The sequence below is a fragment of the Sphaerodactylus townsendi genome, linkage group LG02 (genome assembly GCF_021028975.2).
Source record: "Sphaerodactylus townsendi isolate TG3544 linkage group LG02, MPM_Stown_v2.3, whole genome shotgun sequence".
Lineage (NCBI taxonomy): Eukaryota > Metazoa > Chordata > Lepidosauria > Squamata > Sphaerodactylidae > Sphaerodactylus > Sphaerodactylus townsendi.
The window spans coordinates 103,753,178-103,825,266 of NC_059426.1; the positions used below are offsets into that span (position 1 = coordinate 103,753,178).

The 72,089-nt window shown below is 43.2% G+C and overlaps 1 long non-coding RNA gene across 1 annotated transcript; it reads right to left on the reverse strand.

Moving 5' to 3' along the window:
* Positions 1-3,922: 3,922 nt before the first annotated feature.
* On the reverse strand, positions 3,923-55,325 carry LOC125427175. Its single transcript, XR_007243644.1, has 3 exons — positions 54,539-55,325; positions 40,098-40,171; positions 3,923-4,068 (listed from the first exon to the last, which is right to left on the reverse strand). It is a non-coding gene; the product is annotated as an uncharacterized LOC125427175 (long non-coding RNA).
* Between the last annotated feature and the right edge of the window lie 16,764 nt (positions 55,326-72,089).

Here is a 72,089-nt window from a genome sequence, read left to right on the forward strand (position 1 = left end):
TTCCTTTTTGTAAATGTTAATGCTTGTGCGTTCAGATTGATGATGGTTTTGGGACATGACAGATGAGAAGTTTAGGAATGCTGCCAGTTGTTGAATGTCTGCGTAGAAACAGGGTGAGTGCCAATAACGATGCCAGGAGAAATATAAAACATAGCATACAGGAAATCAAACAAAAAACACTAACAAGCACAAAAGATACACCACCTACCTGAAAAAGAATTTCCCTGTAAATTCTATGGATTATATGTTGCCTAACAACATAATGGTAGAACAAAGAAGAGAGACATCAGACATATAGTTCTCAGGGGAACAGTTCCAGAAATAAGCATTTACATTTGATTTAAGGAAAAAGTGAGTTTCCCTCAGGAAAGCATTTCTAGTAACTATAGCCAAGAAGACTTTGTTTTAGGCCTTCCTGGTTAGATGAACAACAACAACAAAAAGGTTGCCTGAAGTTGTTAATAGGAATGACAATTCATTTGAGAGTAGAGTTTGCCTCAAGTATGTTGGACTCAAGCTCTGGAGGTAACGAACAGTTTCTTGAATTGTGGTTCATAATGTACTGGCAGCCAGCACAGTGAGCAGATTCATTATATATTCCATTCGGCTGATTCCTATCAGGAGATGAGCTGTTATATTTTGTGCCAGCTGCAGTTTTCAAAACTGGATTCAGTGTCAGTTTGCCGTGTCAGTTTTTACTTTGCTCTAGTAAGAGCAAAGGAATGAACAGACAGGGTATGAGTGACAAGATCTGTCTCACCTGCATAATCTTTTATCAATATGACACTCAGCAGTAGTAATAGCAAAGTGGAGGCCAATATTTGGTGGTCAATTGCTTACCTTTGCTCACTTCTTGTGGCATTGTTTATGGAGTCCTGTGATACTAATGGCAGTTAAATGGCAGCTTCTGTGCACATGTGCAATTTTGCAAAAACTCATCTCCAACTAGTTCAGCAAGCAACTAGTTTGACACGAACCAAAAAAATTGGGTGAGCATCTCACATCTGATCAACACCCTTGAACATGGTGAGTTCAATTGTCGAACATGTTCATGGTAAAATTCACAGTGTCTTTACCTCCTGCAAATTTTAATTAAACTGAAGTTTGGATGATCCTCAGTTACAGATTACAAACAGTGAGGATGGACTGCAACAAGACATTGGAATTGGCAGAAATCAACTAACTTTTACTTCAGCTTCTATTTGTTTGCAGAAGAACTTGCTCCAAAGGTAATGTGTATATGTATATATTATATGGGGGAGATCAATTCATACTTTTGCCCCCTTCAAAAATGTACCCTGTTCCCCTTAGCTGTAGCCCTCCCTTAGTGCAACTGTATTGTTAAGTGCCCCTCACCTTCAGGACAGATTTTCAAGGGCAAAGATATTGAAGTGGAAGGGAGAAGGGAGAGAAATCTTTCCTGTGAAGTCATTCTTTTCCAGGAGTCATTGGATTCAATCCAATATTAAAAAATAAAGGTTATTTGGTTCAGACTTTGATTACTTAATATCTGAAAGCACATCACTATTTGGCAGTAATGTTGAAGCATAGTACAATCTCCTATAACACAGAAGAAAAATATTTGTGAACTTCTGAAAAACTATACAAAGAAATATTGTACAGACAAGTATTGACCCTTCTAGATCCAGTGGATATAACTATGACTTACTGCTCAATACTAAAAATGCTCCTGCTCTACTTCCTTATCACCAAGAATGCTGGGCTAGGAAAAATAATGTCCCAGCAGTGTACACAATTAAAGGTGTGGTGCTGGCACATGAAAGTAACTCAATATTAATGACTCTCATGGGAACAATTCACTTCAAGAGGAAGGTGTGGTGGGAATGTGTTAATGCAATAGTGCCTTACCATATTGCCCATGCTCATATCAAATATCAAAGACAATTCATATGCTAGAATGGCTACTACTTAGGGTTGCCAGCTCTGAGTTGGGAAATACCTGGAGATAATGTAATTCAGTCTTCCCTTCAAAGTAGCCATTTTTTCCAGGAGAACTGATTTTGGTGGTCTGGAGATCAATTGTAATAGCGAGAACTCTCCAGGTGCCACCTGGAGGTTGGCAACCCTATTACTACAAAGCAAGCCATAGATGCTCTTCAAAGTAAGAACAATGGAACAAGAAGATTATATATATATAAACATAGAAAACTGATTTTGGCAAAAGAATAAATAATAACAAGAAGCTGATATATAGAGTGGTTCTTATATATAAGTAGTTGCAATATCTTTCTTCATAAGTGCTACAAGTTTGGCTCAGGTCACTAGCTTATTTTTAATGTTACAATCAATGGTATTTCAATATATATAAACAAGCCAGTATAGATACACACAACTGTATTCAGTTGTTCTTACTGTTGATTTTAAAAGACCTTTCTTTTACCCTAGGTAATTATTTTAAAAAACAGTTCCTTAAAACACTATATTCTAGACAATCCTTTCCACCAGATATGTTTAGCCCCCACATATTGCTTAACAGAGCAGGAATTCCAGATAACCATCGGGAAGCCAACTCCTCTATCTCTACCTCTACTCTCATAACCTTCTCTGCTTAATATGTGAGTGGGGCTTTCCTCAGACAAAAACAACCAAGCAGCTCATGTACATATGCAGTGGCACTGTTTTTGTTAACAGCAGGGATGTAGTAGAGATTCTCCTTTGAATCTGACCCTCCAGTCCCTCAAACAGATTAGCTTAACCAACTTATAACTAAGCTGGCACACACCTGTCCACTATGATTTCCCTCAAAATCTCTTCTCACAGCCTTTAGAATTCTGCCTTTCACAGCCAGCCAATCACAAGCAGTCCTAACTAGGCTTGGCGATTCTGGTAGCCCAAATTGCCAAATATTCCCAAATTGGGGCTGATTAGGGCATATTTGGGCCACAATCGGCCCAAATCCAATGGCCCTGAATATGAGCCGATCCGAATACAAAGCATTGGGATCAGCTTGTTGAAATTCAGGATTCAGTGGCATTTGAGGATCATTTAAACAATCTCCGCATGGAAACGATTCCCAAGAGAAGGGGGTGGACTCCACCCCACAGGAAATCCCCCCAATACTTACTTTGGAGTGCCTTTCAGGGTCACATTTTTAAGCTAGAGGCACCAAAATTTCAGGGTATATTCAGAAGACTCTCCTGATGATACCACATTTTGTTCAGGGGATCCATGGTTATGGACCCTCAAAGGGGTAGACCCCATCTCCTGTTAACTCCCATTGGAAACAATGGAGGATGGGGGCACCCCCATTGTGGGTCCATAACTTTGGACTCCCTGAACCAAACATCACCAAACTCAGGTGGTATCATCAGGACAATCTCCTGAAGATACCCTGAGAGAACATTCCTATGCCTTTTCATATATTTCCCTCAATACATTCTTTACTTTTACTCCAAATTATACAACCGCTCCCCACTCCATTATGTAACTCCAATTACTTGGGAATATTTCATAATTGTGACCAGATTTCCTTAAATTGAACAATTTATTTTTATAGTATTTATCGTTTTCATTTGATAGATTGTAATTTGTTTTATAAACAATTGACAGGGATTTTTAAATTGTGCAGGGCCTAGCTCAGTATTGGATGATAAATAAATAACAGTAATAATACAGAATGACTTTTTAAATTTTATTTTATTTCTAAGTTTTATATACCACCCTACCCCCAAAGGGCTCTGGGTGGTGAACAACATAATGTTAAAACATATACAATTAAGACCATTAAAATAAACACAGCGATAAATATAATAAAACAGTGTCAGCAATAAAATCCTTATTAAAAACCCTCCCAAAGAGGAGAGAAGGAAAAATGGGTCCCGTGGGTAGGTAAGGGGTCCCCAAGCACAGGAGAATAAAGGGGCACTTAAGCTTTTTCTGCACACAGCACTTACTCCATTTTTAAGGTGTTTTCAATTCCATCATTTATCTCAATGTTTGTCTGCTCTCCCCTCCTTGAAACTTTGCTTTCTTGCCTCTGTAATTTGTTCCTCAATTTTTCTATGCATGTGCTGCAATGATATTACATAGCTTTGTTGATTTAGTGGTCTGTAAAATGGAGGGGGGAGGCAGAGGAGAAGAAGGAAAGACACAAAAACAGGAAAAATTAAGAGGGGAGGGGTGACATTGGGGACCAAAGAAATAATAATGGCAGAGCAAGCAATGAAATGAAGGTTTGGCAACCATACGGGGTGTGTACTCGCACGTGCGTTCATGTGTGTGTGTGTGTGTGTGTGTGTGTGTGTAAAATGGCCCACTGTTTTGGCAGGAAAGAAAGAATGTTTCAATATGATTGCACTGTGAGGGAAGCCAGCTTGGAAACGTTTCAGCCAGAAACATTGCTGTAAAAGGGTTTTCACAAACAACAGAGAAAAAGGTAACTGAAAAGGTTTCCACAACCAAATGCGGGATGGGGAGGGAAACAGTGTGGAACTCCATGGAGAAAATGTTTCACTATCATCTTGGAAATGCTGTGACTTGTGCAGAAAAAGGCCTTACACTGTCACAGTAAACAGAGTTATATGCATTGACTTCTACAGAATTAGAAGGGTAAATCTCTGTTTAGGATTGCACTGTTAGTTTTTTGGAAAAATATGTGCATTCTTCTATCCTGGCTGCTTTGAAAGTTTTCAATTCCAAAATAGTCTCAGCTGTTATATGGGGTCCCTATTTGGATTAAATCGGAAAACTATTCTTTCAATTCGCCCCACTCCAAATTTCTACACAAAATCATGGGGCTGCCAAATTGTGTGCTTGTTGCAAAAACTTGGTTCAAGCTATTTATATTTGACAATAACCAAACTCAAATTTTGCAACTGACTCCCATTAATTACAAACAAAACTGAGGAAATTGGCATTTCTATTGGATCTTTGAGTATGTTGTCCCTTGCTAAAGCTTATAATAGTTTGAAAAAAGATCACTAGAAACAGAATCTCAAAACCTATTTGCAGCGGCATCCAAAACATGTTCACCCCTTAGCTCCTTGATACCTTTCAAACAGGGATGCATAACATATTATATATATGTGTGTGTGAATTTTTCTCTAGCCTTTCTCCTTCTTAAAAATTTTGGACCTAGTTGCTCTCTTCATTTCCCAAACCCTTTACTATAATTATAGGCTTACAAATTGGCCTAGAGAAAAAAGTTATCTTCTTTCTGTACAGGTTTAATGTGTAGAAATGGGCAGCTAAAGCTTTTCATGGCATGGAGGTAAATAACATCACTAATTAAATAATATCCCACTAAGCCTCTATGAAAGGGACTGGATATTTTTTTTCTCCAGGTAGGTGTCAACCATAACTTGTCACCTGCACCCTATTTCCTGCTGAGTTTTGAGTCACAGTTTCTTTCCTGCCTGTTGTCAGATAATGTATGGAGAGTTATCTATGTTCCTGGGTGGGACACATGTGCACCTTTCTTTCCCTATTTTGAGACCATCTCTGCAATCATACAAAGCTACTTATTTGTTCACTAAGCCAGAATCCTAGAAGAAGAATAAAACAATTAAATAATCTAATCCAAGCCCTACACAATTATCTTACTTCAAAGAATGGTTAAATTTCTGACTTCCCATAAATCATTTCACAGAATGGAATGGGACAAAATGTCTCCAGTTGTACATCAGGTCCCTGTTTATTTTCCTTCCAAAGAAGCATGAAAAGTTTTATATTATGTCTGCTTGAGAATTCCTGTTTGGATGGTAGTGTTGGGGAATGGAATCACTAACAAGCTTTTAATTCTGCTATGGGCCAGTGGCAAGCTAGCCAACACCTCCCACCCCTCCCTGCTCAGTATCCAGAAGGAAGTACTTTGTCATTAGTGGCAGAGTATTAAATAGCCAGTCCAACTAGCCTGTGTCCAACAAAAGCTACATGTATGGAAATTGCCTCTCACCTGCCCTCAGGGAGCTATTTAAACAAAGCCTAGAGGTAATAGTTTCCAGCCGTTAAGGGAGTCTTACATTCAGATTAATTTTTCTACCCCATATTCCAGTAGCTAAAATGTGCTCATGCTATTCTTTGCTAACCCAAAGGACATAGATTTAATTAAGTATATGTTTTGCCACAGTTTTATTGGACTTCCTTACGTATTGCTCTCTACTTAGATATGCCCCATAATTTTGTGGATTCCAGTTTAAACCAACTAGCACAAGTGTGCAACATGGTAATCTGCTAAATGAGGAAGAGCACTCCTGGTGAAGGTCATCAGTAGAAGAAAGGCAGGAAGGGGATGGGCCATGTAACACTTTTCCTTTTCCCCATTTCAAATCATCTTCAGTCTGCTTCTCTGTCGCACATGTGGATCCTAGCAAGTGGTGAAAAAATGAAGCACTCCACCGTGCAGTCTTTCTTTTCTTTGTCACTACTGTTGGATATGAGTTTGGCGTCAGACACTATTTACAGACTGCTGCTTTGGCATTGATGCTAATGTATTTTTCAGGGCTATCAATCAATACAGTAGTTATCATGTTGTTTTGGTCTTTTGTTCATGTGCCCTTTTCTTAATATTAATGAAAGAGCAAAGCAGTGAGTTGAAAAGCAGACAGGCAGTGGATGGCCCTGGGCAGAGAGTACCTGGGCTCACCTCTCCTGCCCTCCTCTGTATCCTCTACTTGTGACCCAAATTGAAAAATTCCTGGAGATTTGGGGGGTGGTAGAACTTGGGTAAGGTAGTTTCAAGAGGGGAGGAACCTCAGCATGGTATAATGCCATAGGCACCATCTTTCAAAGCAGCCATTTTCTTCAAGGAACTAACTGGTCCTTGTAGTCTGGAGATCAATTGTAATTATCAGAGATTTTCAGGTTACATCTGGAGGTTGGCAACCCTAATTCCACTTTCTGCCCATGTTGTTCCCCCACTGCCTGTCTGTGCATCCTTCTCCACAAGCTTTCTTGCTATCCTGTGACAGTGCTTGCTATCCTGTGATGGTGCTTGGCTTCTTATAGCAATAGTGACTGTCCTCTAGACTATCCACAGGCTGAACTGCACCCTCATGCAATGGTTTCTTCTAATTAAGTCCTTTCCTGGCATTAAGCAGCTTTTTAGGGAGATCAATTAAGGATGGCCCAGGGTTTGGGAGTCAGAGAAGGAATCTCACAGAAACAGCTGGGAGGCATTGGATCCCTTTCAGTCTCGTTTCTGCGCTGGCCACTGGACTGAGACAGTTCTGCTTGCCATTGTGGATGAGCTCCGACTCCAGCTAGACCGAGGTGGCTCAGCGCTGTTGGATCAGGTTCAAGGTGCATTCGATACAGTAGATCACGACCTCCTGGTCCGCCGCCTCACTGAGATCGGAGTTTATAGGACAATCTTGGAATGGCTGTCCTTGTTTCTCCATAACCGGGGATTACAGGTAGCATCGGAGGCAGAGAACTCTAGACGGCACCACATGGTATGTGGGGTGCCACAGGGAGCAATCCTCTCCCCGATGCTCTTTAACATCTACATGAACCCCCTGGCTGGGTTAGTTCGGAGCTTCGGTCTGTGGTGCCACCAGTATGTGGATGACACCCAGCTCGTGTTCACAATGGCTAGCCATCCGGCCTTGGTCCTAGGGGCTCTCCAGCATTGTTTGGAGGCTGTGAGTGTCTGGTTGAAAGCGAGTCGACTGAAGCTGAATCCAGCGAAGACGGAGGTCTTGTGGGTAGGTCGGGGGGAGAGGCCAGTTGCTGATGGGGAGACTTTACATCTGGCCTCATCAGTTGGCAGCTTGGGGTTACCCTGGATTCCCTATTAGCGATGGAGGCCCAGGTGGCAAAAACCACTTGGGCTGCCTTTTACCATCTGCATCAGGCATGGCAGCTGGCACCATACCTCTCTACCTCCATCCTGGCCACAGTGATCCATGCAACGGATGGATATTGTGACTCATTGTACGCTGGCCTTCCTTTAGTTCTGATTCAGAAATTAAAACACATTCAGAACTCAGCAGCCAGGCTACTTTCAGGGGTGTGATAGGGTGACTGGATTACTCCAGTCTTGTACAAGCTCCACTGGTTGTCAATCGAGTTCTGGATCAGGTTCAAGGTGCTTGTTTTGACATTTAAGGCCATGAGCAGTCTTGAACCTACATACCTGCGGGACCGCCTCTCCCCGAATTGCCCCTCTAGACCCATCCGCTCATCGGGGGGGAATTTACTAGTGGTTCCTGGCCCGAGACAGGTTCGGCTGGCCACTACTAGGGCCAGGGCTTTTTCGGTCCTGGGCCCCACCTGGTAGAATGAGCTCCCAGCTGAGATCAGGGCCCTGCGGGACATCTGTGAGTTCCGCAGGGCCTGCAAGACTGAGCTCTTCTGCCAGTCTTTTATATTGTGCCAGCCAGCCTGACTGGAACATCGCTGCCTTCCATGGGTGTCTGGTTAAGGTTTTATCGCTATTTGTTTTTAAAAATTGTATTATTGTTAAAGTTTTAAATGATACCATTTGTGCTGGTATTGGTTTTATATTGTCTGATTGTTGTGGTTTTATTGATGTTTGCCGCCCTGAGCCCTGTGGGAAGGGCGGGATATAAATTGAAAAATAAATAAATAAAAATAAATTCCTTCATATGACACCAATTCTCTGGACAAATCTGGCTGTCTCCCAGCTCACTGGCTTATTGCAGTTGACTAGGGGAGGAGGGAAGGATCTCCACCACCACTCATCTGTGTATCATGTTTCACACATACTCTTCTCCTAGCTACATAGCACAGTATATATGAGAACACAGGAGGTGGAAAGGCTTGTGAGCAAGTAGGCAAAATGAGAAGGCTTGCCTGTGGGTGGTGGAGAATCACAAATGGGAGGGAAGGGCCAGTAGGCTCTGCCACAAGCAGAGCTCCAGCTGCTGCCCCATCTAAAGGTATGCTGGCACTAGTCCTGCAGACAAATGACTGTCCTAGAAGTTCAGAGTCAAAGGCAAGTCATCTCATTGCTAGTGTCAATAAATGAATGCACCATTCTGTCTCTCAGTCAGTCACATTTCTATCCCGCACTGTCAACCTATAAGTGGTGGCTGGAGAGCTTTTGGAATTTCACATCTCCAGGCAGCAGAGATCAGTTCTCCTGGAGAAAATGGCTGCTTTGAAAGGTGAACTGTATATCCCATTGAAGTCCTTCCCCTCCCCAAACCTTACCATCTGACTCTATCTTTTCAAATCTCCAGAAATTTTCCAACCTGCAGCTGGCAACCCTATAATAAGTGTACATTGTGATCCCTTTCTTTCTTTCTTTCTTTCTTTCTTTCTTTCTTTCTTTCTTTCTTTCTTTCTTTCTTTCTTTCTTTCTTTCTTTCTTTCTTTCTTTCTTTCTTTCTTTCTTTCTTTCTTTCTTTCTTTCTTTCTTTCTTTCTTTCTTTCTTTCTTTCTTTCTTTCACATTATTTTTAGTCTGCCTTTCTTACTGGGATTCATGGTAGAATACATAGAGTGAATCAATACAATCAACAGGTTGGGACATTTGATAAAAATGTAATTAGGGATGTAGAACCAACCAGAAATTTAAATAGAAATGATTTAAGTCAAGCTATCTTCAGGTAAAGGATGAGAGCCTGGACATTAAAATGGGCCTCTGAAGTCTTTCTAGTCCTATTATACATGGTAATTGTTGGTCCTTCAGATCAGACATATAACACTTATTATTTCTGTAGGCATGTGGTAATTATTTTTGTGAGTAGCAGCTGATTTCCTGATACAGCTTGAAATAGCTCACTCACTGCATGCCAGTTGGTGGTAAATATGCAAATAAATGTGAGTTGCATGAAGTGGCCTATTGGCTTCTAATGGCCAGTTATCCATGGGATGTTTATCTCAGGGCTGTTCTCTGCTTGCAGCAGGCTCACCTTGTGTTTCTCTGTTCAAATGTGAAGAGACAGTCTGCAACGTGCAGCACAGCTGCTTGCATAGTTCTCCAATTCTCTTATATCTGCCCATGAACAGCCTTAAAGGCATAGAGATCTCTGCTGATATTCTCTCCCCCTCCCTTCCCCTACACACACTCTCTCCCTCTCTGAAATAAAGTGTTAAAAACCCTCTTGATCATCAGGGAGGGCGGAAGCTGAGCTGGGGAGGTGGGATGGAGCCAAATAAATGCCCCACTTGTGCTGTCCCTTGCAAAAGCCCTCTCTCTTGCTTCGCACACCTTCCCCCTGCTGGCTCCTTCCTGCTCCTTGCCGCTTCTCTAAGTGCACAGATCAGAGGTTCTCAAAGTTTTAGTGGCAGACTGTCTCGTTCCCACACCCAGTTCCTCATGGAAAAAAAGTTTAAGATTGTTGGAAAAGATAGTTATCCAAGGAAAATAAAATAAAATCAATCTCCAGCCCCCCCCCCCACACTATCTTTCTCTCTAGCACATCTCTACAACTTTTCCAACTGACCTTAAGAAATGTAGATGTTGAAGTCAAATGTACAAGTATGCAAACAGATGTAGAGACACTCTTATATATGTAATTGTACACTTAGGTTTTATGTCACAAATATAAATCTTCGTTTCTCTCAGCATACTGAGCTGTGTAAATTACTGATTTATGGCAGGACATGAGGCACAATAGGGAGATTAAGTGAAGAATTTATTAAAGGAAGAGCCACACCTTTCTTAAATATTCATAACTCAGAAGAATTCCCATATAGAACACAAACAGCTACCATAATCGGCTCACTATAACTGAACTAACAAACTTGGTTTTGTTCTTTCAATTTGCTCTCATTTTGCCAAAAAGATGGGGAGAAAGATACTGGGTAGTTTCCTTGACTGGTTTCTCAGCCTTTGAGCTGGGAGAAATCTAAAAAAGGCAGGTGTGCCAAAGGGATCACTTGATTAATTTTACCATAATCCTCTTTAAGATAAGAAAATAAATAACTAAATTAAAGACCCATTAAACATCCAGTCTACTCTAGGAATCACTGTAAACTTTACAGTTCTACGATCGAGTTTCTGGTAATTCCCAGAGGAGCATGACATCCCATTTAGGTTTTTCCCAGAAGTGATGGCCCACTATGATGGCACCTCTCCATGTTCCTCCACCAGTCTCCTGCTGGTTGTCATGCCTAGCAAACCCATTTTCAATGTTTCCCTACATTAATAATTTCTTGTAAGTGTAAAACTAGCGCAGCATGTGAAGGATACAACTTTTCTGCCCTCTATGCTAATGTTTATTTTCAGGCAATTGTTACATGGGGGAGTATTAAAAATGTGACTTCCTTTCCTGCATTCTGAAGTGGTATAGCTCATTTTTTCCAATGCTCAATTCTCCACCACTTCATTCTGCAACATACATAGACCAATCTGTACATATAGGATGAATAGTAACACAATTCCCTTTTTGCTTTTCTGAAATGTCAGCTTATTTTACAGTGTAGTTGATGACATAAATGAACTATTTACCCCACCCCAGTTGCACTCCAATTTCACAAATCCAAAGCCATTCAGTCTGTACATGAATTTTTTGCCATGAAGTTCTTTGATTTGAATTGTCTGAATATGTACCTTGGCATCTGGAAAGAGAACAGTATTTATGCAACTGAGTGTGCCTGCTGGCAAGCATACCTTAAAAATGTGTCAAATATTGCTATGTAGATTAGAATGGCTCCTTCATGGCTGGTATGATCTATCAGGTAAACACATAGTTTGGAATAAGTTTGAATTTCAAACCATCTGAACTGTTTCTTCAAGACTGCCAATCCAGTGTATAATGAATATGTGCTAGATTGCAACAAGTATACCAGGCAAGTATGTCAGTTCTTTTCACAGTTTAATACTTTTAACATTAAGAACATAAGAACATAAGAACATAAGAACAAGCCAGCTGGATCAGACCAAAGTCCATCTAGTCCAGCTCTCTGCTACTCGCAGTGGCCCACCAGGTGCCTTTGGGAGCTCACATGCAGGATGTGAACGCAATGGCCTTCTGCGGCTGTTGCTCCCGATCACCTGGTCTGTTAAGGCATTTGCAATCTCAGATCAAGGAGGATCAAGATTGGTAGCCATAAATCAACTTCTCCTCCATAAATCTGTCCAAGCCCCTTTTAAAGCTATCCAGGTTAGTGGCCATCACCACCTCCTGTGGCAGCATATTCCAAACACCAATCACACGTTGCGTGAAGAAGTGTTTCCTTTTATTAGTCCTAATTCTTCCCCCCAGCATTTTCAATGAATGCCCCCTGGTTCTAGTATTGTGAGAAAGAGAGAAAAATTTCTCTCTGTCAACATTTTCTACCCCATGCATAATTTTGTAGACTTCAATCATATCCCCCCTCAGCCGCCTCCTCTCCAAACTAAAGAGTCCCAAACGCCAGGGGCGAATCTAGACAAACTGGAGCCCGGGGACAAAATCTGAGTTTGGTACTTCCTTCCACCCCAGGTATGGGTGACCACCCTCCCACAACAATCAAACAATGATTTTTTTTGCACCAGCTCACAAAACACCTCCCACCCCCAGCAAAACATGCATGGCTCTCTCCCCACCGACTCTCTTTCCTAATTTTGTCCTCACACCAACCCTATGAGGTAGGCTGTTAGCCTCAGAAAGAGCTCCAAGCCAGTGCAAGTGAGAGATTAACTTTTAAGCATGTAAATCTCTCACAAGTCACTACATCTGAAGGTTTACCAAGCAAACATCAGCACATCATCTCTCACAAATCACCTCCTACCCCAGCAAAACTACATGGCTCCTCCCCACCACTTTCTAATTGTGTCCTCACACCAACCTGTGAGGTAGGCTGCTAGCCTGAGAGCAGCTCCAAGCCAGTGCAAGTGGGAATTAACTTTTAATATGTAAATCTCTCACAAGTCACCCCATCTGAAGGTTTACCAAGCAAACATCAGCATCATCTTCAGTTCTGCTGCTTCTTCTGGGCTTCCTGCTCCAGCTTGCCTTTCACTGTGCCTGCCTGTGCCAAAGCTTGCCTGGGAGAAGGCTTCTGAGTAATGCCACACTTAATTTAAGGCGAATAAGGCATGCTGGGTTAGAGGGAGGGGAGGCGGAGCTTCCCAGTCCTGCTCCTGGGAGCCCAGTGGGACTTCTCCCCCACTCTGGACACTCCAGGCCACCCATTACAGAGTGGGGGGCTTCACGACAGGCACTGGGAGCAGTCGGCTGCTTCAGTGCCTGTTTTCTAGGGCTTGCTCAATCCCTCCCTGTGTGGGAGGATGTTTTGACGCCCCCCACGTGACCTCAATCAGTGCGCCCGGGGACAAGGGGTACCCCATGTCCCTAGGCAGGAACGCCAGTGCCAAACGCTGCAGCCTCTCCTCATAGGGAAGGTGCTCCTGTCCCTCAATCATCCTTGTTGCCCTTCTCTGCACTTTTTCTATCTCCTCAATATCCTTTTTGAGATGCGGCGACCAGAACTGGACACAGTACTCCAAGTGCGGTCGCACCACTGCTTTATATAAGGGCATGACAATCTTTGCAGTTTTATTCTCAATTCCCATATACTCCTGCTAGACAGCTTTTATATGCACACATTCTCCTTGTGAAATAGCAGCTTATTTCACAACCTTTAACCTACTTTTAGAAGCAATACAAAGCCAGGCTTCTTCTTCATGTTTTTAAGCTGTCTTTGTCTTTGTTTTGGATAGGACTGAATAGATGGATGAATTGTTGTGCCATCAGAGATACCATGGGAAGTCAGCATACCTGCCAGGTTCCAGAACTAATTCCTCATTGTTGCATAACTTGGCAATTTTGGAGAGAAACTGAAAGCAATCCGCTTTGAAAGTGGCAGCATCAAAGTGCTTCACAAACACTGACTACTTCACCATAGCAGTCTTCCTGACGTAAAGGGAAATATATAACTTCTCTTTGAGTCTATTCAAATATGCTGAAAACTTCAGCCCATTCCAACATGGTAGTCTAATTCAGTATACAAGTATGCCATTTTCACTATGTAAAAGGGAGACAGCGTGTTTAAAAACCTTTTTGCAAATGGAACGCTTATATATAAAAGAAAAAAAGTGATTGTTTAGATGTCTACAGGTATAAACCACATTCCCATTTGGAAGCTACAGACCATTTGTAGCTTCTGCTATGTTGAACTGCTATGTTGACAGGCTACTGAAGAGATTCCATGCTCATAATGGCAAAAAGCTATTGGTAGAGGTAACTCCAGGAAGTCAGAAGAGAGAAAGATCAGCAGTGGAAGGGCATAGGATAGCTGCCAGGAGGGACAGCACCATTTCCCATCTTCCTTTCTTTTTTAAAAAAATTGTGCTTAAATATTCATCTACTTTTCAGAGCCCCTTTCTTTGGTTGCATCCCCCATTGGGCTTGGGGTGCATAGAAGGGATGTTGGGATAATGTAACTCCATCATCATTTTGCAATTGTTGGGATATGGGGTGCCTTTATGTTAAAGATCAGACCTTTGCTCATTTATCTTCTTTTCAAGATGCCCACCTATGAGGTACCTGACACATCCCTGATAATGCAGAATTAATTGATTTGATACTAAGTTAAGCCTATACTATAGTGTAGATATCTGAACTTAAGGGAAGCCATTTTGCAACTATTAAAGCCAACCTTTATTCCATTTTGTTTTATGCATATTTGTTTCCTGGGACACTATACCATGTCAGGAAAAAAACACAGTTCCTTAAAAGCAATTATCTAAATTCTGCTTTATGCAACATTTGCAGATCTATCCTCTCCATTGAAAAAAGACTGGCAGGTAACAGATGCTGGCAAAAAATCTTCTGTGCTTGAAACCTTGTAGAAGCAAGCTTGTCTGCCCATAGAGGGTGAACCCTAACCTTGGCCCCAATCTTCCACCCTCTAGACAGAAAATGGTATCCATAGTGACACTTGAGGAATTTCCCCATATCTCTATGATGTTTACCATAAATATTAGGGAAAATTCCTAGAGTATTACCTGGAAGTGATGTCATCTCCACCCTCCACATACCACTCTCAAAGTGTCTTGACATTTGCAAGGCAATGCTGGCAACCCCTTTGTAGAATTGCTGTCATTCAGAGAAGACAATACTAAGTCAAGGAAAAAGTTCCATTAGTCAGTTGACTCTTGAACGCTCATACCCACAAAATCTTTTTGGTCTCTGAGGCACTACTGGATTTGAATCTTGTTCTTCTACTGTAGACTACTATGGCTACCAGCCGAAAGTGTGTTCAGGGGGAGGGGACAAAGAAGAAAAAGACAAGTTTGAATTTATGCTCTGCTTTTCTCTCCTGTAAGGAGTCTCAAGTGGCTTAAAAACTCCTTCCCTTCCACTTCCCACAACAGACACCTTGTGAGGTAGGTGGGTTTGAGAGAGTTCTGAAGAACTGTGACTAGCCCAAGGTCATCCAGTAGGCTTCATGTGGGGGAGTGGGGAAATAAATCAGTTTCATCAGATAAGAGTCAATTGCTCATGTGAAGGAACAGGGAATCAAGCATGGTTCTCCAGACTGGAGTCTACCAGTTCTTAACCACTACATCACACTGAATACGGGAGACAGATGACAGAAGAACAAATTGGAGACAGAGGCCTTATTCAGCATCCCTTATGGAACCACCACTGACACCTTCATACAAGGTCCAGGAATTCTGTGGTAACTTGAATAGTTGGGCTTGATAGCCCAATTAATCTCCTAATTCTTGGCCAGGGCCAGCACCTGACATCAGTCCCTGAGTTTCTAAATACGTATAGTGATAATTTGTAGGTATGAGGCTTCAGATCTCTTCTGTAGCATCTGTAGTTAAAGATATCAACTACATAGAGAAGACCACTCAACAACAATGAAACAGATGGGTATCTGTCCGTCCATCCATCCATCCATCCATCCATCAAATATCACAGAGTTTTTGCTGATAAATAATAGCTGCAGAGGTAATAATTCAAATTGGAGACATGGTACAGAAGCGATATCAATGAAAATCTTGGGTGAATTTATCACTATTTTGCTCCAATGTGGAAACATTTTCTTGAATTTCTTAACCTGAAGTAATGAAATTTTATAGTCAAGTTGCAACTATTGCTTCAGATAAAATATAAACAAAACAGGATGTGTAGTAGATTTGCTGACATATGGTCATTAGCATCATTCTATTAAGTTCAGTGGCATTGGATCATTTCAGAGATCTCTACCTGCATCCAAAGTGTTAGATCCTGCCTGAATTTCTGTGCACAGAAGGGCTTCCATGCATAGAAGTGCAACCTTCTCTTCCTACTGCAGTCCTCGATGCCCACCATTGGTAGACAGAAGACTCTAAGAAGCAACATAATGGGGGCTGCCATATGAGGGGGGATTAGTGAAAATTCCCCACTTCCACATGCATGGGTCTTTTCAATGTGAATACAAAGGAACTCAGATTTTCATTCATACAGATACATGTTTTAATTCTAAACTCAGAAATCTCAGTTGTTGCATGAAGATATCAGCAAGTTAGATAACAGCAGATGTGAACTTGATAATACTTCCAACCCTGAGATGAGATATTTTGATATACTGATATATTGATGTGATATATTGTAACTATATGTGCTAGATACAGATGTACCCGTTCGATAAATGAGTAAACCTTACTGATAAAACCAGACAGGCTAGAAGTATAGTCCAAGGCCTTATACACACATGTAACAAAGGCATAGATCCAACTGTATGATTGGAAGCAACCCATAACTAACAAGCTAGGACCTCAGTAATCAGCATCTAACCATCAGTTTATGGAGTGTACTGGGTACTCTGCCATACATAGTCTCTTTTCTATTGTCCTTCCAAAAGCTCTGAGTAGTGGGGGAAAGAGGCAAGAGCAGATAAGCAGAGACTGTGACCATATAGGAAAACTGATAAAGAAACATAACCTACAAACAATCTACAGACCCACTAAGAAAATTCAACAAATGCTACGTTCAGCAAAGGATAAGAGGGGTCCCCTAGCTACTGCAGGAGTCTACCGCATACCATGTAGCTGTGGACAAGTCTACATAGGAACCACACCAAACGCAGAGCTTAGACACGAATTAAAGAACACGAAAGGCACTGCAGACTATTTCAGCCAGAAAAATCAGCAATAGCAGAACACTTGATAAACCAGCCTGGACACAGAATATTATTTGAAACACAGAAATTCTGGACCACTCTGACAACCACTTTGTCAGACTACACAGAGAAGCCATTGAAATTCACAAGCACATGGACAATTTCAACAGGAAGAAAGAAACCATGAAAATGAACAGAATTTGGCTGCCAGTGTTGAAAAACTCTAGAATCAAGACAGTGACAGAATCAAGACAGCTCCACACAAACACAGGACAACTATAGACTATAGCACTCAAAGGGAACAAAGACCAGGATACTTCTATTCAGATCCATTCAACTGTTGACCTTGCTAGCTTCATTGTTACTCCCATGCTACAGATTTCTCTGTGACTAACATGCCAGGCTACTCTATTCAGATGGCCTCACCTTTTCACAAATCAGGCTCCATCCCTGAAGACTGGAAGATGGCCAATGTCACACCAATCTTTAAGAAAGGATCTAGGGGGGACCCGGGAAATTACAGGCCAGTCAGTTTGACATCTGTTCCTGGTAAATTAGTAGAATCTATCATTAAAGATAAAATTATAAAACATGTAGAAAAGCAAGACCTGCTGAGAAAGAGTCAGCATGGCTTTTGCAGAGGCAAATCCTTTCTTACAAACTTACTAGAGTTCTTTGAGGGTGTAAACAGGCATGTGGACAGGGGTGAACCGGTGGACATTGTCTACTTGGATTCCAAAAGGCTTTTGACAAAGTTCCTCACCAGAGACTGTTGAGAAAACTCAGCAATGAAGGAATAAGAGGGGAAGTCCTCCTATGGATTAAAAACTGGTTGAGAAACAGGAAACAAAGAGTGGGTGTAAATGGAAGTTCTCACAATGGAGAGATGTAGGAGTGGTGTCCCCAAGGATCCGTTTGGGACCAATTATGCTAACCTATTCATAAATGACCTGGAAGTAGGGGTGGGTAGCTGTGGTGGCCAAGTTTGCAGATGATACCAAATTATGTAGGGTGGTGAGAACCACAAAGGATTCACCCGAAAGAGCTCCAAGCTGACCTTGATAAATTAGATGAGTGGGCTCAGAAATGGCAAATGCAGTTCAATGTAGCAAAATGTAAGTGATGCACATAGGGGCAAAAAATCCAAACTTCACATACACGCTCCAGGGGTCAGTGCTATCAGTCACAGACCAGGAAAGGGATTTAGGCGTCTTAGTTGATAGTTCCATGGGAATGTCAGCTCAATGCATGGCAGCTGTGAAAAGGCAAACTCTATGCTGGGGATCATTAGAAAATTGATAATAAAACTGCAAAGATTGTCATGCCCTTATATATAAAGCAGTGAATGCTGACCGCACTTGGAGTACTAATGTCCAGTTCTGTTGCGCGCCCTCCAAAAGGATATTGAGGAGATAGAAAAAGTGCAGAGAAGGGCAACAAGGATGATTGAGGAACTGGAGCACCTTCCTATGAGGAGGAGGCTGCAGCGTTTGGGACTCTTTAGTTTGGAGAGGAGGCTGACTGAGGGGGGATATGATTGAAGTCTACAAAAAAATTATGCATGGGAGTAGAAAATGTTGACAGAGAGACATTTTCTCTCTTTCTCACAATACTAGAACCAGGGACATTCATTGAAAATGCTGGGGAAGGTAGGACTAATAAAAGGAAACACTTCTTCACGCAACGTGTGATTGGTGTTTGGAATATGCTGCCACAGGAGGTGGTGATGGCCACTAACCTGGATAGCTTTAAAAGGGGCTTGGACAGATTTATGGAGGAGAAGTTGATTTATGGCTACCAATCTTGATCCTCTTTGATCTGAGATTGCAAATGCCTTAACAGACCAGGTGATCGGGAGCAACAGCCGCAGAAGGCCATTGCGTTCACATCCTACATGTGAGCTCCCAAAGGCACCTGGTGGGCCACTGCGAGTAGCAGAGAGCTGGACTAGATGGACTTTGGTCTGATCCAGCTGGCTTGTTCTTATGTTCTTATGTTCTTATGTTCACCTCACAGTATATATACTCCACTTGCTTTCCATTCCTACCATTAGATCCTCTGAAGATGCCAGCCACAGATGCAGGCGAAACGTCAGGAGAGAATGCTGCTAGAACACAGCCATACAGCCCGGAAACCACACAGCACCCCAGTGATTCCGGCCGTGAAAGCCTTCGACAATACAGAGACTGTGAATGTTATTCAGAGGTGTAGTACAGGTGTCATTGCTTTTCTCAAGCTGGCATTTAGTTCTGATACTATGATGCATCGCAGGAACTGTTTTTAAGATGTTGGCACTTTCCAGGAAAGCAGCATTACTTGGCAGCTTTTCTACCATGAAGGGTTGCCTTAATGAACTAGAAGGAACCTTACCAACAAGTATTGGAGACGGTGTTTCTTTTACAAGCCAACAAGCAGTATTCAGTTTCATGACCATTCCTTGTTATCATCCTGTTAGGTAATTATTTTTGCCAGAGATGCTTGCTACAGACATCATCAGCCACTGTAGTAAAGGAACGGATCCCGTGAGCTTGAAAATGTGTGAGATTAAAGAAAAGGCATGGACAGGGCTGTTGGCATAGTCTTACCTTGGCTGTCAGAATTAGATGGTGAAAGGATACCTGGCACATGTCTTGGCAGTCCAAGCATTTATTAGACCTTATCCTGAGCTTGTTAAATAGCCCTTTGAAATTGAATAAAGAAAGCTGCCCAGAACCTAGAATAATGTCATTAAAACTACAAGCATCCTTGACACAAACATCCTCCCTTCAGTCTACAGATTAATTAATTGCAAAATCAACAAATGAAATGTTTTTTTTCCTTTTGGAGTAATAATATATGAGTGCTGTGTGGTTTCCGGGCTGTATGGCCGTGTTCTAGCAGCATTCTCTCCTGATGTTTCGCCTGCATCTGTGGCTGGCATCTTCAGAGGATCTGAAGGATCTGGCATCTTCAGATGATCCGCTGAAGATGCCAGCCACAGATCTGGTAACATCGAAGAGAGGAAATGCTGCTAGAACATGGCCATTCCCTTAATAGCTAACTAAGTGATTCCGACCGTGAAAGCCTTCGACAATACAATATATGAGTGTTTTCGGCTCAGAGTTGAACAATTTCTTTTGAACTGGGAGTATGCCTTTAATTTTCTCTGGCACTTAAAGAGGGCAACCCTCATGCATGTTTTATATACCACTTCAGTTTCCTTACTCAAATCCACCCAACAGTTCTTGCCTTGAATTATAATTTATCCATCTGCACAGAAATATCCTCTGATCCCATAATGGTCTTTTAGCAACCATCTGGGTATACCAATCTACAATATTGCAAGAAAAATGCCCAAAGATCTTCAACCATAGGAGGAGACAGGAAGTTATTATAAACTAATATGAAAAAGATGAGTGTCTTTTTGATTATCTGAATAAACAGACTGACATCAAGAAACTGAGAATCCATTCTATTGCAACTCTAATACTAGCTAATAATTTGGTTGAGTCACTCAGTTTCCTTTTTTCTATGAAACTTAATCCATAAATATTGCATTGTGATGTGAATTAGAATTCTTTACTTTCATATTCCTTATCAAGAGCTAGATCTGTAGAACTTCCAACTTTAAGAAGTGTTAAGAACATAAGAACAAGCCAGCTGGATCAGACCAGAGTCCATCTAGTCCAGCTCTCTGCTACTTGCAGTGGCCCACCAGGTGCCTTTGGGAGCTCACATGCAGAATGTGAAAGCAATGGCCTTCTGCAGCTTTTGCTCCCGAGCACCTGGACTGTTAAGGCATTTGCAATCTCAAATCAAAGAGGATCAAGATTGGTAGTCATAGATCGACTTCTCCTCCATAAATCTGTCCAAGCCTCTTTTAAAGCTATCCAGGTTAGTGGCCATCACCACCTCCTGTGGCAGCATATTCCAAACACCAATCACACGTTGCGTGAAGAAGTGTTTCCTTTTATTAGTCCTAATTCTTCCCCCCAGCATTTTCAATGAATGCCCCCTGGTTCTAGTATTGTGAGAAAGAGAGAAAAATTTCTCTCTGTCAACATTTTCTACCCCATGCATGATTTTATAGACTTCAATCATATCCCCCCTCAGACGTCTCCTCTCCAAACTAAAGAGTCCCAAACGCTGCAGCCTCTCCTCATAGGGAAGGTGCTCCAGTCCCTCAATCATCCTTGTTGCCTTCTCTGCACTTTCTATCTCCTCAATATCCTTTTGAGATGTGGCAACCAGAACTGGACACAGTACTCCAAGTGCTTGGTGCCCTTTGGCATATAAGGGCATGACAATCTTTGCAGTTTTATTCTCAATTCCTTTCCTAATGATCCCCAGCATAGAGTTTGCCTTTTTCACAGCTGCCATGCATTGAGTTGACATTCCCATGGAACTATCAACTAAGACACCCAAATCCCTTTCCTGGTCTGTGACTGATAGCACTGGACCCTTGTAGCTTGTATGTGAAGTTTGGATTCTTTGCCCCTATGTGCATCACTTTACATTTTGCTACATTGAACTGCATTTTCCATTCTGAGCCCACTCACCTAATTTATCAAGGTCCGCTTGCGCCCTTCGCAATCCTTTGTGGTTCTCCCCACCCTACATAATTTGGTATCATCTGCAAACTTGGCCACCACGCTACCCACCCCTACTTCCAGGTGATTTATGAATAGGTTAAAGAGCACTGGTCCCAAAACGGATCCTTGGGGGACACCACTCCCTACATCTCTCCATTGTGAGAACTTCCCATTTACACCCACTCTTTGCTTCCTGTTTCTTAACCAGTTTTTAATCCATAGGAGGACTTCCCCTCTTATTCCTTCATTGCTGAGTTTTCTCAATAGTCTCTGGTGAGGAACTTTGTCAAAAGCCTTTTGGAAATCCAAGTAGACAATGTCCACCGGTTCACCCCTGTCCACATGCCTGTTTACACCCTCAAAGAACTCTAGTAAGTTTGTAAGACAGGATTTGCCTCTGCAAAAGCCATGCTGACTCTTCCTCAGCAGGTCTTGCTTTTCTACATGTTTTATAATTTTATCTTTAATGATAGATTCTACTAATTTACCAGGAACAGATATCAAACTGACTGGCCTGTAATTTCCTGGGTTCCCCCTAGATCTTTTCTTAAAGATTGGTGTGACATTGGCCATCTTCCAGTCTTTAGGGATTGAGCCTGATTTGTGAAAAGGTGAGGCCATCTGAATAGAGTAGCCTGGCATGTTAGTCACAGAGAAATCTGTAGCATGGGAGTAACAGTGAAGCTAGCAAGGTCAATAGTTGAATGGATCTGAATAGAAGTATCCTGGTCTTTGTTCCCTTTGAGTGCTATAGTCTATAGTTGTCCTGTGTTTGTGTGGAGCTGATCGGTCACTGTCTTGATTCTAGAGTTTTTCAACACTGGCAGCCAAATTCTGTTCATTTTCATGGTTTCTTTCTTCCTGTTGAAATTGTCCATGTGCTTGTGAATTTCAATGGCTTCTCTGTGTAGTCTGACAAAGTGGTTGTCAGAGTGGTCCAGAATTTCTGTGTTTCAAATAATATTCTGTGTCCAGGCTGGTTTATCAAGTGTTCTGCTATTGCTGATTTTTCTGGCTGAAATAGTCTGCCGGAACCTTTAAGTGTTCTTTAATTCGTGTCTAAGCTCTGCGTTTGGTGGTTCCTATGTAGACTTGTCCACAGCTACATGGATATGGTGAACTCCGTGGGACTCTGTAGCATTTGTTGAATTTTCTTAGTGGGTCTGTAGATTGTTTGTAGGTTATGTTTCTTTATCAGTTTTCCTATATGGTCACAGTCTCTGCTTATCTGCTCTTGCCTCTTTCCCCCACTACTCAGAGCTTTTGGAAGGACAATAGAAAAGAGACTATGTATGGCAGAGTACCCAGTACACTCCATAAACTGATGGTTAGATGCTGATTACTGAGGTCCTAGCTTGTTAGTTATGGGTTGCTTCCAATCATACAGTTGGATCTATGCCTTTGTTACATGTGTGTATAAGGCCAGAACTTCTTCCTTGTCTACCACTATCATCACTAGTTCCTCGGATCCGCCTCCCAAGAAGCATGGTTCAGGTGCAGGAATGTTCCTCACCTCCTCTTGGGTGAAGACAGATGCAAAGAATTCATTCAGCTTCTCTGCAATCTCCCTGTCATCATTTAGCACACCCTTTGCTCCTTTGTCATCTAACGGGCCTACGGCTTCCCTAGCTGGCTTCCCTGCGCGGTATACTTGAAGAACTGTTTGTTGCTGGTCTTGATGTTCGCAGCCATGTGTTCCTCATAATCCTTTTTTGCCTCCCTTACAGCTAACTTGCTTCTCTTTTGCCACCATTTGTGTTCCCTCATATTCTTCATCAGTCAAACTGGACTTCCATTTTCTAAAAGACATTTTCTTTTTTCTGATAATTTCCTCAACCTCTCTTGTTAACCATGGTGGCTTTCTTTTGGACTGGGTGCTGCCTTTCCTAACCTGCGGAACACATTCCAGCTGAGCTTTTATTACTGTGTTTTTAAATAACTTCCAAGCATCCTGGACAGTTTTGACTCTCTTAATTTTCCCTTTCAGCTTCCTGCACACTATCCTCCTCATCTTTGAGAAATTTCCCTTTCTGAAGGCGAATGTAACTACATTAGTAGTTGTCACTTGTTCGCATGCAGAGATACTGAATCTGACAGCATTGTGGTCACTGTTCCCTATCGGCTCAACAACACTGACTTCCTGCACTAGGTCCTGGGTCCCACTTAGAATTAGATCTAGGATCACCTCTCCCCTGGTTGGTTCCACAACCATCTGTTCTAAGCCACAGTCATTTAGCATATCCAGGAATGCTCTCTCCTTACTATGACCTGAACATGCATTTTTCCAGTTTATATGGGGATAGTTAAAATCACCCATTACCACTACATTTTTGTTTTTGTTGGCTTCTCTAATTTCTTTTTCCATCTCAGAATCCTCTTTTGCACTTTGGTCAGGGGGACGATAATATATTCCTAATATTAAACTGTCCTTCTCACCTGGTATTGATATCCACAGTGATTCTGTAGGGGAACCAGCTTCCCTTTCATTGTTTATTTTATGTGACACTATGCTCTCTTTTATGTAAAGGGCAACTCCACCCCCAATGCGCCCTGTCCTATCCTTCCTATAGAGCCTGTAGCCTGGGATAACAGCATCCCACTGGTTCTCCTCATTCCACCATGTCTCTGTAATGCCCACTATATCAAAGTCCTCCTTCAAAACTCTGTACTCCAGCTCCCCCATTTTAGGTCGAAGGCTTCTACTATTAGCATAGATACGCCTGTATACCCTGCCTCTGTCCTTAACCTGGGATTTATGTGCTTTACCCTCAAGTCTTTTGTAGACACTATCCCTTGTCACATGCACATTGCTATGTTCCTCGCTTGTATTTGGTTGATTTAGAAAAACCTCCCTCTCTGTCTGCATCCCCATAGATACTGTATTCCGAACCGAAGTCACCTCTGCTCCTGTCGGCTTTTCCCCAGGGATCAGTTTAAAAGCTGTTCTGCCACCTTTTTAATGTTGAGCGCCAGCAGCCTGGTTCCTCTTTGGTTAAGATGAAGCTTGTCCCTTTTGTACAGGCCTGCCTTATCCCAAAAGGTTCCCCAGTTCCTGACAAATCTGAAACCCTCTGCCTTACACCACCTTCTCATCCACGCATTGAGACCCTGTATCTCCGCTTGCCTAGCTCGCCCTGCACGTGGAACGGGTAGCATTTCTGAGAATGCCACCTTGGGGGTCCTTGATTTCAACCTGTTTCCTAGCAGCCTAAATTTAGCTTCCAGAACCTCCCGGATACATTTCCCAATGTTGCTGGTGCCAATGTGGACCGCAACTGCTGACTCCACCCCAGCACTCTCTAAAAGCCTATCTAGACAACGCGTGACATCTGCAACCTTCGCACCAGGCAGGCAAGTCACCATGCGGTCATCACGCCTCTCACAAACCCAACTCTCTACATTCCTAATGTTCGAATCACCCACTACAAGGAGCCCCCCACCTCCCCGAGGGGTATCCTCAGTGCGAGAGGATAGCTGATCACCAGCTAAGGAAGGGATGCCATCTAAGGGAGCATCTTCCCCGACCTCAGACTGGCACCCTCCATCCCCAAGACCTTCATTCTCCATGACATCTGAAGAGATGTCACCTTGGGAGTGGGATCTGGCTGTTAGGTCCCTGAAAGCCTCGTCTGTCACCCTCTCTGTCTCTTTCAGCTTCTCCAGGTCTGCCACCTTGGCTTCAAGAGAACGCACACGTTCCTTGAGTGCCAGGAGCTCATTGCAGCGAGGGCACACCCACAACTTCTGTCCTAGTGGCAGATAGTCGTACATGTGACACTCAGTGCAAAACACTGGCAAGCCCCCCTCCCCCTGCTGGCTTCCTGCCTTCATATCTGATTTTGTTTAGATATTTAAATATAAACTTTTAGTCAGTGCCCCTCTGGAGCTATCTGTATTTACTATCTGTCAAAAATGTCCTTATTAATTAAAAAAAAGCAAAAAATAAAATTGCGCGCTCCGTTAGGCGCGCGCTGCTGGTTCCAGAGACTGAACTAAAGCCCCACATCTGGTTCCAGACTGAACTAAAGCCCCACCTCTCAGCAGCCCAGGACAAAGAGGAACAAGAGATGAACTCTGTTAACCCCTGTTAAGCCCCACCTTTCAGCAGCTTCAGCAGTCTCAGCTGTTCATGTACATACCAAACATAGTATCTCTTTCTTTTCCCCCATGCACAAGTTGGTTCTTTTACATCTTCAGGAATAAGATGGAACGTTCATCATCATGCCTTCAGAGTTCAGTGCCTTCAGTCCATGGAGAACTGACCAAAAAGCTTCCACAAGCTTCAGAATGCTCAGAGTGCTCTTTCCTGACCATTTCGAAGCACATATCTATAGAATAATATATTGTAAATTTATTGGAATATTTATTGGAAACATATGTAATTTTAGGATGTAGTTCCAGTAGCCATTGATATTTTTCAATGAGTGCAGATACGGATGTTGGATTTTACATGCACAGAAGAGGACACTTGGATCGAAAACGCTGATTAGCACGCAAGCGGTTTGCTGCCAAACTTGCTGCCAAACTGGTGCCTTTTCATCGAGTATCACGCTGTGAACTCCTTTATTGAATTCACCTGTGCTCATCTCCACCTGTTTTTGGAGACAATTGAGAGACTTTGGAGTTATTTCATTCATAAGGAGAGTGTGAATAACGGACTACTTAACAAGATTATGAATGAAAAAGATATATTACTGCTATGATTTTGGATATGTCTGTTTATGAAATTGTGATGTATATTTATTGAAATAATCACTAACACTTTCTATTGACATTGTGTGCTGACTTTCCCTTGCTTGTGCTTTGCGGTTTTTGTCTTTTGCCTTGGCCAGGCGGTTGCTCATTCCTTGCCTATTCACCGCTACACGGTTCCGTTTTCTCTGGACTGTTATTTTACTGTATCTCCATTGAGATTCCATTGTCAATCACCTTTCTAAGTCTGATGTTGAATCCAAGGATACTTCCATGCCTTCTCCTGAAGATGACATCGGAGATCCAACTCCAGTTTCTCCAATGGAGGATCTCATGCTCTATTCAGAACAACTGATTGGAATGGCTAAAGCCTTGAACATTGACTATGCTTAGTTGAATCTGAGATCCTTTGATCCAATCATAAATGCCCTGTATGGCACCAATATGGGGCTGATAGTCCTCCTTTTCATTAAACAAATTGCTGAGGGAGTGTGGTTTAGACCTTCCTTTAATTTGGCCTCCACAAAAAGTAGAAGTTGTCTAAAATAAAACAGCATGAATCTGAATTCCTGTTTCACCACCCACACCTAATTCTATAGTTAAGGTGGAACTCACTTCCTGTTGCAGATCTGGTTCCCATTCATTCCCCATGTATAAGAGGGGAGAAAATTAGACATTTTGGGTTGAAACGTGTTCTCAGGTGAATTAGGTTTCAAAGTTTCCAGTTTCACTATGGTGATGGATTGCTATTAAATGTCCTTTTGGGAATGCATGTCACAGCTATTTGACCCCTTACCAGAGGATAAAGATTCTAGGAGCAGCAGTGGCATAGTGGTTAACAGCAGGTGCATTCTAATCTGGAGGAACCAGGTTTGATTCCCTGCTCTGCCGCTTGAGCTGTGGAGGCTTATCTGGGGAATTCAGATTAGCCTGTGCACTCCCACACATGCCAGCTGGGTGACCTTGGGCTAGTCACAGCTTTTTGGAGTTCTCTCAGCCCCACCCACCTCACAGGGTTTTTGTTGTGAGGGGGGAAGGACAAGGAGATTGTAAGCCCCTTTGAGTCTCCAACAGGTAAATCCAAGTAGTAGTAGTAGTAGTAGTAGTAGTAGTAGTAGTAGTAGTAGTAGTAGTAGTAGTAGTAGTAGTAGTAGTAGTAGTTCTTCTTCTTCTTCTTCTTCTTCTTCTTCTTCTTCTTCTTCTTCTTCTTGTAAGGTCTTATTTACTGAAGGTTCAAAACTGGGCAAACAGCAGTTAAAAAATATGGCCGACAGTGCCAGTCGGAGCACAGCCTTCAGAGTTGTTTTAAGGAGACACACTTGGCTCAGGGCTTCCTCATTACCTCCTGACCCAAGGACTTTGATCTGCTCTGCATTGCTCTGCAAGCTCTACAGGCAGACTTTGCATTGCTCTGCAAGCTCTACAGGCAGACTTGTGAAGAAATTTTCACAGGGGGCTGACACATCCTCTGGTATTGCTCTTTCCAGGATGTTTCCCCTGGAGTCACAGTCAGAGCCTGGGGATTCAGTTCAAACTACATTATGCAGCTGCTCTGAGTCAGATAGGGAATGGGACTCAGCTTCCTCCACTCCCACCAGGGGGTGAATCTGTTTTGAGCTGGGAACTTCAGAACAAACTGAGGACTCTGAGATTGTAGTGTGACAAAGGTATCCAGCTTACTTTGTTTTTGTTTGGGTTGGCTGCTCACAGTGTTAATTGAGTTTGTCCTATTCTTCCTTTTGGTCATAGTTTTTGTAGAAAGTCTAAATTAGGCATGGAAGAGCCAAACACGTTAACTATACAAGCCAATTAGCAGGTCTTTGCCAACAGCTGGTGCTTTAAAAGGCGGAAAAAATCCGCTGGAGTAATTGCAGGCAACTCCCAGATAGACGTCTTTCTTCTAACACCAGCAGTTTAACTCAGATAAAATATCCAAATAAAGGATTTTGTCAGTTTAAAAGCATTTTAAAACAGTTTGGACTCATGAGCTCCTGACACCTGCAGCTCTAATGACACAATTTTCTTTCCCTTTAACTACTAGCCTTCCTTTTGAGGGCAAGACACTCCTGAGGAGGAGGAGGAGGAGGAGTTTGGATTTATACTCCACCTTTCTCTCCTGTAAGGAGGTTACAAGCTCCTTTCCCTTCCTCCCTCCACAACAGACACCGTGTAAGGTAGGTGGGACCGAGAGAGTTCTAAAGAACTGTGACTAGCCCAAAGTCACCTAGCAGGAATGTAGGCATGCAGAAACACATCTGGTTCACCAGATAAGCCTCTGCCATTCAGGTGGAGGAGTAGGAAATCAAACCTGGTTCTCCAGATTAGAATCCACCTGCTCTTAACCACTACACCACGTTGGTTGACACCATCCTAAACAAGATCACAAAAAGTCATCTCACTGCAAAGTCACTGAGGATTGCCTCCCATTTTGAAGTACCTAATGAAAATGACGCTTGGGGCAAGCCCCCCCCCCAAAAAAACCTTACCCTGCCTCTCTGCCCCTGACTTTTGTTGTCCTTTCAGGGGCTATTGTTATAGCAAGGAACAGGCTGGGAAGTCATGGATTTGGATGTTCCAGCACTCGCCTATGGTTGGATGTGTGGAAGAGAAAGGTGAGTGGCAGCAGCAAGGCAGAGGTGGACAGAAGGCTGATTGGCATGTGGCCTTCAGTGGTGGCACTGCAGACAGTGGGCAACAGGCAAGTGGCACCAGGAGGGAGCCAGTGTGTGTGGGGAGGGGAGGGACAGGGTGGGGGCCAAAAGGCACCTCCCAAGTGACCCAGGGGAATGGTGTCTGGGTCAAATGTTTTCCCCTGCCCCCCACAATATGCCATGGTACGTCCCAGAGCACTGCACCTTTCAAACAAAGTCATTTTCCACGTCAATCCAGTCAGTACTTCTATGGTAGATCATATCACCACCAACAATCCTGTGTTCGGTCTCCATCCATTTACAAGGGAAATGTTTCCAACATTCCAAAGGAAGAAGGGGAGACAAGGTCGTCCACAGATCCCCTTTATGGTCACATGACTACAGGGCTCAGTATGCCATTTTTGTAACAGTTTTCTGACTGTTGGTTACTCACCACTCAGGATCATTGAGTCCTTTCTAGAATAAAAAAAATCTAACCCTCCCTGTTTTTTCCACTGCCTCCCTTTGATCATTCTTCACCTCTACTAGAAGCTGAAATTTCCACACTGCTCCAAAAGGATGCCATTAGTCAACTCAACCCACTCTTTCCTGAAAAGGAATTTTATTCCATATATTCCTTTGTTGATGAAAGGGATGGTGGTAAGATGCCTATCCTGGATCTCAGATGTCTTAATAGGTTTTTCAGTTTCAGATATCTTCCCCTTATTGCCAGGGGACATTTTATTTGTGGTTCTTGAACAAAGGAGTGCTTATATTCACATATCCAAACATAAATCCTATAGAAACATTTTAAGGTTTCAACATGGATATAACTTCTCTCGGCACAATGTGCTACCTTTGAGATTGACTACAGTCCTATGCACCTGTACAAAATGTATGTCAGCTCCAGTTGATTTCAAATGCCAAACATTTGTGCTGTGTATCCCTTTCTAGATGGCTTGTTGTTTGTTGCTCCTTCCTATCAATCTTTGTAGCATGATTTCACTTTCGCCTTCCAAATGTTAACTAACCTGAGTTTGCTAATACTGAAAGATCCTATTTACAGCCTGCACAGAACATACAATTTGTAAGCGCAGTGTTGGATTCTGTTTCACAAACAGAGCACAGTTTAAGGCCATTCAACTTTAGTCACTGTCTTTTCTAACAGTAGATTTCAAAAGGCCATCAAAATTCAAAAAAACTCTCTAGGGTCATGGCCTTTATTAACTCGGTCATTCCACATGCTAGACTGAATATGAAATGTTTACAAAATTGATTCCTTAAGATACTGAGAGCTAACATTGGCTGATTATGCACAAAGTGCTTGCTGCGTGATGAGGCGATGTCTGTCACAGCAAGATTTCTTGTGCAGACTTGTTTCCTGGAGCCCTACTTTCATTTTTCATTCTCTCTGTGGCAAACAAGACCACTTTTAGCACAACTTTTCATCTGCTTTGCCCCAAAGAGGGCAGATTTGCTAGTGTGAACACAACTTTGCTCCAGTTTCCCTCTGCCCATAGCCAGCCTTCCCATTCCCTTGCACCACTTTGCACACCTTCCCCCTAACCGCTCCTCCATGTTTCCAGCTGCTTTTTGCTTCTCTAAGTGTTCATATTGAGATATTGCAATCTTGCTGTAATAACAACATAAAGGACTTTTTCAAGGAACAGTATAAGTAGGGTGTCTTTTTGGCTCCACCCCACCTCCGCCACTCTGCGTCCATCCCCAATCCATGACTGGGATGACTTTTAAAACTTTGTTTCTGACAAGACTTTCTCTTCTCTTGCAGCAGAAGCAGGGGAAGGGAGAGAGGGAGAGGGAATATGCGGATGATACGCAGCTTGTGTTCACAATGGAGGGCAGCCAGTCTTTGGCCCCTGAGGCTGTCCAGCGTTGTTTGGACACTGTTGCTGGTTGGTTGAGTGCGAGTTGGCTGAAATTAAATCCTACAAAGATGGAAGTCCTGTGGCTGGGTCGGGGAGAGTGAACGGTGTCCTTTGGCCTGCCTATGCTGCATGGTGAGGCTTTACAGTTGGCCTCATCCGCCAAGACCCAGTACTATCAATGGAGGCCCAGGTCACCTGAACGGCTCAGTCAGCTTTTTTTCATCTGCGGCAGGCATGGCAATTGGCCCCATACCTCTCCCGTCCTGATCGAGCCACTATGATTCATGCAACAGTCACCTCCAGGCTAGACTACTGTAACTCGCTGTACGCCGGCTTGCCTTTAGCCTTGATCTGGAAATTGAAACTCGTACAGTATGCGGCAGCCAGGCTTCTTACAGGAGCATCTAGCAAAGACCGGATTACTCCGGTCCTATACCATCTGCACTGGCTGCTGATCAAGTTCCGGGTCATGTTTAAAGTGTTGGTCTTGACCTTCAAAACCATTCACGGCCTTGGACTTGCATACCTACAAGATCGCCTCTCCCCATATTGCCCTGTTAGGCCCCTCTGTTCATCGGAGGAGGACCTCCTGGTGATCGCTGGCCCTAAAGCTATCAGGCTGGCCTTTACAAGGGCTAGGGCTTTTACAGCCCTGGCCCCTACCTGGTGGAACAGACTTCCAAGGGAGATCAGGGCCCTGCGGGACCTGCAGAGTTTCCGCAGGGCCTGTAAGACGGACCTGTTCTGCCAGGCATTTGGCCAGCCTGGTTAAATACATCGCTGCCATTTCATCTGGCCTCCTGTGGGCATAATGGAAGGGAGGGTGGAGGGTGGAATGCCATCTGACGCTGTACGGTTCTTGGTTTTATTGCTGCTAATCAGTTTTATGTTACATTTTAAGCTGTTTTTATCATCGTTGTTCATCTCCCATAGCCCTTAGGGGGAGGGCAGTTTAGAAATCAAATATATTATTATTATTATTATTATTATTATTATTATTATTATTATTATTATTATTATTATTATTATTATTATTGAGCACCATGGTGGTATGTGATAATATTGAACATTAACTGAGGTCTGAGGTGGGCTTTTATAGGGAAAAACATGTCTTGGGACAAAGGAAATCCTTTAGCAGATTTTTCCTGCTGTTCCAGGTGAGGCAATAGTCTTGAGTGTCAGACTATTGACCTGATGGCTGACCATTTTCTTGATAGGTTTTGCCAGGTGTTCGGCAATAAACATAAGGACATAAGAAAGAGCCTGCTGGTCCAACACTCTGCTACTCACAGTGGCCCACTAGATGCCTTTGGGATCTCATATGCAGGATGTGAAAGCAATGGCCTTCTGCTGCTGCTGCTGCTCCTGAGCACCTGGTCTGCTAAGGCATTTGCAATCTGAAATCAAGGAGGATCAAGATTGGTAGCCATAGATCGACTTCTCCTCCATCAATCTGTCCAATCCCCTTTTAAAGCAATCCAGGTTAATGGCCATCACCATTTCCTGTGGCAGCATTTTCCAAACACCAAACAGGTGTTGTATGAAGAAATGTTTCCTTTTATTAGTCCTAATTCTTCCCCTCAGCATTTTCAATGTATGCCCCCTAGTTTTAGTATTGTGAGAAAGAGAGAAAATGTATCTCTGTCAACATTTTCTACCCCACGCATAATTTTATAGACTTCAATCATATCTCCCCTCAGACATCTTCTCTCCAAAGTAAGGAGTCCCAAACGCTGCAGCCTCTCCTCATAAGGAATGTGCTCCAATCCTTCAATCATCCTCATTGCCCTTCTCTGCACTTTTTCTATCTCTTTGATATTCAGTACTCCAAGTGCAGTCGCACCACTGCTTTATATAAGAGCATGACAATCTTTGCAAACTTGGCCACCACGCTACCCACCCCTACTTCCAGGTCATTTATGAATAGGTTAAAGAGCACTGGTCCCCAAACAGATCCTTGGGGGACACCACTCCCTCCATCTCTCCATTGTGAGAACTTCCCATTTACAGCCACCCTTTGCTTCCTGTTCCTCAACCAGTTTTTCATCCATAGGAGGACTTCCCCTCTTATTCCTTGATTGCTGAGTTTTCTCAGTAGTCTCTGGTGAGGAATTTTGTCAAAAGCCTTTTGGAAATCTATGTAGACAATGTCCACTGGTTCCCCGTTAACCACATGCCTATTTATACCCTCAAAGAACTCTAGTAAGTTTGTAAGGCAGGATTTGCCTCTGCAAAAAGCCATGCTGACTCTCTCTCAGCAGGTCTTGCTTTTCTACATGTTTTATAATTTTATCTTTAATGATAGATTCTGCTAATTTACCAGGAACAGATATCAAACTGACTGGCCTGTAATTTCCTGGGTGCCCCCTAGTTCCTTTCTTAAAGATTGGTGTGACATTGGCCATCTTCCAGTCTTCAGGGATGGAGGCTGATTTCAGGGATAAGTTGCATATTAAAGTAAGAAGATCTGCAATTTCATACTTGAACTCTTTTTTTTTTTAAAAAAATATTGTTATGTAAGTAACTTAAAGATAGATTATACAAAAAGAACGTTCATATATATACACACAAACACATAATATCACACATTCAACATATCTTACACACTAAGAATAATTTAAATAAGCATACAAATAATTTTATGCTGTGTGTTTGTGAATTTAAAAAAGCTTGAGCTCTTTAAGAACTTTTGGGTAAATGCAATCTGGGCCAGGGGATTTGGTAGCATTTAGTTTATCAATTGCTGCCAGAACTTCTTCCTTGTCTACCACTATCTTCACTAGTTCCTCGGATTCGCCTCCTAAGAAGCTTGGTTCAGGTGCAGGAATTTTCCTCACCTCCTCTTGGGCGAAGACAGATGCAAAGAATCCATTCAGTTTCTCTGCAATCTTCCTGTCATCCTTTAGCACACCTTTTGTTCCTTCATCATCTAACAGTGGTTCTCAACCTTCCTAATGCCACGACCCTTTAATACAGTTCCTCATGTTGTGGTGACCCCCACCGCTAACATTTGTCCATTTTACAGATGGAGAATACTGATTCAGAGAGTCTTAGACGACCCCTGTGAAAGGGTCGTTTGACCCCCAAAGGGGTCACGACCCACAGGTTGAGAACTGCTGAATGGGCAGTTCTCTAGCTGGTTTCCCACATTTGATGTACTTGAAGAACTGTTAGTTGCTGGTCTTGATGTACACAGCCATGCATTCCTCATAATCCTTTTTTGCCTCCCTTACAGCTAACTTGCTTCTCTTTTGCCACCATTTGTGTTCCTTCTCATATTCTTCATCAGTCGAGCTGAACTTCAATTTTCCAAAAGACATATTTTTTTCTGATAATTTACTCAACCTCCCTTGTTAACTATGGTGGCTTACTTTTGGACTGGGTGCCTTTCCTAACCTGCAGAACACATAAACAGATAACAACCCTTAATGTGGGTTGCAACCTAGAGGGTCACAAGGAGGATGAGTCAAAGGAAAGGTTAGGAAACATAGACAAAAAAGAACTGGTTTCACCCAGGTGTGCTGTTGTTCATATTAAAATGCTGTTTCCTGCGTATGTGCCAGGCATGAGGGTCGGGATGGGGAGGTCATTAGCCAGTCTTGCCCACAAGGTCAGACACGGTTCCAAGATGCAGTCTGAATTGAAACAGACTCCTATGTTAAGGGCACTGTTCTACCAGGGTCAGAGGGCAGCATTCCAGGTAGAAAGACCATCTTCTTCCCCTCCATGCCACCACAGGTCAGGAGGATTACAATAGGCTTCTGCGATATGACTTAAAGAGTAATAGTAGTAGTTTGGATTTATATCCCCCCTTCCTCTCCTGTAAGGAGTCTCAAAAGAGCTTACAATCTGCTTTCCCTTCCCCACCCCAACAACAAACACCCTGTGAGGTTCCTTGGCAAAGAGAAGAAACAAAATTGCACTCAAATATTAGGATTAGAACAGTGTTATAAATGTGTAAAATACAAACTATGACATAGAATATGTCATCATTACATACAAATCTCTCTCTCTCTCTCCTTCCTTTGGTTCCATCAATCAGTTGTTCCTTTCTTCCTTTTCTTCCTAAACTACTTAATATATTATGTCATAGAAGTTGTCAGTATAAATATTAGAGCACTATAGAGCAGACTGCAAGATACATGAGCAAGCATTGTAACTAAGTGTACATAATGCTTCCTTTAGGTGGTGCCATTGTGTCTTTTAAAGCCAGACTGAAGTGTCCATCGAGGAGGTATGAAAAATGTGATTAGGAAGGAAACAAGATTCAGTGCATCTTTTTGTCCTCAGGACTCAGAAATGTCCAAGACTATAGAGGCACTGAAATACAGGCATTAGTGGTAGGATATTTTACTGGTGCAATGACAGAAGCAAAAAGGAAATGCAAGACAGCAAAATTACAAAGGAGAAAGGGTAGTTGACTTTAATTTGAATTCTGAAAAAGGAAAAGGCTTATTATTGTTGTTGCTGCTGCTGCTGCTGCTGTTTGATATTAGCTTTAATATCTATAACAGAATATGCAGATACTCAGAAAACTGAACAAAAGTTGGAAATTATTAACACCCTGGAAAACAAACCTGTTAAAACAACATATTGTATTTAGGGGAAAAAATTAGGCAATTGTGTTAGATCCAGTTATAATTCCTGCAGATGGAAGGTATTTCTATGAGTGGAACAGGACTTTCACATCTTCCCTATCCTGTGAAGTCTGAATTGATCCCTAAATTGCTCTACCTTGGAAATGAGGAACCCCCAGAAACATCATGATGGAAAAACTAGAACTGTGTGATAGAAGGAAATTGGTGAACCCCCCCCCCCTCTTTAGTAGAAATATGCCAGTGGATCCAATCAACAGTTTTCTCACTCTCATTCAGTTTAACAAAAAACTGACCTATATTTGTGGATCAGTCTGACATCAGCCCTCCTCCACAAAGATTTATTTCTCCATAGTATTTTGATGTTACTGGTTCAAATGTGATGTGAGCTGTGTAGTATGACAAAAGGGGGGAAGGTCATTCCTCTTTCACAGGCCCCCAAAACGGAGGAGCTATCTCAGGAATTGTTCCCCATTGTCCTCTGAGTACCTCCTGAATAATCAACACCAGAGTCCATATCACCGAACAGCACAACAACAAAAGATTTTATTTAAATAAATGGAAATGTCAGGGCTAAGTTTCACTTCACCTGTCAGGCTAAGTTTCACTTCTCCGGGTTCCCTGTAAGTTTCATTTCTCCATTCCCGCTGTAACAGGGAACTGCCCACCCACACACCTTATATATACTGGAACTGAGGGCAAGAACCCTCAGTTCCAGCATCCTGTAGCTAGGGCGACATATATCAATAAAGTTATTCCTGTTTCACAGAGCTGACTTAGTTTGAGTGTGTTCAGCATTTCATTGTGCTGCAACTCCTCTCAAACATTCTACCGTGTGCCCAGACTCTCGATCGAGAATGGCTGAGCCAGGAGAACGCTTTCGCCCCCTGGGGTTCTCCCCAGGGGGCAGAGGAATACCAGCATGATGCCCCATGCCAGAGCAGGTGGGAGAACACCTGCCACAATGTGCATCCTGGATGGGAGTTGGGACCCTTTGAGATGACATGGTTTTGCCACATACCTGACTGACTTCTCTGGCGGATGACTCCCCTGTGGCGGAGGGGAGGTCGCTCCCAGAACCAGACGACCGAGACCGCAACGATGAAATACTGTGGCGATGGACTGAGGAGGTAACCCGAGAACGGTACCAGCTGAAAGCAGACTTTGCAATGCTGCAGGCCCAAGTAGAGCTGAGCACCGAGATGGCTGAGCGCCGAGATGCGACGGTCCCATCCGCAGCGGCGGGAGATACGTCCGGCAGTGCAGAAGGGGACTGGGGGGGGGCTGTCGTATGCTCCCCACAACAGCAACTGTCTGACCTGACACCAGGCCGTGGCCCACTGAGTCACCCCCTGGGGCCGAGCTTGCAAAAGGGCCTACGCAGAGGGTTCAAGGTGGACTTTGACGGGAACCCGGACAACTTAGCTTTTTTCCTGATCTAAGTGGGATCCTACATGGAAGTACATGGGGGCGACTTTCGTTCTGACCGCGAGCAGGTTTTCAACATGGGCACCCGGCTCCGTGGGGAAGCAGCAAACTGGCTGGTTGGCCTAGTTGTTGGGGACAAAACAAAAATTTGAAATGTATTTGCATATGATGTCTGACTTCCATCATTTGAGCTGTGTTGATCTGCATATAAGAACTAATTTATGGAGGTCAAATAACTCTGGAAGAAGAGTTTAAATAAATTCTCTTTAAGACTGGTTGGGATTAATTTGGTGATAACGTTTTTCCAGATTCCATTCTTCCAAACTATTAATTTTTAACTCCTTCCATTTTTGCTTACTTTAGAGGCATATTTTACGGTCTTGTTGATAGTGATATGACTTTCAATTATTTGTCTAGTAATTAAGGGGTCAAAAGATTTGATTTTTTAAATTTTATTTTTTAAAATAATTTTTATTGTATCATTTGAATATTCCATTTTATATTAATACTCTTCTTCATTCGTTTTCAAACAATACTTTCCCCCCTTTTTCTCTCCCCCCTGTATTTTCTTCATAGTTTTATCAAACAAACAGCAGTAAGTTCATTCTTTGTAATCTCTTCTCCCATATCTCCTCATTGACTCCAGCTTCTTTCATCCAGTCCGCATTTATAGTCCATATCTTCAAAATTTCGCTCTGTTTATCTTGCCACAGTTTATTTTTGTTATTATTTCGAAAATGTCCAGTGTCACTTGTTCCCAGATATATTCCAACCATTTCTGGATTGTCCATTTTTTTCTTTTCTTTCCAGCCTAAAGTTATTGTTGCATGTGCTGCTTTGATCATTATTTTATACATGTAGCTATATATTTTTTATCTACCCTTCTATCCTCCATTACATCCAAGAACATTAAATCATTATTTATCCCAATATGAATCTTCACCAGTTTCTTGATATATAACATTACGGTTGTCCAAATTTTTTTCACTTCTATAATATGCCTCCTGGTCTCCGCAGTGCCAGCATTTAGGACTGAGTCCTTTAATCATATATGCTAGTTGTTTTGGTGTTCTATACCATTTCAATATCACTTTTCTTTCCAACTCCATATATTTCTCAATCTTTATATTTTTCCAACTGTCTATTAAATTTTCAGTTTTCCCAGTGTCTAGAAAACCTTCCTTCTCCCATTTTTGATACAAATGTTCTTTATCATACTAAAGTCTTCCTTTTGTCGTCAACCATATATACTCTATATATATATGTCCCAAAATTTTCCCTTTACATTTTTCATATAGTTCAAAACGATTTTAGCCATTATACATTCTCCTCTTATTCGTGAAACCTTTATCCTTTCCCAAATGCCCCTCAGGACCAACCAGTTCTCATTACCTCCTAACTCTATAAAATTTTGTAAAGTCATAATTTCTCCTCCTCTTATTAGATTTGCAACAGTTTGAATTCCTTGTCTTTTCAATATTTTTATCGCTTTCCCCCCATCTTTTCCGGCCACACTTGCCAATGGTGCCACATCCAGAGTGCCGGGCATCCATTTACCTCTCCATTTTTTCCATATATCTAGTAACACCTTTCTTGGCCCTATTGCGGTTTGGTTCCCTCTCTTCAACTCATTATTAAATATTCCATAGACACCAATCCCTTCATTTATTTCATTTTCAAATTTAACCCATCCTTCAACATTTCCTCATTTATGTTCATCAGATTTTTAATCAGGAATGCTTCATAGTACTCTTGCATTTTAGGTATCCCCCAGCCTAAATAATTTTTTGTCATGTATATTATCTTATTCATAATTCTTGGATTTTTTTTTATTGAACACCCCAGCTTTCAACTTTTTGTCCCATTCCTTAAATTGCTGCTTCTTAATTTCTAAAGGAAGAGTTCAAAATAGATAAAACATTTTCGGCATTATACACATTTTTAGTGTTTTGATTTTTCCTGTAATCGATAAAGTCTTCTTATCCCATTCTTTTAATTGTTTTAATATTTTTCCATCTTGCCTCATAATTATATTTAAACATCCTCTCCTTTCTATGTGTTATTATAATACCTAAATATTTAATCTTCTTTTTTACTAGTCTTCTATCTAATTGTCTTTTTTTCCACATTAACCCCCATTATTGCTGTTTTTTCCATATTAACTTTTAATCCAGAATATTTCTGAAAATCTTCTAGGATAATTTTTAATTCTTTCATTGTATCTACCGGGTTCACCATCATTATTAAAATATCATCTGCAAATAAGTTTAATCTTATTTCTTCATGTTTCACTTTATATCCTTTTATCCTTCCATTATTATTAATCCTTTCTGCCAGAAATTCCATTGCCATTATAAACAGATGTGGCGATAGTGGGCATTCTTGCTTTACTCCTCTTTCAATATTTATTATTCCTGTCCATCCATCATTTATTCTTATCTTTGCCTTTCCTCTTTGATATATCTCTCGTAGAGTATTTATAAATTGTTTTCCAAAACCAAAATTTTCCAAAGTTTGAAATAAATAATTGTGACTAACTGTATCAAACGCTTCATATACATCTAATTTTATCATTGCATTTTTTATTCTTACCATGTTCTATTACGTTTAATACGTTCCTTAGTGGGTTTCTAATATCTCTGCCTCTTATAAACCCATGTTGCTCTTGTCCTATTAATGTTCAGACATGTGTCTAGAGGTATGAGCTGTGATGTGCAGGTGATTTGGGGGTGACCAAATGGAAAAACAATGAGGATTCATGAGGATCCATGTTTTTCAAGCAGGTTTTTGCGCCACTGTGGCACCACAAAATGTGGGATGTGTGATTATTGAGTTCAGACATGTAGCTAATGGCTGGAGTTGTGATGTGCTGGTGATTTTGAGATGACTTAATGCAAAAATTATGAGGATCTGTGTTTTTCAAGCAGTTTTTTCACTAATATTTTAAAACTCTTTCTTAAAACATAATCTAGTTTTGTGTACCTCTTTTATTGTTCTTATTTAAGTATTAAGTATTATTTAAGTAATAAACTACCTTTTGGTATATCTTTTTTTATACTTAAAATGGTCATTAGGGGTGCAAACCAGTTGTTAAATTATTTGCATTCCACCACTGACCTAAGATGATATAGCTGCCTTTCATCACTGGCTGCCCTTTCACCAAGAGTGCTGATGGGGGGGGGGTCAGATTCAGGATCCAGGCATTTAAAAATGTAGGGGGGGGGGAAGAGAACACAATCACAGCAACTGCTAATATCAGGTTTTCCACTGAATACATGAATTGCTATTCCTATTTCTGAGAAGGGAGATTAAAAGATGTACTTACCATGTTGAATGTTGGGGAAGGATTTCTGAGTGCTGCTATGTTGCCGAAGTCTGCTGAGGTTTTCAGCATATTTTCTGTAAAAGCAAACATCCCAATTATGTCTTCATTAAAGTCTTTCAGCTTTTAGATGGTATACAGTAAAGCTAATCCTTGAATAAGGTTGGAAATTATTTTTCAAATGTACCTAGTGATTTAAGGTCCCTCTCTTCAGTGTACCTCTGCCATTTCCTGGCATCTTCTAATTCTCCTGTATAAAACTCAAAATGAACACAGCTAGGTGAACACATCCATTGACCAAAGACTTTACAGCTTGTGGCACTTCTTTGCTTCTCTGGTTCATGTTTTAAATTGTGCCCTAATCTATTGGGTCATTTCATATCCAATGATATGAGAATGGGAACAATTTAGGTGCAGCTGCCATTGTCAGCTTGCAGTTTGGGTTTGGGCCATGGGGAGGGTGAGCCTAGAATCACTTTGAACATCTCCCTGCACTGCACAGCTGCTAGGTTCAGTGGAGGCTTTTAGATTGGGAGATAATGGACATCAGGGACAGGGGAGATTTGCAATCTTTAGGGTCTGAAAGAAATATAGAAGATTGTGGTACAGAACCACACCTCTATGGTTATCTTCACATGAGGCTTTAATAACTAGAAGTAAATCAGGTAAGGGTTGGTTAGAATATTCTGAATTATTGGAAGAATCTCAGGAGGGTAATAAAACTATATTTAAAATGAAAACTTTGGAAGATCTAAACATGATGGTTGGAATATTGATTGGCAGCTAGATCGACAACTATGTAGCATTTTCTCTAGAGAATCAGCCATTTTGGATTCATGGAGAAGTGAACAAGTGACAAGAAAATCTAATTAGTAAAGAAGATCATTTAACTAAATGAATGTATAATTTATGTTTAGAACTAAAAGATGAAACAGTTAAAGAGTTCATGATAAAATGGGCAAGATATGTTGCATGTGATTTTGATAGAAAACTGGGAAAAGTTATGGTGCTCTGCACTAAAGTTTACACTTAGCAGTTATATTAAGGAAAACTTTTACAAATTATGGTATAGATGGCATATAACACCAACACAAGTCGCCAAATTACTTATAAATGTACATTTTGTTGGAAATGCAGTAAACAACCAGGTACCTGGTTGAGTTGTGCAAGAATCAGAACTTTCTGGTCAAGGATTCACAATGAGATACAAAAAAAATCATGAAATGGAAAATGAAATGTAAACCCGAAATGTATTTTCTGGGAATCTGTGAAACAAAAATAGGTAACAATAAAATATTTTTATTCCAATACTCGGCTTCTGCAGCTAGATTAGTATTGGATAGGAATTGGAAAAAATCGACTATACCCTCAGTCCTAGATTGGCAACAGAAAGTCATGGAACTAGTAAAAATAACGAAATTATCTGGCCACTCTGACTTAGAAATGACAAATAATTGTAAAGACCTTTGGGATCAATGGGTAATTTATCCAAATGTGAAATACAATATAAAATAAAAAGTTTTGGATGCTATTTAGAGTACAGTTTGTATGTTAATTTATCCTACATGCTAATTTGGATCTTTAAAGTATTTGTTCATTTATTGTTGGAATGGGTAATTTTATTTATAAACTATACTTGATTTGCAGATTCGGAAGTCAACTTTTAATGTAGAAGGAAGAATTACTAAATATGTATATTTTATGTTGTACTTCAGAATTGTATAATTTAATTTATGTATTCTGTACAAAGATTTAAGTTCATTCCTATATGGCGCATAATAAAAATTCTATATATATATATCTGCCAGAAAATGCCACAAAGCCAGCAAAAATGGAAACATCAGAGAAAAGGATAGGTTCTCCAAAGACCAGACAGAGGGAGGACATGTTCAAAAGCCAAAGGGAAATCTCTTGAACTATCACTCTACCTCAGTCTGGAACAGAATGGGCTGGCTAGGAACCAACACTGTAATTTGTACTGTTTGGACCAGCCAGGCACTCCAAATCCAGGGAATAAAAACCTTCCCTGATTGACAAAGGAGTAGTGTTGACAGCTATGTTCACACTTCATTGGTCACAATCAGCTTTCTCTCCATTCCTTTCACTAAAGGTGCAAACTCTGTAAAGACCTAGCTAGCTAGTTGCATGCAGAAATTCCATTGGTTGGGAGTGAATCTCTAGACAGCTCTTCCATTTGCTGCCCTGGAAACCAACACACAAGACATGCAAAGTGCAGCAGGTGCCAAGGAAGGAAAGAAGAAGATTTCAGCCAGCTTCAGCAACATGGCTGGTCTTTATGCAGCCCCCCTAGAACCCAATAGACACCAAACAAAGATAAGTGGGGGGAGAATTCTCCAAGGGAATTATCCAGTTTGAAAAAAAACACCCTCAAAACAGTTTAAAGGGACTCCAAGCTTCTAGCCGCAATGGAAGATTTCCTTTAAACTTTACATTGCTGAAACCTGATAAGCCAGATAGCGATTCATCTTATTGGGTTTGACAAGTATTCAGCTTGGGTTTTTTTGTTGCAGCTTGTATTTGGGGACGAATAGCCCCCCTCCAAAAGATTAAGATTTTGGGTTTTTTAAACTGATTTGGCTTCACTGAATCAACAAGCCTAGTTTCTGATCATTCTTAAACAATTTGTAAAAAACAGCAGGAGGGGTGAAGTCCTTTCCAGGATTGTTTGGGCCCTTGAGGGAGTGAGGTCTGACAGCAACCACTGCAATGGTCATTGTTCTGAATTTGTGAGTAACTTTGTCCGTTTGTGAATAGACTTTGCACAGTTCCATTTGTACAAGCTGTTGTACAAACTGAGCACTTTCCCCCTATACATTATAGTACCCAGAAACTGGTTGTACAAATTCTTGCACAAGTTGAAATACAGATGGGGATACAATAAATTGGATACAATAAGTTTGACTTGATGCAAGTCAAACTTCCACAATCGTTTTCTTGCATTTCTGCTTCAACGAGAGCTCTAGTGAAAATGGATATTTTGCACTGGATCTAATCTGATCTGTTGAATTACTTAAATCTCATGTGTGCTGGTAAGCACACATAAGCAAACATATCACCATGAATTGTACAAATCATCTATAAGGACCTACTTTTTAAAGTTTGTGTTTTATTTTGATAACTTGCAAAGAGTGCAAACTGCACAGCTATGATGAATTTTGGCAGGTACGTGGGGTAAGCAGGTGTTCTTCTATAGGCACATCTCAATATTCAAGTATGTGTTAGAAGACATAACACAGATCTGACATTCCTTCTAGGAACTCAGGGAGAAGGAACTTGGGGAGAGAATAGAAGCCAATTGAAGAGAAAAGTAGTTGTATCAATCATATTTGATTTGGTTCTCTTTTCCTTAATGCTTTGATCTGTCATATAAAACTGATATTTTGGATGCTTTCCAGACTCTTAACTTTGCAATCTGAAAGGACTTTGGACTAGCTGCCGAAAGTATGTGTTTGCAATTATACATTTGAAAATATTTTTCCCTTCTTCAAGATAACATTCTTTTTGTGTTACCACACACTACTGCTGTCTCATTTTTCTTCTCCCATAGCAATGAAGAAAGTAATTCCTCATTGCATTGCCCCCTAGCTCTGCCACAAAGACTCAAAAACTGCAGTTTTTGAATGTCTCTCCTTCAAAGCAGCTTCACAAAAATGAAGAAAAGGCTGATGCTTTAGGATCATATCCTCCCCTTTGAACTCTAGATCTAGTACAAAAAACATTGTTTTTTTATATTTTCTACTCTGCCTTCAGAGTATGACAAATCAACAAACATGCAAAATGAACTTGTAATTTATATGGAAGCCCAGAATCGCAAGTGTGTCACATTCATTTTATGTTTTTAATCATCAATAGGAATGCCTTCTCAAATCAAAAAATGATGTTCAATATGATCCATTCATTAATCTCTTAGCCTAACCTACCTCACAAGATTATTGTGAAGGTAAAATTGGCTCCTGGGAGAAAAAAGCGGCTGTGAACCATCCCGGCCCCCATTGCTGGCCGGGGAAGTATTGTCTGCGTGCTCGCCTCTCTCCCATCACTTGCGGGTGTTCAGGCCAACCCACAAGACTTTGTTTGCCCTACTGGGAATGTGCAGGCCAACTCTCTGGGCAGGGCTACGGGTGATGTCAGGACGCCGGTCGCATCCTGATGTCATTTGGGGCGGGCCTACCCTGGCTTTATAAGGCCGGGTGGGGTAGGCCGAGCCCTCACTCCAACTTGGGATTTTCGATGCATCGGTTGGCCCCTCCACTTGCCCGTGGCCCTCACTCTCTGCTCCTAACAACTTCACTTATCTTAGTTCCCCACCTCCTCCTCTCTTCCCTCCACTCTCCTGAGCCCTTCGGGGGAGGGCGGTATATAAATGTAATAAATAAATAAATATAAATAAATAAATACCCCTTCCTGCCTCTTCTCCTCCCTTAAATCCTCTTCCCCCCTCCCCCCCAATTGCTGGCCTCTTCCCCTGGATTCCCCCCACCCTCTCCCAACTACCTGGGCCTGTCCTTGGCTGGGATTGGCTGGCTGATCCCAAATCCCACCCCCGTCTGGCCAGCTGAGTGGGGCCTTGCTGGACCATAGGCTGCCTCTCCTGGGACTGCCAGTGTCAGTCCCAGCAGCTGCTGGCCCTTCACGAAGGCCTCAGGTGAGCAAGGCTGTGGGACCATGTTTGCCAGCTTCCTGGTGCTCGTCTGCACCTCTGTCCTCGGTCCTGGTCCCCCAAGTGCTCCTCAGGCATCCCGCAGTTCCACCCCTGCCCCCAGGCCAAGCTGCATGTCCTGGTCTCTTCTGGGCGAGCGGCTCTGCTGCATCACTCTTTGGCCGGCTGGGTCAGTCTCCTGGCTCTTGGCAAGTTGCGGGGGCTGGGGCTGAGCCCGGGGAGATGCCTGGGGAGAGGGGATACCCCAACCTTGGTCAATAACTCTTGAAAAGTGCTAGAAATTATTCCTAAATGCAAGGATGTGTTACTGGCAACCAAAATCAAGTTAGTTAATTCTGTAGTGTTCTGCATTACTATGTGTGGGTATGAAACGTGGACAATGAAGAAAGCTGACAGGTAGAAGGTTGATTTATTCGAAATGTGGTATAGATATCGTGGACCTTAAAAAAGACAAATCAGTGGGTTCCAGAGCAAATCAAGCTTGAACTGTCCCTAGAAGCTAACTTGGCTAAAGTTGACGGCAGCAGGAAAAGAGGAAGATCCAACAAGAGATGGATTAACTTTATATGGATAGCCTCAGCTTTCAGTCTGCAAGCCCTGAGCAAGGCTGTTGATATGACCTTTTAGAGGTCATTAATTCATAGCACTGCTTGAGTTGGAAGTGAGTTGACAGCACTTCACACACACACATCTTGTGGACAATTTCCTTAAAGATTGGAAACACTTGGCGAACTACCTACTGAAACTGGTTGTGGTGGGTTTTCCGGGCTCTGTGGCCATGGTCTGGTAGATCTTGTTCCTAACGTTTCGCCTGCATCTGTGGCTGGCATCTCCAGAGGTGTATCACAGAGAAGTCTGTTTCACACTGTATCTAAGTGAGAAGGGAAAGTTTAGTGGGGTATATATTGTCCATGTCCCAGGGTGGGGAACCAGTCAGTAAGTGTTTGGGTGGAACTTGCTATGCAAAGGTGTGGTTGAGTGCATTGTATTGCAGGTGGGGTTATCAGTCCATTTACTTTTGTAAATGTCTTGGTGTTTGTGAATTTCAATGGCCTCCCTGTGCAGTCTGACATAGTCACCTTCCGAATTGTCCAGAATTTCAGCGTTTTCAAATAAAATGTTATGTTCAGTTTTGTTTAGGACATGAAGACTGTAACGCCCCCAGTCAAAACATTATTTTGTAAAACCTAAACATTAAAATTTGCAAAATGTGTGTGTGTGTGTGTGTGGGGGGGAGGTGTGACTATGATCTCTAATTTCATCACAAACAACATTCTACATACTAATCACAACAAGCAAGAACTCTTAAAGCAGCATTCAAAACAGCAGTGCCTTAATGACTGAAGCACTGATTGTCATTCACTTGCTCACTTGCTTTTATGTAGGGCTGTATCCCAAATTATAATGAATTAGAATGGCAATATATTGTATTTTCATATTTTAGTGGGGTGAAGTTCAGAATTTAGAGAAACACAACAAAAAACTTCCATTGTGGAGAAACACTGAATTATCTCAGACAAACAGCAAATAAATGTATATCTGTAAGGAATTCCATAGAAGCAGAAATAAAAGGCTTTTTGGGTGTAAAAGACCGTTTATTCAGACATCGTAGAAAGCTCACGTACACGCAGTGGCAGGAATAAGATCTCCCGCCAGAAGCACAGGTTATAACTCTGTCCATCCCATCCCCCCTCCCGGATTCCCATGGGAACGGAGGTCTCATCTCCCTCGCAGAGATAAGGTCTCCGTCGGAGAAGCTGGCCCATCGCCCGGGCTGTGGAATGTAGTCAAGGCCAGGCGGCTGACCTGCTCATCAACACCATTGAATCCTTTACACTCTGCACTCCCTTAAAAAAAGACCTCTCCCCCCCAGGTTTGTGCGGAAAGGCGCAGTGGAAAGCAGAAATGAGGGCGGGAAGGCGAAATCAATATTTTCGGAATAAACCCATTGATTATACCCAGAGGAGATACCCCCACCCAAGAGACTAAATATTGTAAGCCGTTTGGATGATAAAGCGAGGAGATCCAAGTGATAGAGCGTCAATTCTCAGAATAATGCTTGGCTAATGCATCAATAATAGTCGGTGGGGTCTCTCCGGTCGTGCCAGGCATCGTCGAAACCAGAGGAGCCTCGCTTGCTTGAGTAAGTTTTTTCTGGAATGGAAGACAGGATGGATATTACTAAGAGAGTTGGAAGGCAAAATCCAATCCGGGCAGTGACATCATTAATCACTTTTAGTATTAATCTGAAAAAGGTCCCACAAATCTTTTGCCTAGTTTTTTGAAAATTTATGCACGCGTCTCTGAGATTTTTTTGGTAGATAAATGCCACCCAGGCACCCACACGCAGAGGGAAATCCGAGCGGTGCTTATCCGCTTGCAGCTTTTTGGGAGTCTTTTAGCCTGTTGTAATGCAGCCTGGACCATTTTTCCACCCTCGGCCAGGGGATGAAATCCCACTGTTTGAAACTCCTGGAGGGATCCAATGCTGCATGAGGTAGTTAGGGCGGCAACGCTTGTGGGAAGGAAGCGACCGGACACAATTCTCCGGAAGGGGGTCTTTTGTACTGCTATGAACAGCATTATTACTTAGGCGTATTCTGCAAGCGGAATTAAGCTCGCACCAGTTGTCTTGGTGGTAGTTGAAGGTTGTAACAACGTAAATACTGCTCTCAAGGGTTCTGTTCGTTCTCTTCCGACTCACCGTCCACTTTGGAAGGCGTGGTAGAGGCGGCTTAACCGCCCGGGCAGGCCCCCAACAAACCCTGCAGAAAAGCTTTCCAGAACTTTTGAAATGAATTGGGGTCATGGCGGTGGAGACCACCTTAACGGGAGCGTAGTGTAGGCGGTAAACATGCTGAATGAACAGAAGCGCTAATTTAGGGCCCGGAGGATGGATAGCTTTTATGGGATGAAATGGGCTTGTTTGGAAAATAGAGTCCACCCACCACTCCACAAGACCGTGCGGTTGCCATGACTTTTCCGGCAAATCCTGTTAATAAAATCCATGGAGATGACTTCCCATGGGCGGGAGGCCACTGGGAGAGGTTTCAACCAGACCATGGGGTTTTCGGAGATGTTCTTGGCTTCGGCACGTAAACAGAGCAACCTTTAATATACATCTCAATGTCATGCGCATCAGCGTGCGTCACCTCAGAACTGACGGCCGGGCCAAATGTAGAAGAGTTTTTAGAAAGCCAAAAAATGTCCAGCTGAGCGGGCATCGCCTTGACAGTGACCTCGAGGAACTCTGCTTACGGAGGGGGGGAGGCACGTATCTCAACAATCCCCCCCCGTCGCCAAACGCCATGCGTCTCCTTAAAGCGCCAATTGGGGAGTCACCTTCCTCCGGAGGCTTCATCAAGCCGCCTCCTCGAGTTCCCGTGAGGGAAAGGAGAGAGACCAGGCTGGGAATGGGCGGCGGAGTGGATGTCTGAGATCGGGTGACAGCCAGCCCCAATTGGGAGGGGGAGAGGAATAGTGCGTGGAATGTCCCGTAAAGGCAGCTCCACCCCCCCCCTCCCCGGGAAGGCGCTGAGAGCCGCATCAGCCAGTTTATTTGGTTTTTCCGGGGAAAAAAATGGACCGTGAAAGAGAAGCGAGAAATGAAATCGGCCCAACTTGGTTGCCAGCGGACATCTTGAGGGGTGGAGAGTTCTTGTGATCCGACCAAACCTGAAAGGGGTGTTTAGCCCCTCCAGCCAGTAAGCGCCAAGTGGAAGTGCTACTTTGATGGCCGCAGTCTCTTTATCCCCTACAGTCCAGTTGAGTTCAGCACCGGAGAACTTCTTTGATAAATAAGCACACGGAACCAGCCTATCATCTTTATTTCTCTGCAACAGGGCTGCCCAAAGCGCTTTGTCCGGGAGAGGCATCCACGTGAACCACAAAACGCGGAGATCTGGAGTCAGGGTGCTTCAGGACAGGTTTGGTAGTAAAAGCAGTTTTTAAAAGCTGAAAGGCTGTCTGACATTCCTCAGACCAGGAAAGGGGGGCCCCGGGCCTTGGCAGTCAGTGGATCTTTTACCCTTAGTGCGTAAAAGAAGGTCTGTGGAGTGGGAGAGTCAGTTCAGCGAATTGGGGTATAAAGTCACGATAGAAATTAGCAAAACCTAGAAGCGATTGGAGTTCTTTTAGGCTGGTAGGGGCAGGCCATTGGAGGACTGCATCAATTTTAGCCAGAGGATCCATTTTTAGGCCCTCGGCGAGATTCGGTAACCCAAATAGTCAATAGAGGTTTGAGTGAAAACAGCATTTGAAAAGTTTGGCAAAGAGGGAGTTGTTGAGTAAAGCGTTTCGAAATACTTCGAACCAATGCCTCATGCTCCTCCATGGTTTGTGAATAAAATTAAAACGTCATCCTAAGTACACCACTACTCCCTTTGTACCAATAAATCATGGAGAACTTCGTTGATGAGGGCCATAAAGCTCCGGGGCCCCACTTAACCCGGAATGGCATTATTAAGTATTCAAACTGTCCAAACTTTGTGTTAAATGCAGTCAAGTGTTCGTAGCCTTCAGCAATTCTGACTTTCTGTAGTAAAGCTTCTCTCAAGTCCAACTTAGTAAAGATGCGTCCCTTGCCCAATGGAAGTCTAAAAGATCCTGATTAATGGCAAAGGGTATTTATTTATTGGACAGGAGACTGCATTGAGTCCTCGGTAATCTGTGCAGAGCCGTAGAAGACCCATCTTTCTTTTACAAACAATACAGGAGCAGCATGTGTGTGTTTGGTAGCCCGCCCATTATGAACCGGCTGAGCGAGGTTCTTGTCTAAGAAGGCACGAAGCTCCTTCTCCTCATTGGGAGCTCATCGCGGTGGAATTCTACCTTGCTGGGCAGTTGTGCCCTGGCTGTATTACGATTTTGCAGTCAGTGTCTCTATGGGGTGGGCAACTGATGGCATTCTTGCTCCTGAAATACTCTGGCTAAATCTTGGTAAGCCCGGTGGAATGCCGGTAGAATCGGGGAGCAATTGCTGATGAAGCCAGGTGTTATTGTGTGTGTGTCCAGTAGAATCGAGTTTCCCCAATTCATATGTTCACCGCAGGGAGGGTCAGTGAATTCTAAGATCCTTTCTTTCCAAATAAATTTTTTGGTTCATACAGCAACAACCATGGCATGCCCAGAACTATGGAGTGTTTGGCCACTACCGGCGCCAGAATAAAACTAATTTTCTCCCAATGGTCGGGCGCAGCGGAGGAGAACCGGTTGCGTTTTGAACTGGGCTGGTCCTTCGGCTCGAGAGGACTGCCGTCCATTTGGGTGAATGGTATGGGCTTGGCCAGGGGGACTTGGTCTAGACCCAGCTCCTCCGCCACCTGGGGCCGATTAAGCAATGGGAGCAGCCAGAATCCACAAGGGCTGAGGCTATAATGTGAGGTGTAGCTAGCGGGGTTGGCCAGAAACGCTTGGATTGTAATGGGAGCGCTGCCTTCACTCACCGCGTCTGGAGTCGCACCCCATGTCCATGGGGGGGCTGAAGAAAGGCAAACAGCTGCTTCCCCTCCTCTGGAGTCGCCGATAACTGCCTTAGATGAACCTGTTGGGGGCGGCCCGGATTTGCGGGGTGGCTTGGCAGATGGGGTGCGTGCGGCCGGAGCGGTTGGCTTCTGTTTTTTCGGGCAGTTGGCAGCCAGATGACCTGGTCCTCCGCAGTAAAGACATAATCCCAGTCGGTGACGGCGCTCGGAGGTGGACTCGGTAGGGGCGGCTGGGCTTGGCTTGGTGGTCGCAGTGGTGGGTTTTGGGCGTGGGCGGCCTCCGGCACGAGCGTACTCCAAACGAGATGCCACTTGGGATCCCAGTTCGATCCAATCAGCAATAGTGCGGGGGATCCGAATTAAAAACACTGTTTCACGCAGCTTGCCGTCAACAGCATCCGAGAAGTATTCACATTTCATGCGCTCAGGCCACTCAGGAGGGAGTCGGGCAGCCGCCGCACGAAATTCACGGGCAAATTCTGCAAACGAGCGGTTGCCTTGCTGAATAGATTTGATGGTGCGAATAGCTTCATTTTCAGCACTCGGATCTTGGAAGCGAGCCCTTAAGGCTTGGAGGAACGCGGGCACCGTGCGAGTATCTTCATCTTGCAGGTTCAAAAGAGTCACAAACCAGTCGGCTGCTGCCCCATCCAAGACGGAGCCGATGTCCCGTATTTTTTCGCGCTCAGACCGGTATAAATCGTCATAGTCCTCCATGTGGGCATCGAGTTGCAGGATGAAGTAGGGAAGTTTGGAAGCGGTCCCATCAAAACGGGCAGGTATTGGAGGTCTGTAATATCCTCTCTCCACGGCCCTTAGCGCCGGCTGGGGCGGCGGTTGCGCAGGTTGAGGCAGCGGCGCCGGGGGGGCCGGAATCGGTGGAGGTGGAGGTACCAACGCCGGTGCCGCTGGCGGTCTGGTGGGAGCCGGTCCTTGGAAGGTGGCAGGACCCAGCAGCGTCGCTCCTCTGGCGCCGGGTGCCCCAGTGACAGCGTAGACTCCAACTTGGGTTGTCCTGTTCTGCTGCTTCTTCAGTTCCCTCTCCAAGGCGGCCAGTTCTCTTTCCTTGCGCGTCAATGTATCCTGGTGCGCATGCAAAGCTGCTTTCTCTCGTTCTAATTTGGCCCGTTCGTCTCGTTGAACAGCTGCAGTTAGTTCACTTTGCGTACGTAAGGCCTGAATGCTTTCGCGCTGACGCTGTAAGTCCAGTTTGGAGTGTTCCAGGACTTTATCATGGACTGATAGGTTCTGCGTATATTGCCGTTGCAGCGCATCTTTGGCACGGTCCAATTCGAGTTGGACTTCTTTGCGCTGCTGTTCCCGGTCTCTTTGCAGGTCTTCACGCTCTTGCTTCAGCTGTTCTCGTTCCTCTTCCCATAGCTGGCGTTCACGGGCCCACGCTTCTTGGGCATCTCGCAGACGGCCCACTTCCTCATCCCAGCTCTCTTTCGATGGGAGAGGGAATAGATCCGGCTGGGAGTGCAGGCTTTCTCCAGACTCTTCTTCATCTGAACGCAGGACGTCGCGCCCGCCGGTGGCTCCACGGGGCATCTCAGGTGCAGCCGCTGGTCCGGGATCTGGGGGGTCCGATCGGAAGACGGTACGGATACCCCTCCCAATCCCTGGTATAGTCCCAGTTTCACCGGTGGTCTTCGGACGGGCCCCAGTGCTATGCCACGGTGGATCTTTGGGAGCATCACCAAAATACGAGTCCAGGAATCGTTCAATGGACTCCTGGGTTGCCGCATGAAAGGTGGTCAGGCCCGTCTCCTCCGTGACAGGTTGCATCTGAGGTTTGTAATCCATACGAAAACGGGTAGATACCCGATCCACAGGCGCTCGATCCATAGACAGCGCCCCAAACGACTCATGTAAGTCCCCATGGTCGTCTTCTCGTCCCTCGTTCCAGCGGAGTAAGGGAAGACTCGTGCTGATACGAGGACGGGAAAGAGTCACCAGCGAGACCCGCTCTCCCGCCGGTTCCTCTAAATCCAGAAGGGAAAGCTCGGAGCCCTCTTTGGGGGCTACCGAACTTTCCACAGGAACATTCAACCTCTCCATGCCGAGACACCAGAGGTCCACTGCACTAGGAAGATAGATGAGTTTAGGATTCCTGCCACAATGTAAGGAATTCCATAGAAGCAGAAATAAAAGGCTTTTTGGGTGTAAAAGACCGTTTATTCAGACATCGTAGAAAGCTCACGTACACGCAGTGGCAGGAATAAGATCTCCCGCCAGAAGCACAGGTTATAACTCTGTCCATCCCATCCCCCCTCCCGGATTCCCATGGGAACGGAGGTCTCATCTCCCTCGCAGAGATAAGGTCTCCGTCGGAGAAGCTGGCCCATCGCCCGGGCTGTGGAATGTAGTCAAGGCCAGGCAGCTGACCTGCTCATCAACACCATTGAATCCTTTACAATATCTGCTGTCAAATATCCCAAAGATCTTGGGGATATTCAAGACGAGTGTGCATGATTTTTTGGGTGTGTGTGTGAGAAGATTTTTTTATTTTACACATATAAACAACACATGCAGAAAAAAGAAAAGAAAAACAAAACAAATCTGCTCTCCCCTCCCCTACTATAATAATGATAGTAAAGAAAGAAAACACATTTCAAGAAATTACTACATACGTAAAAGGTGACTTCCAACGACCACATTATGGATCCAAACTCAAATATTGTCAAGGCTTTGATAGACTGTTTATTGTTGATTTTATGATCAGCTTTATTATATTGCTATGTTTTGTTCTATCTCAGCGGTTCTCAACCTGGGGGTTGCGACTCCTTTGGCGGCGAACAACCCTTTCACAGGGGTTGCCAAAACCACCTTATTTTGTCGCAGTCTTGGTAGTTTGGGCAGAGGAGCGCATCCTTATGGGGAGGCCGAGCTTGCGCGCCAGACCTCCCTGAGGTTGGGGGCCTCCATAAGAGGCTTGGGGTGGGGGTGGGGCTCATGGTGCATGTCGTGGAGGCCTCTGCAATCGAGCCTGCCACCACAGCAGGAAGGGGGCCACAACGGGCAGGTGCCCAGGTGGCCCAGTATCTTCTCTGCCTTCCCCAATATAGATTGGGGTTGGTGCCGGGGTTCCACCATGGGTGATGACCGACTGCTGAACAGATATGCTTCTCTTGCTTGCCCAGCTTCTGCCTCAATAAAAAGGGCTGCAGCCCATTTTAATTCCAAGACGTGTCCTGTGGTTATTCACCAGATGAAACCTCTGCACATCTGGGCACAACTTTATCATGTCTGAACATGTGGTTTTGTTTGTTGTTTAGTTTTATTCTCCAATTAGGGTGAGGGTTTAGCAGATACCTGCCATCAGCACTTGTGATAAGGCCTGCTAGAAATGTAAGTAAATAAACCAATACAGACAAATTGGACATAAAAAAAGACATATCTAGGTCATCATCTGTGTAAATAGATGTCATTTTTAAATCCTTGGAATTCTGCCAAGTTGCCTCCTACTGAGAGCAGTAGAGCACAGTAACCCAAATTTCTTTTGCAATTTGCATGTTTGCTGCACCAAGCACAATCAAAGAAGTGTCACCGGATAACCTTTCAGCTCTTACTCTATTCTGCCTAATTCCTTTTCAGTGTGGAATCTGAATTCTGACATGCATGACACAAGGAGAATACTTGTGAATTAGTTCCATTAAAGCCATGCCATATGTGTCTTACTTCACTTACAGAAGTATTTCTATGTTTGTCATCAGGTTTTTTGTATAATTGGGGAAGGGGTCAATATGTGCTCCTTAGTTGGTCCTATTTATTAATGTACCAGGAGCAGGCGTAGACTTTTTAATTTAAAACATAATCCATGCCCCTGCTAGAATATTGCGAAGCAGTCCACATATACTAATGCTGCTTGTTTTCAGTTTTTAATGATCCTATTATGAATGGTAAGTTCATTACACAAACCTAACTATGCAATGGCATTTCAAATGGGGCTTTGTGGCTTTTAGAAACTAAACAGCTAGAACAAGCACAAAGGCCGTTGTGGTCTGGTTGCTTCCTCTCTTCCACAGCAGTTATGGAGATGCCATTCCAGTGACCACTTCTTCTACAATGAGTCAGTTTCATTTTTAACAATCTGACTCAGTTCTCTTTAAAGCAGGGTGGAGGGGAGTATGTTATTCCAGCATGATTTTTGTATGCCTTACTTTAAACAAAGGGGTCAATCCATATGTTAACCCCTTGGGATCAAGCCAGAGGAAAAGCTTCTGGCACTGTGGAGTTGCTCTTTTTCTAGAAACTGCAGTAATTTAAAAAGGCTGTACCTGTGAAGTTGATTTGTTCATCATGTCTTCTGTTTTCAAGAGTGCTGGGTTGATAAATGAATGACTGGACAAACTAGATGCTTGAAACTGTCAAATGAGAATATGGAAGGAATTTGTTAGTTTTCACCTGGAATACCCCCAAATTTGGAACCCCACTTGCCTGCCAAAATTCATAATTTGCTGCTCAGAATCAAAAGTTCAAAATCTAGAATTCCATTGGCCCACATTTTTGCACCAATATTGCCTGGACTGTAATTTTATATGCAAGAGCTAGTACTTTTTCTGCTTTGTTTCTGACTTCATTTTTCAACCATAATTCCCCCACCATATCTATAGATAGCAAGATAAACACACACAGAAAGAGAGGCATCTTTTTTCCCTTTCCCCCATTTTCTTTCTTTTTTCTGAAAATCCTCGTAGCCTCACATCTTTCCTTTACCTACTTCTCTCTTTCCTGCCCACTAGCCAATCCACCTTTATCTCTCCCCTTCAGCTTCAGCTTTTCCTCCTTCCCTATTCCTGGAAAACTTTCACTGGAATAGTCTGTCCAGGTAAAGTGGTGACAGCCACTAGGCCAGTTGTGTATTGGGGAACCTACAAAGACTTGTGAGGGGCACTGTTGTATCCCTTTCCATACACTATTTCTTCTTTCCTTCCCCCTGGCAGCCCCCAAATCCTCCCATTTTTCCACTTTGTGCTCTTCTTCCCACACTCCAACAACTCTTTTATCTACTCATATTTCAGCTGAGAGTAGTTAAGGTATCTGACTAGGATCTGGGGAACTCAAGTTTGAATCCCCACTCAAGCCATGGAAGCCTGCTGGGTGACCTTGGGCTAGTCATACACTCTCATCCTCGACCATGGCAATATTTGTATGGGAGACCTCCAAGGAATACCAAAGTCATAATGCTGAGGCAGGAAATGGCAAACCATCTCCAAACATCTCTCGCTTTGAAAATCCTAGTGGGTTGCCATAAGTTAAGTGTGACTAAATGGCAATTTTTAAAATGCTTATTCTTTATTTACTACAACTGTACTCCATTTTCTCCATTATGTGGACTCAAAGCAGATTACATTGTTCTCTTCCATTTTATTTTTATAACAACCTTATGAGGTGAAACAACAAGATTAAAGTACGGTAGCACATTAGAGACCAAAAGGTTTCTAGAGTTTGAGTAGGAGTGTTCAAAGAAAATATATTTGGATTTGGCTATATTAACCTAGAAAAATATTGATATTCCCAATGTTCCCAAATACCAAGTGCAACACTATGAATAATTTCATTTTCTATTTTTTTAAAAGGACACTAAGTATCAATATATTAATACAGTGCTGTAATAATAGGCCAAGTAGGTTTCCTGAATTCCCAGCTTTCATTTTTTTTAAAGTATTTAGTTTATGCACTTGCAGAAGAAAAAGGCTTATCTCCACAATGGGGAAGGATAGAGACTTACCTTTAAAAAAAGAAAAGGAAGCAGGGAATTCAGAAAACATGTTTGATCCTTCATCAGAGCATTGTATCATCGTATAGATAATTAGTGTAGTTCTTGTTAAAAAATGCAGACATGATATCAATATATTGAGATACGCATGTGGAAAAAATAAAAGAGGATCTGTGACATCTCCAGTGATTCCACTGATGACAGCAGCACCTCTCTCCTTGAAAATCCTAATCCTTAAAGGTATTCAGTTCAGTTCAGTTTAACCTTTAATGACATAAAAGATTGCAGATTATTTACATTTAAACATTTAAATATTGGTATTTAAAATGTTTTCCAAAAACTTAGCCAGTTTAAAGATATTCATAGAAGAAAATAAACGACTCCCCAAGTGTGAAAATGGAGGGAGAGAATAGACAAGTGGAAGAACCATGCCCATAAGAACATAAGAACAAGCCAGCTGGATCAGACCAAAGTCCATCTAGTCCAGCTCTCTGCTACTCGCAGTGGCCCACCAGGTGCCTTTGGGAGCTCACATGCAGGATGTGAACGCAATGGCCTTCTGCGGCTGTTGCTCCCGATCACCTGGTCTGTTAAGGCATTTGCAATCTCAGATCAAGGAGGATCAAGATTGGTAGCCATAAATCGACTTCTCCTCCATAAATCTGTCCAAGCCCCTTTTAAAGCTATCCAGGTTAGTGGCCATCACCACCTCCTGTGGCAGCATATTCCAAACACCAATCACACGTTGCGTGAAGAAGTGTTTCCTTTTATTAGTCCTAATTCTTCCCCCCAGCATTTTCAATGAATGCCTCCTGGTTCTAGTATTGTGAGAAAGAGAGAAAAATTTATCTCTGTCAACATTTTCTACCCCATGCATAATTTTGTAGACTTCAATCATATCCCCTCAGATGTCTCCTCTCCAAACTAAAGAGTCCCAAAGCGGCTGCAGCCTCTCCCACATAGGGAAGGTGCTCCAGTCCCTCAATCATCCTTGTTGCCCTTCTCTGCACTTTTTCTATCTCCTCAATATCCTTTTGAGATGTGGCAACCAGAACTGGACACAGTACTCAGATCTTGGTCGCATTCACTGCTTTTATAAGGGCATGACAATCTTTGCAGTTTTATTATCAATTCCTTTTCTAATGATCCCCAGCATAGAGTTTGCCTTTTTTTACAGCTGCCATGCATTGAGTTGACATTCCCATGGAACTATCAACTAAGACGCGCTAAATCCCTTTCCTGGTCTGTGACTGATAGCACTGGACCCCTGTAAGCGTGTATGTGAAGTTTGGATTTCTTGCCCCTATATGTGCATCACTTTACATTTTGCTACATTGAACTGCATTTTGCCATTTCTGAGCCCACTCATCCTAATTTATCAAGGTCCACTTGGAGCTTCGCCACATGATCCTTTGTGGTTCTCACCACCCTACATAATTTGGTATCATCTGCAAACTTAGCCTGCCACGCTACTCCACCCCTACTTCCAGGTCATTTATGAATAGGTTAAAGAGCACTGGTCCCAAAACGGATCCTTGGGGGACACCACTCCCTACATCTCTCCATTGTGAGAACTTCCCATTTACACCCACTCTTTGCTTCCTGTGTCTTAACCAGTTTTAATCCATAGGAGGACTTCCCCTCTTATTCCTTCATTGCTGAGTTTTCTCAACAGTCTCTGGTGAGGAACTTTGTCAAAAGCCTTTTGGAAATCCAAGTAGACAATGTCCACTGGTTCCTGTCCACATGCCTGTTTACACCCTCAGAGAACTCTAGTAAGTTTGTAAGACAGGATTTGCCTCTGCAAAAGCCATGCTGACTCTTTCTCAGCAGGTCTTGCTTTTCTACATGTTTTATAATTTTATCTTTAATGATAGATTCTACTAATTTACTAGGAACAGATGTCAAACTGACTGGCCTGTAATTTCCCGGGTCCCCCCTAGATCCTTTCTTAAAGATTGGTGTGACATTGGCCATCTTCCAGTCTTCAGGGATGGAGCCTGATTTCAGGGATAAGTTGCATATTAAAGTGAGAAGATCAGCAATTTCATGCTTGAGCTCTTTAAGAACTCTTGGGTGAATGCGATCTGGGCCAGGGGATTTGGTAGCATTTAGTTTATCAATGGCTGCCAGAACTTCTTCCTTGTCTACCACTATCTTTGCTAGTTCCTCGGATTGGCCTCCTAAGAAGCTTGGTTCAGGTGTAGGAATGTTCCTCACCTCCTCTTGGGTGAAGACAGATGCAAAGAATTCATTTAGCTTCTCTGCAATCTCCCTGCCATCTTTTAGCACACCCTTTGTTCCTTTGTCATCTAACGGGCCTACCGCTTCCCTTGCTGGCTTCCTGCTTTTGATGTACTTGAAGAACTGTTTGTTGCTGGTCTTGATGTTCAAGGCCATGCGTTCCTCATAATCCTTTTTTGCCTCCCTTACAGCTAACTTGCTTCTCTTTTGCCACCATTTGTGTTCCCTCTCATATTCTTCATCAGCCAAACTGGACTTCCATTTTCTAAAAGACATTTTCTTTTTTCTGATACTTTCCTCAACCTCCCTTGTTAACCATGGTGGCTTTCTTTTGGACTGGGTGCTGCCTTTCCTAACCTGTGGAACACATTCCAACTGAGCTTTTATTACTGTGTTTTTAAATAACCTCCAAGCATCCTGGACAGTTTTGACTCTCTTGATTTTCCCTTTCAGCTTCCTGCGCACTATCCCCCTCATCTTTGAGAAATTTCCCTTTCTGAAGGCGAATGTAACTACACTAGTAGTTGCCACTTGTTCGCATGCTGAGATACTGAATCTGACAGCATTGTGGTCGCTGTTCCCTATTGGCTCAACAACACTGACTTCCTGCACAAGGTCCTGGGTCCCACATAGAATTAGATCTAGGATCACCTCTCCGCTGGTTGGTTCCACAACCATCTGCTCTAAGCCACAGTCATTTAGCAAATCCAGGAATGCTCTCTCCTTACTATGACCTGAACATGTATTTTTCCAGTTTATATGGGGATAGTTAAAATCACCCATTACCACAACATTTTTGTTTTTGTTGGCCTCTCTAATTTCTTTTTCTATCTCAGAATCCTCTTGTGCACTTTGGTCACGGGAGACAATAATATATTCCCAATATTAAACTATCCTTCACCCCTGGTATTGATATCCACAATGCTTCTGTATGGGAATCAGCTCCCCTTGCATTATCTATTTTATGTGACACTATGCTCTCTTTGATGTAGAGGGCAACCCCACCCCCAATACACCCTGTCCTATCCTTCCTATAGAGCCTGTAGCCTGGGATAACAGCATCCCACTGGTTCTTCTCATTCCACCATGTCTCTGTGATGCTCACTATATCAATGTCCTCCTTCAAAACTCTGTACTCCAGCTCCCCCATTTTAGTTCGAAGGCTTCTACTATTAGCATAGAGACACCTGTATACTCTGTCTCTGTCCCTAACCTGGGATTTATGTGCTTTGCCCTCTAGCCTTTTGTAGACACTATCACTTATCATATTGCTATGCACCTCACTTGTATGGGGTTGTTTTAGAAAAATCTCCCTCTCTGTCTGCATCCCCATAGATACTGTATTCCGAACCGAAGTCACCTCAGCTCCTGTCGGCTTTCCCCCAGTGATCAGTTTAAAAGCTGTTCTGCCACCTTTTAATGTTGAGCGCCAGCAGCCTGGTTCCTCTTTGGTTAAGATGAAGCCCCTCCCTTTTGTACAGGCCTGCCTTGTCCGAAAAGGTTCCCCAGTTCCTGACAAATCTGAAACCCTCTGCCTTACATCACCTTCTCATCCACGCATTGAGACCCTGTATCTCTGCTTGCCTTGGCTTCAGCCCTCGCGGCGATGGAACGGGTAGCATTTCTGAGAATGCTACCTTGGAGGTCCTGGACTTCAACCTTTTCCCTATTTAGCTTCCAGAACCTCCTGGCTACATTTCCCAATGTCGTTGGTGCCAATATGGACCACAACTGCTGACTCCACCCCAGCACTGTCTAAAAGCCTATCTAGACGGGCGTGACATCCTTGTCCTTAGCATCTCAGGCAGCAGGCAAGTCACCGTCGCGGTCATCCGCCTCTCTCACAAACCCAACTCTCTACACATTTCTAATGATCGAGATCACTCCACTACAAGGAGCCCCCCACCTCCCCGAGGGGTATCCTCAGTGCGAGAGGATAGCTGATCACCAGTTAAGGAAGGGATCCCATCTAAGGGAGCATCTTCCACCACCTCAGACTGGCAACCTCCGTCCCCAAGACCTTCATTCTCCATGACATCTGAAGAGATGTCACCTTGGGAATGGGACCCGGCTATTAGGTCCCTGAAAGCCTCGTCTGTCACCCCCTCTGCACCTCTTTCAGCTTCTCCAGGTCTGCTTCACCTTGGCTTCAAGAGAACGCATTAATGCCACGTTCCTTGAGTGCCAGGAGCTCATTACAGCGAGGGCACACCCACGACTTACTACTGGGTCCTAGTGGCAGATAGTCATACATGTGACACTCAGTGCAAAACACTGGAAAGCCCCCCATCCCTGCTGGCTTTCTGCGCTTCATATCTGATTTGTTTAGATATTTAAATATTAAGCTTTTAGTCACTGCCCCCCCGGAGCTATCTACATGTACTATCTGTCAAATATGTCCTTATTAATTTAACAAACAAAAAAATTAAATTAAAATTGCACGCCGTTAGGCGCGCGCCGCTGGTTCCAGAGACTGAACTAAAGCCCCACCTCTCAGGACAAAAGCCCCACCTCTCAGGACAAAGAGGAACAAGAGATGAACTCTGTTAACCCCTGTTAAGCCCCACCTTCCAGATTCAGCAGCCTTAGCTCACAGGAGCCTTACAAGGAGAAAAAGAGACAACCCCTGTTAAAATACACTGTTTTAAAAGCTGTGGCTTTGAGAAAAGCCCTCCAAAAAGAACACCAGCAGGTCACTCTGCTCTTCCTGGCCAAGTCTTCTTCTGCTGCTACTCCTCTCCCAAAATGATTTCAATACTTGTGGATTGACTCCCAAGAAAATTAGAAGTAAATCAAGTGAGCACAAAATCTTTAAATTAATAGGAATATAGCTTGTTTGTGCATCAGTAATTTCCTGCAACTGTGGATTGATGTCAGTTTCTCCCCTAGGATTTGAGTAGTATGCAGTATACTGCAGTCTGCAGCATACTACATCCCAAATAAGAATAACCAAGGGAACTAAATGTTTTAAAAATAAAAAGGAAAACAACTAAAACAAAGGATCATAAATCATACTTGAATGCATGTTTAAAAGAATTTCATTGAGAATATTAGCAGCCATGCTATCACGCTACATCAATTAAAATATAATTTTAGAGTTATACTAGAAAGTTACTTCATACAGCATGTAGCTGCAGACTTCACTTACCTTTCCTATAAATTTACAAACATGGAATGTAGCAAACTTTCTTGAAATGTAGGAATGTCTTTTTTTCTCTTCAAATGACTCACAGTTTTTGTTTTGAAGTTTCTAAGTTTCTCTTAAGGTTATGGAGTGGTCAAGTGAAGCGGAACAGGTTTTTTAAAAAATCAGGAAGCCTGGTTGCAGTTTCATTGAGAAAAAGGACCATTCCTGTGTTTGATTGAAAAATAAATCTGCTGCTCTCAGTGAACCTTTGAAGTCCCCCAGCCCAGTAATTGTTTCACGACATTTGCAGCTTGAGGCAGCAAGAATGTTTGTGGTTGTTTTAAAGGCATCTGAGTGTGGATTCCATATGGTTCATTTTTTATTTGGGTTTTTTCAATCCACCCTCCCTCCACCCCCCCACCCCTGTTCTAACTTTCCCCATTAGGAACCTCAAGCCTTCATTCTTTGCCCTGTACCCTGTATGAACTGCTGTTTTGTGAAATGACTGAGTGCAGCCATTGTAGCACAGATACTCAAGCATGCTTAATTTGGACCAAATCTTGGATTGCCTTTTTGAGTAATGGTTGATTTTAACAGGGCTCCATCAATACTACATTTGTAGCTTGACTTCCTAAAGCATTTGCTTGCTCAGACAAAAGCCCTGTTCAGATATCTACAGTGAACTGAGAATGACTTGATCCAAGCCCCAGTGATTAAACGGCTCCTTTTGCTTTTGATTGGGCTTGTAGTCCTCCATATTTATTGATGATTCTTGTTCAGAAGGCAAGAAGAACAAAAACTGAAGAACTGTGAAAGATCCAGACTGTAGCAATAAAGGAATTCATCATGTCATATAAAGTTTCATATAACTATAGCAATCCAAAGAACAAATCCTATAACTTTGTGAGGCTCATAGCCAAATTCCACTTTATAATTGAGGCTGATTACATCAGTTTTGAAATACCTGGCATTTGTTCTCCTGAAATGCAAGTGGGAAGGATATATCTGACTCTTGCAAGGGAGCAGCCTCAGGTTCTTGGATCAAAAGGGTGGCAGCTCTTCAGGTCATAACACAAGATTATCTGCCTATTACTCACACAGAGAGGTAGATGTACAGTTTTGGGGGCAAGAAAAGAAACTGTCATGAGACAGCCCCTGGGTACTTACCTGGGGTACTTACCTGGGTACTTACCTGGGGACTCAGAGGACTCTGATGCAGGTCCTGACAACATGGTGGGGGCTGCTCATGAGGAAAAGCAGGCAGCAGAGCCAATTTCCAGCTCTTCCCTGCCTCATTCTGTGCAGGTGGAAGAGCCTGCAGATCTCCCTAGGGAACCCAGTGATGAACCAGCTGTGCATAGAAGGCTGAATCAGAGGCAGCTGCTGCAGAAAAAAAGAAGTGCTCGAATTGCAGCAAGGTATGGGAAGATAGAATGATTTTATGTACACTGTTTGTGTTGTTCACCGCCCAGAGCCCTCTGGGGATGGGGCGGTATATCAAGTCGAATAAATAAATAAATAAATAAATAAATAAATAAATAAATAAATAAATAAATAAATAAGAAGTGTCTGCATCTGATAAGGATTAACTCCTTGCAGAATCCAAGCCGGGTGGGGAAGGCTCTGTTTATAAACCTTGTCTTGAGCTTGGTTCTGCCTGGGTGCAACGAGTATGTTACCTGTTGCCTCTTCATGCCTGGTTGGTCGGTCTGTCGGTCTGTCGGTCTGTCGGTCTGTTTATTTATTAATTTATTAGGCTTCGATACCACCCCATCCCCGAAGGGCTCTGGGCGGTGTACAGCATATAAAATACAGTATAAAACAATCAAACATTGAAAGCAGCAGTAAAAGCTAAAATTTAAATTATGCAATCCATTGGCATCCAATTTTCCAGATTAAAATTCCCCCTCCCCTGAAAAAGGGAGGCATGGTCTACCACTGATTCCCAGCCTGTTTATTGGATCTCCTGTGGACTGACTCTTGACTATGCTGTTGCTTGCCATATATGGACTGACTCTTGACTACGCTGTTGCTTGCCACCTGTTCCTGTGAGGCTTGAGCTGACCACACCCTACTTGCCGGCAGCACAGAAACTTCTTAACACAAAACCAAAGACTATGACTACATCTTAATCAACCCCCCTCCCCCAAGATCAATACCAGAAACATTACATAGTACTTCAATTATAAAACCAGGGATGTAGTTCAGAGTGGGTGTCAGTCTGAGATGGTGGAAGATGCTCTCTTAGATGGGCCCCCTTCCTTAGCTGGTGATCAAATATCCCATCACACTGAGGATAACCCTCAGGGAGGTGGAGGTCTCCTCGTAGTGGGTGATTCAATCATTAGTAATGTAGAGAGTTGGGTTTGTGAGAGGTGTGATGATTGTATCGTGACTTGCCTGCCTGGTGTGAAGGTTGCGGATGTCACACTTTATCTAGATAGGCTGTTAGACAGTGCTGGAGTGGAGTCAGCAGTTGTGGTCCACATTGGCACCATGAAATTGGGAAATGTAGCCAGGAGGCTCTGGAAGCTAAATTTAGGCTGCTAGGTAACAGGTTAAAGTCCAGGACCCCCAAGGTGGCATTCTCAGAAATGCTACCTGTTCCACACAAAGGGTGAACTAGGCAAGCGGAGATACAGGGTCTCAATGCATGGATGAGAAGGTGGTGTAAAGCAGAGGGTTTCAGATTTGTCAGGAACTGGGGAACAACACCAGGACAAGGCAGGCCTGTACAAAAGGCTTCATCTTAACAAAAAAGGAACCAGGTTGCTGGCTCAACATTAAAAGGTGGCAGAACAGCTTTTAAACTGATCCTTGGGAAAGCCGACAGGAGCTGAGGTGACTTAGGTTGAATACAGTATCTACGGGGATGCAGACAGAGAGGGAGATTTTTCTAAAACACCCCCACACAAGTGAGGTGCATAGCAATATGATAAGTGATAGAGTCTACAAAAAACTAGAGGGCAAAGCACATAAATCCCAGGTAAGGGACAGAGACAGGGTATACAGGTGTCTCTATGCTAATAGTAGAAGACTTCGACCTAAAATGGGGATGCTGGAGTACAGAGTTTTGAAGGAGGACATTGATATAGTGGGCATCACAGAGACATGGTGGAATGAGGAGAACCAGTGGATGCTGTTATCCCAGGCTACAGAGCTCTATAGGAAGGATAGGACGGTGTGGTAGGGGGTGGGGCTGTCTCTACATCAAAGAGAGCATAGTGTCACATAAAATAGATAATGCAAGGGGAGCTGATTCCCATACAGAAGCATTGTGGATATTAATACCAGGGGTGAAGGATAGTTTAATATTGGGAATATATTATTGTCTCCCGTGACCAAAGTGCACAAGAGGATTCTGAGATAGAAAAAGAAATTAGAGAGGCCAACAAAAACAAAAATGTTGTGGTAATGGGTGATTTTAACTATCCCCACATAAACTGGAAAATTGCATGTTCAGGTCATAGTAAGGAGAGAGCATTCCTGGATTTGCTAAATGACTGTGGCTTAGAGCAGATGGATGTGGAACCAACCAGGCGAGAAGTAATCCTAGATCTAATTCTATGTGGGACCCAGGACCTTGTGCGGAAGTCTGTGTTGTTGAGCCGATATGGAACAGCGACCACAACGCTGTCAGATTCAGTATCTCCGCATGCGAATAAGTGACAACTGCTAACGTAGTTACATTCGCCTTCAGAAAGGGAAATTTCTCAAAAAAGCATTATGAGGAACGCATGGCTGCAAACATCAAGACCAGCAACAAAGAGTTCTTCAAGTACATCAAAAGTAGGAAGCCAACTAGGGAAGCAGTAGGCCCATTAGATGACAAAGGAACAAAAGGTGTTCTAAAAGATGACAGGGAGAATGCAGAGAAGCTAAATGAAGTCTTTGCATCTGTCTTCACCCAAGAGGATGTGAGGAAAATTCCTGCCCCTGAACCAAGCTTCCTAGGTAGCGAATCAGGGGAACTAGTGAAGATAGTGGTAGACAAGGAAGAAGTTCTGGCAGCCATTGATAAACTAAATGCTACCAAATCCCCTGGCCCAGATCGCATTCATCCAAGAGTTCTTAAAGAGCTCAAGCATGAAATTGCTAATGTTCTCACTTTAATATGCAACTTATCCCTGAAATCTGTCTCCATCCCTGAAGACTGGAAGATGGCCAATGTCACACCAATCTTTAAGAAAGAATCTAGGGGGGACCCGGGAAATTACAGGCCAGTCAGTTTGACATCTGTTCCTAGTAAATTAGTAGAATCTATCATTAAAGATAAAATTATAAAACATGTAGAAAAGCAAGACCTGCTGAGAAAGAGTCAGCATTGCTTTTGCAGAGGCAAATCCTGTCTTACAAACTTACTAGAGTTCTTTGAGGGTGTAAACAGGCATGTGGATAAGGGGGAACCTGTGGACATTGTCTACTTGGATTTCCGAAAGGCTTTTGACAAAGTTCCCCACCAAAGACTATTGAGAAAACTTAGCAATGAAGGAATAAGAGGGGAAGTCCTTCTATAGATTAAAAACTGGTTGAGGAACAGGAAGCAAAGAGTAAATGGGAAGTTCTCGGAGAGATGTAGGGAGTTGTATCCCCCAATGATCCATTTTGGGACCAGTGCTCTTTAATCTATTCATAAATGACCTGGAAGTAGGGGTGGGTAGCGTGGTGGCCAAGTTTGCAGATGATGCCAAATGATGTAGGGTGGTGAGAACCGCAAAGGATTGCGAAGAGCTCCAAGTGGACCTTGATAAATTAGGTGAGTGGGCTCAGAAATGGCAAATGCAGTTCAATGTAGCAAAATGTAAAGTGATGCACATAGGGGCAAAAAATCCAAACTTCACATACACGCTACAGGGGTCAGTGCTATCAGTCACAGACCAGGAAAGGGATTTGGGCGTCTTAGTTGATAGTTCTATGGGAATGTCAACTCAATGCATGGCAGCTGTGAAAAAGGCAAACTCTATGCTGGGGATAATTAGGAAAGGAGTTGATAATAAAACTGCAAAGATTGTCATGCTGTTATATAAAGCAATGGTGCAACCGCACTTGGAGTACTGTGTTCAGTTTTGGTCGCCACATCTCAAAAAGGATATCAAAGAGATAGAAAAAGTGCAGAGAAGGGCAATGAGGATGATTGAGGGATTGGAGCACCTTCCTTATGAAGAGAGGATGCAGCGTTTAGGACTCCTTAGTTTGGAGAGGAGGGGGGGATATGAGGTGGGTATATGATTGAAGTCTATAAAATTATGCATGGGGTAGAAAATGTTGACAGAGAGAAATTTTTCTCTCACAATACTAGAACCAGGGGGCATACATTAAAAATGCTGGGGGGAAGAATTAGGACTAATAAAAGGAAACATTTTTTCATGCAACGTGTGATTGGTGTTTGGAATATGCTGCCATAGGAGGTGGTGATGGCCACTAACCTGGATAGCTTTAAGAGAGTCTTGGACAGATTTATGGAGGAGAAGTCGATCTATGGTTACCAATCTTGATCCTCCTTGATCTCAGATTGCAAATGCCTTAGCAGACCAGGTGCTCAAGAGCAACAGCCGCAGAAGGCCATTGCTTTCACATCCTGCATGTGAGCTCCCAAATACACCTGGTGGGCCACTGCGAGTAGCAGAGAGCTGGACTAGATGGACTCTGGTCTGATCCAGCTGGCTTGTTCTATGTTCGTATGTTAGTACAGTGTTTACCAGAGCCGTAGCTTGGCCAAAATTTGCCCGGGGCGGACTGTATGTTTTCTGCCCACTCATAAACTCCCCCTGCAGCCCCCTGCCCCCCTTACCTAAGTTCAGGCTTGTTCAGTTCAGGCTGAGTCTTGGTGGGAACTACCTTGGGGCTTGCATGTGCAGAAAGAGCTTTCTCAGACATTAAGAATTAAACAATTTAGAGGGCATACTATTTAGCATAATGGTTTGCTGAGTGTGACCACTGAATTTGGTCACAGTCCTAAACTCCAATAAGGTAAATGCATGCTTAGACTGTACCACTCAAAATGCAAGTAAAGGTTCATGTAATTAAATACTATTCCATGCCCCCCAAAAAGTCACATAACAAAAAATATCATGTGAATGAGAAGCCTAGGCTCACATTCTTTCCCCTGATATCCACTTTTCTAAGTGTTGGTTATGTACTGTTAAGCTCCCATGCAGTCTCAACTGAAACACCCAAACACAGATTCATCACAGTTAGAATTAAATTACAGTATAAAAGCATTCAAATCCTAGGAGAATTTGCTGGATATCATAATATGTATAGATATTGTCATAGCAGCAAAAGATCAACAACCTAGACAGGTGGGACAGGAAGGAAAGGTCGCTGTAGTCAGAGGTGTATTGAGGATAAATGGTGCCCGGAGGCAACACCTGCTCCGGTGCCCCCCAGCACTGTGCCCCCATGCCCCCACCCCCTGTGGAACATTCAGAGCGGCGGTGGCGCTTCCCTTCTTGTGGCAGGCTGCCAGCCCTCCCCCCACCTCTATCGGAGGCTGGCCTCCAATTGAGGTGGGTTGGATGGCAGAAGCTGGCACTGGCCCGGCTCGAGGGGCACCTGATGGGCCTGCGGCAGGCTGCCACACCACCACCTCTATCAGAGGTTGGCCTCAGATAGGAAGGCCGGCAGCCTGCCACGAGCCCGCCGAAGTTCCTCCTGACTCATGGGAGTGCCTTCCGGAACTCATGGCCACCATGACAGCCATGGGGCTGCCTCAGTACATCTTAGTACACCTTACTATATCTTAGACCCAACCCCTGACCCGGGTTTTCCCACTGAGTGTTCTGTTGGTGGGGAACATGTGTTGTACAACCTTTGTCATGGATGGAGCATTATCTGGTGAACTGAGGCTGCCCCTCCACTGCAGGGGTTAAGGGCCCATTGTAATGGTCCACCTTTGGAGCAAGATGAAATTCAATGGATTTCGGAGGGCTCTTGGGAATTTCCCAGCTGAAATGTCTGGTGCTCCTGCTGTGGGCTTAGGCTTGCTGTGAAATTGCAAGATGCAAAGGGCTGTCAACACCATTGCTCTGAGGCACCCTTGCCCAATCCACAGAGCCCAGAGGTCCAAATGGTATATTGAGAAATGGAGGGCAATGAACAGGGAAGGGCAACAGTTAGAGCACAGGTGAAAGAAATCCCTGTGTGAATCAGACTGGTCATAAGAGCTTGTTATCAGGCCTACCAGGTGGTGGTGACTGTGGCAGCAGCAGCAAAGAAGGCTTTTTTTTCTCTGCAATCATTGCATCTGCAAGTATCCATCCAGCTGAGTTGTTCCAGATGGTAAATGGGCTGCTTCTCCCCACTGGGATAGTGGCAATAATGCTTTTCCTGGGTCCCAGCTTTGAAGGGTTTTTCTAGGCACTTCCAGGATAAAATTGCTCACATTTGAAGAGAGATGAACTCCAGCAGGACGAGTGATCCTGTGGCGTTGTCCAGAGCACCATCTAGTTGGTTTTTCTGGGATCAGTTTCAGTTATTGACACTTGAGTATGTGGACGAGTTGCTTGTAGGACAGTGGTGCCATCAGCCTTAAAAGAGGCTGTTGTCAGCTCCCTACTGAAATGGCCCTCCTTAGACCCAAAGGTAATGACAAATTATAGGCCAGTGGTCAGCACCCTCTTTTAGAGAAGGTGGTGGCTGGTCAACCACAGGAACACTTGGAAGAAACAGATAATCTAGATCCAGGGTCAATCCAGGGTCAGGTGGGGGTTCAGCACTGAAACTGCCTTGGTTGCCCTGATAGATGATCATGTCAGGGAGGAAGACAGGGAGTCATACATTTCTGTTAGTTCTCTTTGACCTCTTGGCAGCCTTTGATATAATCAACCATGGTATCTTGCTGGTCCATCCGTAGCGTTTGGGACTGGGATGCACTGTTTTAGTTGTGGGGGTTTTGAACTCAGAGCTTTGGGAGCTCTCCTGTAGAGTTCCCCAGGGCTTGGTGCTGGCCCCTGCACTATTTAACATCTTATGAAGCTGCTGTGGGAAGTCATCAGGAGGTTCAGGGTGGTCTGCCATCAATATGCCAATGACACCCAGCTGTTTCTCATGATTGCCTCTCTTGCCTCTTCAGGCAAGGAAGTGCAGGTGCTGGAGCGCTGCCTGGAGGCAGTCATGGACTGGATGGGAGTGAATCAATTGAAGCTGAATCCTGACATGAAAGAGGTGCTGCTTGTGCCAGGTTCTAAGATCCAGTCCATAGAGGGTCACCTTTGCCTGGATTGGGCATGTTTGCCCCAAAAGGATCAAATGAGAGATTGGGGAGTTCTTTTGGATATGCAGCTATCTATGCAGGTGCAGGTGGCAGCTGTTGCTGTGGGGGGGGGGGACTACAAAAGTCTCCAGATGGTTCATCAGCTCTTCCCATTTCTGGACAAAAATCACCTGGCCACAGTTGTCCAAGCTCTGGTAACCTCTAAGCTGGAAGACTGCAATGTGCAATGTACTTTACATGAGGCTACCATTGAAGACAGTCCAGAAGCTGGAGCTGGTGCAGCATGCTGCAGCTTGGCTGCTAACTAACATGCTAGGCTGTGCACAATGGTATAACTCACTGGTACTGAAGGATCTGAACTGACTCCCAGTTCACTACCAGGCTCAATTTACAAGGTTGGTTATGACCAAAAAGCCTTAAATGGCCGGGGGCCACACTACTTCCAGTGCCTTCCGCCATACAGACTGGCTCGGGTGCTGGGGTAACAGAGGGCCCCCTGTTGGCAGTCCCTTTCTCCTCTGAGGTTAGGGGGAAGGGGGCTGCACAGAGAAATGTCTCTGTAATAGCCCCCACTTTATTGGAATATCCTCTCACTAGAGGTCCAACAGGCACCAACATTATATACGTTTCAGCTCCTGGTTAAGACCATCATTTTCACCTGAACATTTGAATGATCAATGCATCTACACCCAGTCTACTGGGGTTTTTTGGAACTTGTCCTCCAACTGCACCTGGGAGGGTTAAGAAGGGGGTGGGTATGTTTTAGGTATGTTTTTGTCTTAAGTATGTTTTGTTTTAGGTATGTTTTTAGGAATTCTTATCTGAATATGATGCTGTTTTTATTAGAATGTGGGAAGCTTTTTTAGATTGTTGCATTTGAAGAATGGGATAGAAATCAAATAAATAAATAAGAGTAAATCTTCTGTGGACATTTTGTCCCATTTTTTTAAGACTGTTTTTATATTTAATATAGTGATGTATAAATATATTAATAAGATCATATAAAGTTTGTTTATTAAATAGTATAGACAAATACATTATAAATAAAGAAAATAAAGTATATAATTGCTTCCCAGATTTGCTATCCTGAAAAGGGCCCCATAAATTCTCTTGTAGGAGACCTCCACAATTCTTGTTACAACACTACTTTGAGACTACATTTTTTCTCAATGGAAATGATTGAATCAGAACCAGATGTTCTTTGTAAATACAATAGAACACAGACTCCTTAAGTGGGATCTCTATCATATTTTTTGGCCAGGCACAAAGTGGTGCCATGACAAAAGCTTAAAAAAAAGGGAAGAACACAAGAGCAACAAAATGTTAACTACACACTACACAAGAAAAACTGGAGTTGGTCAATGGTATAACTCATTCACAAATGAATTGGCTGCTTAATGTAGTTGTGCTTGCTTCTTGTAGATAATTTCTTTAGCTAACATGTATGTTAGAGTTAACTACAGAGGTATCCTTAGTTGTTACCACAGCACAATAACAATTATGCCCACCTTACTGGTCTATGAAGTTAATATGCTATATTATGTTTCATCAACAAACTTATGGTCTGTTTAATCCTAGCTATTAGTACCTGCCTCTTTTCATCCCCTACAAGGTAGGCATTTGATGGCCACAAACTATTTTGGAAGTATTGTTGAAGGCTTTCATAGTCAGAATCACTGGGGTGTTGTGGGGTTTCTGGGCTGTATGGCTGTGTTCCAGTAGCATTTTCTCCTGATATTTCACCTGCATCTGTGGCTGGCATCTTCAGAGGACCTGATGGTGGAAAAACAAGTGGAGTATATATACCTGTGGAATATCTAGGGTGGGAGAAAGAACCATTTGCATTGGTGTAAAGGATGAAATTAACAAGTGTGATTTGCATGTGTTGAGTGGAATCCACCCATTTTATATAAGTATATATTATATTATTACCATATTATATATAACCACCATATATTACCACCATATTATATATAAGTAACAATGAAGTTGCATAATCAGTTAGTGAGGGCATCTGCATAGTAGTTGCCTGGCATTTAATCTGTTTGATTGCTTCCTGCCTGGAGACATACTGTGTCTGGGTGCTGTTCACTAATCATTGTCTTGATTCTAGTGTTTTTAAGTACTGGTAGCCAAATTTTGTTCATTTTCATGGTTTCTTCCTTTCTGTTGAAATTGTCCATGTGCTTATGGATTTCAATGGCTTCTCCGTGTAGTCTGACATAGTGGTTGTCAGAGTGGTCCAGAATTTCTGTGTTTTCAAAGAACATTCTGTGTCCAGGTTGGTTTATCACATGTTCTGCTATTGCTGAATTTTCCAGCTGAATTAGTCTGCAATGCCTTTCATGTTCTTTGATAGGTGTCTGGGTGCTGCATTTTGTGGTCCCTATGTAGACTTGTCCACAGCTGCACAGTATGTGGTAGACTCCTGCAGAGGTTTGAGGATCCCTCTTATCCTTTGCTGAACATAGCACTTGTTGAATTTTTAAGTGGTTCTGTAGGTTGTTTGGAGGTTATGTTTCT